The 72,089-nt window shown below is 43.0% G+C and overlaps 1 protein-coding gene across 3 annotated transcripts; it reads left to right on the top strand.

Annotated features, from left to right (window-relative positions):
* The first annotated feature begins 56,408 nt into the window (after positions 1 to 56,408).
* Positions 56,409 to 68,541, top strand: LOC139376372 (ATP-sensitive inward rectifier potassium channel 10-like). Of its 3 annotated transcripts, none has more exons than XM_071118884.1 (6): positions 56,409 to 56,685; positions 61,594 to 61,939; positions 62,850 to 63,061; positions 63,491 to 63,622; positions 65,631 to 65,808; positions 66,127 to 68,541. In XM_071118884.1, exons 2-6 carry the CDS (start codon positions 61,594 to 61,596, stop codon positions 66,528 to 66,530), a joined length of 1,272 nt encoding a protein of 423 aa, XP_070974985.1. In that variant the 5' UTR covers positions 56,409 to 56,685; the 3' UTR covers positions 66,531 to 68,541. The 3 variants fall into 3 exon arrangements, with proteins under 3 accessions (XP_070974985.1, XP_070974984.1, XP_070974986.1); XM_071118883.1 differs by lacking the exon at positions 56,409 to 56,685 and adding an exon at positions 59,091 to 59,187; XM_071118885.1 differs by lacking the exon at positions 56,409 to 56,685 and adding an exon at positions 59,097 to 59,187 and having other exon boundaries at positions 61,626 to 61,939.
* The last annotated feature ends 3,548 nt before the right edge of the window (positions 68,542 to 72,089 follow it).

Raw genomic sequence — 72,089 nt, 5'->3', positions numbered from 1 at the left:
ACTGACATTTACTCCTGAAGTACTGACCTGTTGCACCCTCTACAACCACTGTGATTATTATTTGACCCTGCTGGTCATCTATGAACGTTTGAACATCTGGTCTTACTGGCCCTGTACTCTTATAATCTCCACTCGGCACAGCCAGAAGAGGACTGGCCACCACTCAGAGTCTGGTTCCTCTCTAGGTTTCTTCCTAGGTTCCTGCCTTTCTAGGGAGTTTTTCCTAGCCACCTGGCTTCTACATCTGCATTGCTTGCTGTTTGGGGTTTTAGGCTGGGTTTCTGTACAGCACTTTGTGATATCTGCTGATCCCAGTCTGTTGTCTCCACATGCTTCAAGATGGTTCCAATTGTTCCTGTATCCAGGAAGGCAAAGATAAATTAACTAAATGACTACTGCCCCGTAGCACTCACTTCTGTCATCATGAAGTGCTTTGAGAGACCAGTCAAGGATCATATCACCTCCACCTTACCGGCCACCCTAGACCCACTTCAGTTTGCATACCTCCCCAACAGGTCCACAGACGACTGCACACTGCCCTATCCCATCTAGACAAAAGGAATATTATGTAAGAATGCTGTGCACTGACTACAGCTCAGCATTCAACACCATATTACCCTCCAAGCTCCTCATCAAGCTGGAGGCCCTGGGTCTCAACCCCTCCCTGTGCAATTGGGTCCTGGACTTTCTGATGGGCCGCCCCCAGGTGGTGAATGTAGGAAACAACATCTCCACTTCACTGACCCTCAACACTGGGGCCCCACAAGGGTGTATGCTCAGCCCCCTCCTGTACTCCCTGTTCACCAACGACTGCGTAGCCAACGAATGCACGCATCCAACTCCATCATCAAGTTTGCAGACGACACAACAGTAGTGAGCTTGATGATCAACAACGACGAGACAGTCTACAGGGAGGAGGCGAGGGCACTCGGAGTGTGGTGTCAGGAAAACAACCTCTCACTCAACATCAACAAAACAAAGGAGATGATTGTGGACTTCAGGAAACAGAAGAGGGAGCACCCCCCTATCCGCATCGAAGGGACAGCAGTGGAGAAGGTGGAAAGTTTTAAGTTCCTCAGCATAGACATCACAGACAAACTGAAATGGTCCACTCACACAAACAGTGTGGTGAAGAAGCCTGTAAAACGGCAGCAGTCCCCTTCGGCACCATCATAAAAGCCTGTCGAGATAAAAATTATGATTAAAAGCATCACATCCCATTATTCTCAGTTATGATGCCAGAGTCTGACAGAACTTGCTTAGGCAGGGAAGAAGATGAATTTGTACGCAGCAGTGCATACATTATTTTTTTTGCTGCATTTCTGACACCAGTGGAGTAAAAAGTAGCTTTATTTAGCTTTCTTAATCGATATAGTACATCTGTTTCTCAATTTTCTGAAAGATTGCCAGTCCACTACAGTGTCTGTTTTCCCTTGCTTTGGCCCAGACCAGACCTGATTTCTCCTTTGAATGAGCTCAGATAATTCAGAAGAAAACCAAAGGTTTTGATCGATCTCTGAATTGTTTAAAATGATTGTGTTTATCTGCCAGAGGAATAAATATGGAGGATACATTTTCTAGAGCCAACTCAGGGTCAGGAATACAGGAGACAGTGGCTAAATCTGAGTAGAGATGACCTGACGAAGATACAACTCAGATCGAATCGTTGTCCTTGTTGTGCGTCTGATTCAATCACTATTGGAGAGTTGATCACTATACTAGAGTTGCGGACATTCCATTGATACGTTCTTCTTTCCTTTACCTGATTAGTTGGATGTGCATATTTTTTTATTTTCTCTTTTTTTTGTTGCTAAATCAGAGTAGAACATGTCAATTAAACAAGGATTTGTATTTTGCTGTTTCGTATCTCTAATACATATATGGGACAATGATCACTGAGATCATATGCAAATCTTCCACTAGACAAAAATAGTTATTAGTAAGAATTAAAATCAATCATTGAAGAGATAAGGTTTTTCACATTTAGCCGTGAGGGTTTTGAGATCAATTGAGTCAGATTAAAATCAATGCATATACTCTTAAATTGAGCTGTGGCTGGGGATAGCCAATCCAGATTCAAATCCTCTAAAATTACCAACCCCGAGGACAGAAAAGATGTAAACTCAGATATAGCACCAATAGCATCCGCCATGACAGCAGGGGGGCGGCAAATCACATTTTCATCCATATCGGGTGAACCGTTTAGAAATTACAGCACTTTTTGGACATAGTCCCCCTATTTTAGTGGACCAAAAGCATTGAGGCAAATTCACTTATGTGTATTAAAGTAGTCAAAAGTTTAGTATTTGGTCTCATATTCCTAGCATGCAATGATAACATCAAGCTTGTGACTCTAAAAACTTGTTGGATATATTTGGTGTTTTGGTTGTGTTTCAGATTATTTTGTGCCCAATAGAAATGAATGGTAACTAATGTATTGTCATTTTGGAATCACTTTTATTATAAATAAAATTATAATATGTTTCTTAACACTTCTACATAAATGTGGATGCTACCATGATTACAGATAGGCCTGAATTAATTGTGAATAATGATGAGTGAGAAAGTAACAGACTCACAAATATCATACCCCAAAGAAATGCTAACTTCTCACCATAACAGGGGAGGTTAGCATTTTCGCGGGGTATGATATTTATGCATCTGCTGGAGTACAGAGGCAGAACAACAGATAATGTGTCACTGTCCCAAAATCCCTGCTGCAGTGTGTGCAAACCTGGTCAAGAACTACAGGAAACGTATGATCTCTGTAATTGCAAACAAAGGTTTCTGTACCAAATATTAAGTTCTGCTTTTCTGATGTATCAAATACTTCTGTCATGCAATAAAATGCAAATTGATTACTTAAAAATCATACAATGTGATTTTCTGGATTTTTGTTTTAGATTCCGTCTCTCACAGTTGAAGTGTACCTATGATAGAAATGACAGACCTCTACATGCTTTATAAGTAGGAAAACCTGCAAAATCGGCAGTGTATCAAATACTTGTTCTCCCCACTGTATATGGAGCAATTTCAGTGTCAATTATCAACACTTATTGCAGGCATTTTGCTGGTATGGTTTATTACGATAAGTAGCCTGTACTAGAGAAATGTGAAGTTTAAAATAAAATAAATATGCTAATTGTTAATGGCTACAACCATCGAACTAGCAGTAGCAGTTTAAAGGATAATAAAAAAAAACATTATAAACACATCTTATTTATCGTTATCACTTCAATTCAGGCAATTTATCACGACATGGATTTTTGTCCGTATCTACCTGCTCTGTGTTAGCCCACTTAGCTAAAGCCTATAGGGATAAGTTCAGGAAGTTCATGTAAAGCACACGTTGCTTGCTTAATGAGTTCTTCCCTCGATCAGCTCACACTCGAACTCATGACCTCTGCCTCGCAAACACACATGACCTCACTCCAAAATGCAATTTCTCCCCCATTAATTTTGATGTTAACTTTGTTGCCTAACCCGGACAACGCTGGGCCAATTGTGCGTCTCCTCATGGGTCTTCCGGTCACAGCCTGGTATTGAACCAGGATCTGTAGTAACGCAGCCTTAGACCGCTGCGCCACTCGGGGGGAGTGGTTCAATACCAGGCTGTGACCGGAAGACCCATGAGGAGACGCACAATTGGCCCAGCGTTGTCCGGGTTAGGGGAGGGTTTGGCCGGCCGGGATGTCCTTGTGCCATCGCGCTTTAGCGACTCCTGTGGCGGGCCGGGTGCATGCACACTGACAAGGTCGCCAGGTGTACGGTGTTTCCTCCGACACATTGGTGCGGCTGGCTTCTGGGTTATGCGTGCATTGTGTCAAGAAGCAGTGCGTCTTGGCGGGGTTGTGTTTTCGGAGGATGCACGGCTCTCGAACCTTCGCCTCTCCCGAGTCCGTACTGGAGTTGCAGCAATGGGAGAAGACTGTATCTACCAATTTCTTTTTTGTGGCTGTGTCATCTATTGGACACTTCACTATAAGTGGCACGCATGACTCGGTCGTCACTAGTTACCACACCCAATAATAAGCCCTGCCCATTTCTACAATTGATCTTTTTCAAATGTGATTTTAAACCTTAACCCTAGCCTTAATGACACTGCTAAACTTATGCCTAACCCTAACCTTAAATTAAGATCTGAACGCATATTTTTGTTGTCATACATTTTTATGATATAGCCAATTTGACCTTGTGGCTGTGGTAACTACTGGAAACCACAACCACCGGCGAACGATGAACTCAACTCTAAATACTTCTGCAAGCCTCTCTTTCACTATAGGGGGCTTATTGGAGCTGTCATTTGTTACTGAGACGTGTAAAGTGTGCTTTAAACAATGTACATTTTATTGATACATTTCAAACAAGGTGTAGTTTTGGCCACAACCGGACTAGATTGTGAACAAATCTTGGTGGCGTTCTCGAGCTCGAGTAAAGTTGCCTAATTATCAGATAAAAAATATCATGGCAGGCCTGGTAAACTTTCCAAATGTTGACAACAAAATACGCTAGACAATGTGGAATCTTTTTGTGTAGGTAAAAGGAATTCTGCAACAAATGTCGGTGGAAAGGCTTTTATGTGCAAATATTGATCTAATAACTATCACATCGAAGTAAACGTCATGCGATAAGATGTTGTGTTTCCCCCCCACTACATCTCGTCTGGAAAGCTGGCGGTTTATTAGGCCAGTGGTTCCCAAACTGAAAAAAACAACAAACACAATTATTTTTTGGAAACTCAGTCTGACTTTCAAACTTACTCTTGAAAGTTGTAATAGTGGAATTTGGGTAGTGCATCATCAGTTTTCATCGTCATGTCAGTCATTGCATACCTTAGAGAGCTATTTATAACTTCACATTTTAGTGGCCTTTTATTGTCCCCAGCACAAGGTACACCTGTGTAATGTCCAGGGGTATCGTCAGGCGGGGGCCGGGCCCCCCCCCCCCCCCCCGTCTCAGCCTCCAGTATCTATGCTGCAATAGTCTATGTGCCGGGGGCTAGGGTCAGTCTGTTCACCGGATGTGCTACCTTGTCCCGGACCTGCTGTTTTCGACTCACTCTCTCTCTACCGCACTTGCTGTCTCAACCTCTGAATGAAAAGCCAACTGACATTTACTCCTGAAGTACTGACCTGTTGCACCCTCTACAACCACTGTGATTATTATTTGACCCTGCTGGTCATCTATGAACGTTTGAACATCTGGTCTTACTGGCCCTGTACTCTTATAATCTCCACTCGGCACAGCCAGAAGAGGACTGGCCACCACTCAGAGTCTGGTTCCTCTCTAGGTTTCTTCCTAGGTTCCTGCCTTTCTAGGGAGTTTTTCCTAGCCACCTGGCTTCTACATCTGCATTGCTTGCTGTTTGGGGTTTTAGGCTGGGTTTCTGTACAGCACTTTGTGATATCTGCTGATCCCAGTCTGTTGTCTCCACATGCTTCAAGATGGTTCCAATTGTTCCTGTATCCAGGAAGGCAAAGATAAATTAACTAAATGACTACTGCCCCGTAGCACTCACTTCTGTCATCATGAAGTGCTTTGAGAGACCAGTCAAGGATCATATCACCTCCACCTTACCGGCCACCCTAGACCCACTTCAGTTTGCATACCTCCCCAACAGGTCCACAGACGACTGCACACTGCCCTATCCCATCTAGACAAAAGGAATATTATGTAAGAATGCTGTGCACTGACTACAGCTCAGCATTCAACACCATATTACCCTCCAAGCTCCTCATCAAGCTGGAGGCCCTGGGTCTCAACCCCTCCCTGTGCAATTGGGTCCTGGACTTTCTGATGGGCCGCCCCCAGGTGGTGAATGTAGGAAACAACATCTCCACTTCACTGACCCTCAACACTGGGGCCCCACAAGGGTGTATGCTCAGCCCCCTCCTGTACTCCCTGTTCACCAACGACTGCGTAGCCAACGAATGCACGCATCCAACTCCATCATCAAGTTTGCAGACGACACAACAGTAGTGAGCTTGATGATCAACAACGACGAGACAGTCTACAGGGAGGAGGCGAGGGCACTCGGAGTGTGGTGTCAGGAAAACAACCTCTCACTCAACATCAACAAAACAAAGGAGATGATTGTGGACTTCAGGAAACAGAAGAGGGAGCACCCCCCTATCCGCATCGAAGGGACAGCAGTGGAGAAGGTGGAAAGTTTTAAGTTCCTCAGCATAGACATCACAGACAAACTGAAATGGTCCACTCACACAAACAGTGTGGTGAAGAAGCCTGTAAAACGGCAGCAGTCCCCTTCGGCACCATCATAAAAGCCTGTCGAGATAAAAATTATGATTAAAAGCATCACATCCCATTATTCTCAGTTATGATGCCAGAGTCTGACAGAACTTGCTTAGGCAGGGAATAAGATGAATTTGTACGCAGCAGTGCATACATTATTTTTTTTGCTGCATTTCTGACACCAGTGGAGTAAAAAGTAGCTTTATTTAGCTTTCTTAATCGATATAGTACATCTGTTTCTCAATTTTCTGAAAGATTGCCAGTCCACTACAGTGTCTGTTTTCCCTTGCTTTGGCCCAGACCAGACCTGATTTCTCCTTTGAATGAGCTCAGATAATTCAGAAGAAAACCAAAGGTTTTGATCGATCTCTGAATTGTTTAAAATGATTGTGTTTATCTGCCAGAGGAATAAATATGGAGGATACATTTTCTAGAGCCAACTCAGGGTCAGGAATACAGGAGACAGTGGCTAAATCTGAGTAGAGATGACCTGACGAAGATACAACTCAGATCGAATCGTTGTCCTTGTTGTGCGTCTGATTCAATCACTATTGGAGAGTTGATCACTATACTAGAGTTGCGGACATTCCATTGATACGTTCTTCTTTCCTTTACCTGATTAGTTGGATGTGCATATTTTTTTATTTTCTCTTTTTTTTGTTGCTAAATCAGAGTAGAACATGTCAATTAAACAAGGATTTGTATTTTGCTGTTTCGTATCTCTAATACATATATGGGACAATGATCACTGAGATCATATGCAAATCTTCCACTAGACAAAAATAGTTATTAGTAAGAATTAAAATCAATCATTGAAGAGATAAGGTTTTTCACATTTAGCCGTGAGGGTTTTGAGATCAATTGAGTCAGATTAAAATCAATGCATATACTCTTAAATTGAGCTGTGGCTGGGGATAGCCAATCCAGATTCAAATCCTCTAAAATTACCAACCCCGAGGACAGAAAAGATGTAAACTCAGATATAGCACCAATAGCATCCGCCATGACAGCAGGGGGGCGGCAAATCACATTTTCATCCATATCGGGTGAACCGTTTAGAAATTACAGCACTTTTTGGACATAGTCCCCCTATTTTAGTGGACCAAAAGCATTGAGGCAAATTCACTTATGTGTATTAAAGTAGTCAAAAGTTTAGTATTTGGTCTCATATTCCTAGCATGCAATGATAACATCAAGCTTGTGACTCTAAAAACTTGTTGGATATATTTGGTGTTTTGGTTGTGTTTCAGATTATTTTGTGCCCAATAGAAATGAATGGTAACTAATGTATTGTCATTTTGGAATCACTTTTATTATAAATAAAATTATAATATGTTTCTTAACACTTCTACATAAATGTGGATGCTACCATGATTACAGATAGGCCTGAATTAATTGTGAATAATGATGAGTGAGAAAGTAACAGACTCACAAATATCATACCCCAAAGAAATGCTAACTTCTCACCATAACAGGGGAGGTTAGCATTTTCGCGGGGTATGATATTTATGCATCTGCTGGAGTACAGAGGCAGAACAACAGATAATGTGTCACTGTCCCAAAATCCCTGCTGCAGTGTGTGCAAACCTGGTCAAGAACTACAGGAAACGTATGATCTCTGTAATTGCAAACAAAGGTTTCTGTACCAAATATTAAGTTCTGCTTTTCTGATGTATCAAATACTTCTGTCATGCAATAAAATGCAAATTGATTACTTAAAAATCATACAATGTGATTTTCTGGATTTTTGTTTTAGATTCCGTCTCTCACAGTTGAAGTGTACCTATGATAGAAATGACAGACCTCTACATGCTTTATAAGTAGGAAAACCTGCAAAATCGGCAGTGTATCAAATACTTGTTCTCCCCACTGTATATGGAGCAATTTCAGTGTCAATTATCAACACTTATTGCAGGCATTTTGCTGGTATGGTTTATTACGATAAGTAGCCTGTACTAGAGAAATGTGAAGTTTAAAATAAAATAAATATGCTAATTGTTAATGGCTACAACCATCGAACTAGCAGTAGCAGTTTAAAGGATAATAAAAAAAAACATTATAAACACATCTTATTTATCGTTATCACTTCAATTCAGGCAATTTATCACGACATGGATTTTTGTCCGTATCTACCTGCTCTGTGTTAGCCCACTTAGCTAAAGCCTATAGGGATAAGTTCAGGAAGTTCATGTAAAGCACACGTTGCTTGCTTAATGAGTTCTTCCCTCGATCAGCTCACACTCGAACTCATGACCTCTGCCTCGCAAACACACATGACCTCACTCCAAAATGCAATTTCTCCCCCATTAATTTTGATGTTAACTTTGTTGCCTAACCCGGACAACGCTGGGCCAATTGTGCGTCTCCTCATGGGTCTTCCGGTCACAGCCTGGTATTGAACCAGGATCTGTAGTAACGCAGCCTTAGACCGCTGCGCCACTCGGGGGGAGTGGTTCAATACCAGGCTGTGACCGGAAGACCCATGAGGAGACGCACAATTGGCCCAGCGTTGTCCGGGTTAGGGGAGGGTTTGGCCGGCCGGGATGTCCTTGTGCCATCGCGCTTTAGCGACTCCTGTGGCGGGCCGGGTGCATGCACACTGACAAGGTCGCCAGGTGTACGGTGTTTCCTCCGACACATTGGTGCGGCTGGCTTCTGGGTTATGCGTGCATTGTGTCAAGAAGCAGTGCGTCTTGGCGGGGTTGTGTTTTCGGAGGATGCACGGCTCTCGAACCTTCGCCTCTCCCGAGTCCGTACTGGAGTTGCAGCAATGGGAGAAGACTGTATCTACCAATTTCTTTTTTGTGGCTGTGTCATCTATTGGACACTTCACTATAAGTGGCACGCATGACTCGGTCGTCACTAGTTACCACACCCAATAATAAGCCCTGCCCATTTCTACAATTGATCTTTTTCAAATGTGATTTTAAACCTTAACCCTAGCCTTAATGACACTGCTAAACTTATGCCTAACCCTAACCTTAAATTAAGATCTGAACGCATATTTTTGTTGTCATACATTTTTATGATATAGCCAATTTGACCTTGTGGCTGTGGTAACTACTGGAAACCACAACCACCGGCGAACGATGAACTCAACTCTAAATACTTCTGCAAGCCTCTCTTTCACTATAGGGGGCTTATTGGAGCTGTCATTTGTTACTGAGACGTGTAAAGTGTGCTTTAAACAATGTACATTTTATTGATACATTTCAAACAAGGTGTAGTTTTGGCCACAACCGGACTAGATTGTGAACAAATCTTGGTGGCGTTCTCGAGCTCGAGTAAAGTTGCCTAATTATCAGATAAAAAATATCATGGCAGGCCTGGTAAACTTTCCAAATGTTGACAACAAAATACGCTAGACAATGTGGAATCTTTTTGTGTAGGTAAAAGGAATTCTGCAACAAATGTCGGTGGAAAGGCTTTTATGTGCAAATATTGATCTAATAACTATCACATCGAAGTAAACGTCATGCGATAAGATGTTGTGTTTCCCCCCCACTACATCTCGTCTGGAAAGCTGGCGGTTTATTAGGCCAGTGGTTCCCAAACTGAAAAAAACAACAAACACAATTATTTTTTGGAAACTCAGTCCGACTTTCAAACTTACTCTTGAAAGTTGTAATAGTGGAATTTGGGTAGTGCATCATCAGTTTTCATCGTCATGTCAGTCATTGCATACCTTAGAGAGCTATTTATAACTTCACATTTTAGTGGCCTTTTATTGTCCCCAGCACAAGGTACACCTGTGTAATGTCCAGGGGTATCGTCAGGCGGGGGCCGGACCCCCCCCCCCCCCCCCCGTCTCAGCCTCCAGTATCTATGCTGCAATAGTCTATGTGCCGGGGGCTAGGGTCAGTCTGTTCACCGGATGTGCTACCTTGTCCCGGACCTGCTGTTTTCGACTCACTCTCTCTCTACCGCACTTGCTGTCTCAACCTCTGAATGAAAAGCCAACTGACATTTACTCCTGAAGTACTGACCTGTTGCACCCTCTACAACCACTGTGATTATTATTTGACCCTGCTGGTCATCTATGAACGTTTGAACATCTGGTCTTACTGGCCCTGTACTCTTATAATCTCCACTCGGCACAGCCAGAAGAGGACTGGCCACCACTCAGAGTCTGGTTCCTCTCTAGGTTTCTTCCTAGGTTCCTGCCTTTCTAGGGAGTTTTTCCTAGCCACCTGGCTTCTACATCTGCATTGCTTGCTGTTTGGGGTTTTAGGCTGGGTTTCTGTACAGCACTTTGTGATATCTGCTGATCCCAGTCTGTTGTCTCCACATGCTTCAAGATGGTTCCAATTGTTCCTGTATCCAGGAAGGCAAAGATAAATTAACTAAATGACTACTGCCCCGTAGCACTCACTTCTGTCATCATGAAGTGCTTTGAGAGACCAGTCAAGGATCATATCACCTCCACCTTACCGGCCACCCTAGACCCACTTCAGTTTGCATACCTCCCCAACAGGTCCACAGACGACTGCACACTGCCCTATCCCATCTAGACAAAAGGAATATTATGTAAGAATGCTGTGCACTGACTACAGCTCAGCATTCAACACCATATTACCCTCCAAGCTCCTCATCAAGCTGGAGGCCCTGGGTCTCAACCCCTCCCTGTGCAATTGGGTCCTGGACTTTCTGATGGGCCGCCCCCAGGTGGTGAATGTAGGAAACAACATCTCCACTTCACTGACCCTCAACACTGGGGCCCCACAAGGGTGTATGCTCAGCCCCCTCCTGTACTCCCTGTTCACCAACGACTGCGTAGCCAACGAATGCACGCATCCAACTCCATCATCAAGTTTGCAGACGACACAACAGTAGTGAGCTTGATGATCAACAACGACGAGACAGTCTACAGGGAGGAGGCGAGGGCACTCGGAGTGTGGTGTCAGGAAAACAACCTCTCACTCAACATCAACAAAACAAAGGAGATGATTGTGGACTTCAGGAAACAGAAGAGGGAGCACCCCCCTATCCGCATCGAAGGGACAGCAGTGGAGAAGGTGGAAAGTTTTAAGTTCCTCAGCATAGACATCACAGACAAACTGAAATGGTCCACTCACACAAACAGTGTGGTGAAGAAGCCTGTAAAACGGCAGCAGTCCCCTTCGGCACCATCATAAAAGCCTGTCGAGATAAAAATTATGATTAAAAGCATCACATCCCATTATTCTCAGTTATGATGCCAGAGTCTGACAGAACTTGCTTAGGCAGGGAATAAGATGAATTTGTACGCAGCAGTGCATACATTATTTTTTTTGCTGCATTTCTGACACCAGTGGAGTAAAAAGTAGCTTTATTTAGCTTTCTTAATCGATATAGTACATCTGTTTCTCAATTTTCTGAAAGATTGCCAGTCCACTACAGTGTCTGTTTTCCCTTGCTTTGGCCCAGACCAGACCTGATTTCTCCTTTGAATGAGCTCAGATAATTCAGAAGAAAACCAAAGGTTTTGATCGATCTCTGAATTGTTTAAAATGATTGTGTTTATCTGCCAGAGGAATAAATATGGAGGATACATTTTCTAGAGCCAACTCAGGGTCAGGAATACAGGAGACAGTGGCTAAATCTGAGTAGAGATGACCTGACGAAGATACAACTCAGATCGAATCGTTGTCCTTGTTGTGCGTCTGATTCAATCACTATTGGAGAGTTGATCACTATACTAGAGTTGCGGACATTCCATTGATACGTTCTTCTTTCCTTTACCTGATTAGTTGGATGTGCATATTTTTTTATTTTCTCTTTTTTTTGTTGCTAAATCAGAGTAGAACATGTCAATTAAACAAGGATTTGTATTTTGCTGTTTCATATCTCTAATACATATATGGGACAATGATCACTGAGATCATATGCAAATCTTCCACTAGACAAAAATAGTTATTAGTAAGAATTAAAATCAATCATTGAAGAGATAAGGTTTTTCACATTTAGCCGTGAGGGTTTTGAGATCAATTGAGTCAGATTAAAATCAATGCATATACTCTTAAATTGAGCTGTGGCTGGGGATAGCCAATCCAGATTCAAATCCTCTAAAATTACCAACCCCGAGGACAGAAAAGATGTAAACTCAGATATAGCACCAATAGCATCCGCCATGACAGCAGGGGGGCGGCAAATCACATTTTCATCCATATCGGGTGAACCGTTTAGAAATTACAGCACTTTTTGGACATAGTCCCCCTATTTTAGTGGACCAAAAGCATTGAGGCAAATTCACTTATGTGTATTAAAGTAGTCAAAAGTTTAGTATTTGGTCTCATATTCCTAGCATGCAATGATAACATCAAGCTTGTGACTCTAAAAACTTGTTGGATATATTTGGTGTTTTGGTTGTGTTTCAGATTATTTTGTGCCCAATAGAAATGAATGGTAACTAATGTATTGTCATTTTGGAATCACTTTTATTATAAATAAAATTATAATATGTTTCTTAACACTTCTACATAAATGTGGATGCTACCATGATTACAGATAGGCCTGAATTAATTGTGAATAATGATGAGTGAGAAAGTAACAGACTCACAAATATCATACCCCAAAGAAATGCTAACTTCTCACCATAACAGGGGAGGTTAGCATTTTCGTGGGGTATGATATTTATGCATCTGCTGGAGTACAGAGGCAGAACAACAGATAATGTGTCACTGTCCCAAAATCCCTGCTGCAGTGTGTGCAAACCTGGTCAAGAACTACAGGAAACGTATGATCTCTGTAATTGCAAACAAAGGTTTCTGTACCAAATATTAAGTTCTGCTTTTCTGATGTATCAAATACTTCTGTCATGCAATAAAATGCAAATTGATTACTTAAAAATCATACAATGTGATTTTCTGGATTTTTGTTTTAGATTCCGTCTCTCACAGTTGAAGTGTACCTATGATAGAAATGACAGACCTCTACATGCTTTATAAGTAGGAAAACCTGCAAAATCGGCAGTGTATCAAATACTTGTTCTCCCCACTGTATATGGAGCAATTTCAGTGTCAATTATCAACACTTATTGCAGGCATTTTGCTGGTATGGTTTATTACGATAAGTAGCCTGTACTAGAGAAATGTGAAGTTTAAAATAAAATAAATATGCTAATTGTTAATGGCTACAACCATCGAACTAGCAGTAGCAGTTTAAAGGATAATAAAAAAAAACATTATAAACACATCTTATTTATCGTTATCACTTCAATTCAGGCAATTTATCACGACATGGATTTTTGTCCGTATCTACCTGCTCTGTGTTAGCCCACTTAGCTAAAGCCTATAGGGATAAGTTCAGGAAGTTCATGTAAAGCACACGTTGCTTGCTTAATGAGTTCTTCCCTCGATCAGCTCACACTCGAACTCATGACCTCTGCCTCGCAAACACACATGACCTCACTCCAAAATGCAATTTCTCCCCCATTAATTTTGATGTTAACTTTGTTGCCTAACCCGGACAACGCTGGGCCAATTGTGCGTCTCCTCATGGGTCTTCCGGTCACAGCCTGGTATTGAACCAGGATCTGTAGTAACGCAGCCTTAGACCGCTGCGCCACTCGGGGGGAGTGGTTCAATACCAGGCTGTGACCGGAAGACCCATGAGGAGACGCACAATTGGCCCAGCGTTGTCCGGGTTAGGGGAGGGTTTGGCCGGCCGGGATGTCCTTGTGCCATCGCGCTTTAGCGACTCCTGTGGCGGGCCGGGTGCATGCACACTGACAAGGTCGCCAGGTGTACGGTGTTTCCTCCGACACATTGGTGCGGCTGGCTTCTGGGTTATGCGTGCATTGTGTCAAGAAGCAGTGCGTCTTGGCGGGGTTGTGTTTTCGGAGGATGCACGGCTCTCGAACCTTCGCCTCTCCCGAGTCCGTACTGGAGTTGCAGCAATGGGAGAAGACTGTATCTACCAATTTCTTTTTTGTGGCTGTGTCATCTATTGGACACTTCACTATAAGTGGCACGCATGACTCGGTCGTCACTAGTTACCACACCCAATAATAAGCCCTGCCCATTTCTACAATTGATCTTTTTCAAATGTGATTTTAAACCTTAACCCTAGCCTTAATGACACTGCTAAACTTATGCCTAACCCTAACCTTAAATTAAGATCTGAACGCATATTTTTGTTGTCATACATTTTTATGATATAGCCAATTTGACCTTGTGGCTGTGGTAACTACTGGAAACCACAACCACCGGCGAACGATGAACTCAACTCTAAATACTTCTGCAAGCCTCTCTTTCACTATAGGGGGCTTATTGGAGCTGTCATTTGTTACTGAGACGTGTAAAGTGTGCTTTAAACAATGTACATTTTATTGATACATTTCAAACAAGGTGTAGTTTTGGCCACAACCGGACTAGATTGTGAACAAATCTTGGTGGCGTTCTCGAGCTCGAGTAAAGTTGCCTAATTATCAGATAAAAAATATCATGGCAGGCCTGGTAAACTTTCCAAATGTTGACAACAAAATACGCTAGACAATGTGGAATCTTTTTGTGTAGGTAAAAGGAATTCTGCAACAAATGTCGGTGGAAAGGCTTTTATGTGCAAATATTGATCTAATAACTATCACATCGAAGTAAACGTCATGCGATAAGATGTTGTGTTTCCCCCCCACTACATCTCGTCTGGAAAGCTGGCGGTTTATTAGGCCAGTGGTTCCCAAACTGAAAAAAACAACAAACACAATTATTTTTTGGAAACTCAGTCCGACTTTCAAACTTACTCTTGAAAGTTGTAATAGTGGAATTTGGGTAGTGCATCATCAGTTTTCATCGTCATGTCAGTCATTGCATACCTTAGAGAGCTATTTATAACTTCACATTTTAGTGGCCTTTTATTGTCCCCAGCACAAGGTACACCTGTGTAATGTCCAGGGGTATCGTCAGGCGGGGGCCGGACCCCCCCCCCCCCCCGTCTCAGCCTCCAGTATCTATGCTGCAATAGTCTATGTGCCGGGGGCTAGGGTCAGTCTGTTCACCGGATGTGCTACCTTGTCCCGGACCTGCTGTTTTCGACTCACTCTCTCTCTACCGCACTTGCTGTCTCAACCTCTGAATGAAAAGCCAACTGACATTTACTCCTGAAGTACTGACCTGTTGCACCCTCTACAACCACTGTGATTATTATTTGACCCTGCTGGTCATCTATGAACGTTTGAACATCTGGTCTTACTGGCCCTGTACTCTTATAATCTCCACTCGGCACAGCCAGAAGAGGACTGGCCACCACTCAGAGTCTGGTTCCTCTCTAGGTTTCTTCCTAGGTTCCTGCCTTTCTAGGGAGTTTTTCCTAGCCACCTGGCTTCTACATCTGCATTGCTTGCTGTTTGGGGTTTTAGGCTGGGTTTCTGTACAGCACTTTGTGATATCTGCTGATCCCAGTCTGTTGTCTCCACATGCTTCAAGATGGTTCCAATTGTTCCTGTATCCAGGAAGGCAAAGATAAATTAACTAAATGACTACTGCCCCGTAGCACTCACTTCTGTCATCATGAAGTGCTTTGAGAGACCAGTCAAGGATCATATCACCTCCACCTTACCGGCCACCCTAGACCCACTTCAGTTTGCATACCTCCCCAACAGGTCCACAGACGACTGCACACTGCCCTATCCCATCTAGACAAAAGGAATATTATGTAAGAATGCTGTGCACTGACTACAGCTCAGCATTCAACACCATATTACCCTCCAAGCTCCTCATCAAGCTGGAGGCCCTGGGTCTCAACCCCTCCCTGTGCAATTGGGTCCTGGACTTTCTGATTGGCCGCCCCCAGGTGGTGAATGTAGGAAACAACATCTCCACTTCACTGACCCTCAACACTGGGGCCCCACAAGGGTGTATGCTCAGCCCCCTCCTGTACTCCCTGTTCACCAACGACTGCGTAGCCAACGAATGCACGCATCCAACTCCATCATCAAGTTTGCAGACAACACAACAGTAGTGAGCTTGATGATCAACAACGACGAGACAGTCTACAGGGAGGAGGCGAGGGCACTCGGAGTGTGGTGTCAGGAAAACAACCTCTCACTCAACATCAACAAAACAAAGGAGATGATTGTGGACTTCAGGAAACAGAAGAGGGAGCACCCCCCTATCCGCATCGAAGGGACAGCAGTGGAGAAGGTGGAAAGTTTTAAGTTCCTCAGCATAGACATCACAGACAAACTGAAATGGTCCACTCACACAAACAGTGTGGTGAAGAAGCCTGTAAAACGGCAGCAGTCCCCTTCGGCACCATCATAAAAGCCTGTCGAGATAAAAATTATGATTAAAAGCATCACATCCCATTATTCTCAGTTATGATGCCAGAGTCTGACAGAACTTGCTTAGGCAGGGAAGAAGATGAATTTGTACGCAGCAGTGCATACATTATTTTTTTTGCTGCATTTCTGACACCAGTGGAGTAAAAAGTAGCTTTATTTAGCTTTCTTAATCGATATAGTACATCTGTTTCTCAATTTTCTGAAAGATTGCCAGTCCACTACAGTGTCTGTTTTCCCTTGCTTTGGCCCAGACCAGACCTGATTTCTCCTTTGAATGAGCTCAGATAATTCAGAAGAAAACCAAAGGTTTTGATCGATCTCTGAATTGTTTAAAATGATTGTGTTTATCTGCCAGAGGAATAAATATGGAGGATACATTTTCTAGAGCCAACTCAGGGTCAGGAATACAGGAGACAGTGGCTAAATCTGAGTAGAGATGACCTGACGAAGATACAACTCAGATCGAATCGTTGTCCTTGTTGTGCGTCTGATTCAATCACTATTGGAGAGTTGATCACTATACTAGAGTTGCGGACATTCCATTGATACGTTCTTCTTTCCTTTACCTGATTAGTTGGATGTGCATATTTTTTTATTTTCTCTTTTTTTTGTTGCTAAATCAGAGTAGAACATGTCAATTAAACAAGGATTTGTATTTTGCTGTTTCGTATCTCTAATACATATATGGGACAATGATCACTGAGATCATATGCAAATCTTCCACTAGACAAAAATAGTTATTAGTAAGAATTAAAATCAATCATTGAAGAGATAAGGTTTTTCACATTTAGCCGTGAGGGTTTTGAGATCAATTGAGTCAGATTAAAATCAATGCATATACTCTTAAATTGAGCTGTGGCTGGGGATAGCCAATCCAGATTCAAATCCTCTAAAATTACCAACCCCGAGGACAGAAAAGATGTAAACTCAGATATAGCACCAATAGCATCCGCCATGACAGCAGGGGGGCGGCAAATCACATTTTCATCCATATCGGGTGAACCGTTTAGAAATTACAGCACTTTTTGGACATAGTCCCCCTATTTTAGTGGACCAAAAGCATTGAGGCAAATTCACTTATGTGTATTAAAGTAGTCAAAAGTTTAGTATTTGGTCTCATATTCCTAGCATGCAATGATAACATCAAGCTTGTGACTCTAAAAACTTGTTGGATATATTTGGTGTTTTGGTTGTGTTTCAGATTATTTTGTGCCCAATAGAAATGAATGGTAACTAATGTATTGTCATTTTGGAATCACTTTTATTATAAATAAAATTATAATATGTTTCTTAACACTTCTACATAAATGTGGATGCTACCATGATTACAGATAGGCCTGAATTAATTGTGAATAATGATGAGTGAGAAAGTAACAGACTCACAAATATCATACCCCAAAGAAATGCTAACTTCTCACCATAACAGGGGAGGTTAGCATTTTCGCGGGGTATGATATTTATGCATCTGCTGGAGTACAGAGGCAGAACAACAGATAATGTGTCACTGTCCCAAAATCCCTGCTGCAGTGTGTGCAAACCTGGTCAAGAACTACAGGAAACGTATGATCTCTGTAATTGCAAACAAAGGTTTCTGTACCAAATATTAAGTTCTGCTTTTCTGATGTATCAAATACTTCTGTCATGCAATAAAATGCAAATTGATTACTTAAAAATCATACAATGTGATTTTCTGGATTTTTGTTTTAGATTCCGTCTCTCACAGTTGAAGTGTACCTATGATAGAAATGACAGACCTCTACATGCTTTATAAGTAGGAAAACCTGCAAAATCGGCAGTGTATCAAATACTTGTTCTCCCCACTGTATATGGAGCAATTTCAGTGTCAATTATCAACACTTATTGCAGGCATTTTGCTGGTATGGTTTATTACGATAAGTAGCCTGTACTAGAGAAATGTGAAGTTTAAAATAAAATAAATATGCTAATTGTTAATGGCTACAACCATCGAACTAGCAGTAGCAGTTTAAAGGATAATAAAAAAAAAACATTATAAACACATCTTATTTATCGTTATCACTTCAATTCAGGCAATTTATCACGACATGGATTTTTGTCCGTATCTACCTGCTCTGTGTTAGCCCACTTAGCTAAAGCCTATAGGGATAAGTTCAGGAAGTTCATGTAAAGCACACGTTGCTTGCTTAATGAGTTCTTCCCTCGATCAGCTCACACTCGAACTCATGACCTCTGCCTCGCAAACACACATGACCTCACTCCAAAATGCAATTTCTCCCCCATTAATTTTGATGTTAACTTTGTTGCCTAACCCGGACAACGCTGGGCCAATTGTGCGTCTCCTCATGGGTCTTCCGGTCACAGCCTGGTATTGAACCAGGATCTGTAGTAACGCAGCCTTAGACCGCTGCGCCACTCGGGGGGAGTGGTTCAATACCAGGCTGTGACCGGAAGACCCATGAGGAGACGCACAATTGGCCCAGCGTTGTCCGGGTTAGGGGAGGGTTTGGCCGGCCGGGATGTCCTTGTGCCATCGCGCTTTAGCGACTCCTGTGGCGGGCCGGGTGCATGCACACTGACAAGGTCGCCAGGTGTACGGTGTTTCCTCCGACACATTGGTGCGGCTGGCTTCTGGGTTATGCGTGCATTGTGTCAAGAAGCAGTGCGTCTTGGCGGGGTTGTGTTTTCGGAGGATGCACGGCTCTCGAACCTTCGCCTCTCCCGAGTCCGTACTGGAGTTGCAGCAATGGGAGAAGACTGTATCTACCAATTTCTTTTTTGTGGCTGTGTCATCTATTGGACACTTCACTATAAGTGGCACGCATGACTCGGTCGTCACTAGTTACCACACCCAATAATAAGCCCTGCCCATTTCTACAATTGATCTTTTTCAAATGTGATTTTAAACCTTAACCCTAGCCTTAATGACACTGCTAAACTTATGCCTAACCCTAACCTTAAATTAAGATCTGAACGCATATTTTTGTTGTCATACATTTTTATGATATAGCCAATTTGACCTTGTGGCTGTGGTAACTACTGGAAACCACAACCACCGGCGAACGATGAACTCAACTCTAAATACTTCTGCAAGCCTCTCTTTCACTATAGGGGGCTTATTGGAGCTGTCATTTGTTACTGAGACGTGTAAAGTGTGCTTTAAACAATGTACATTTTATTGATACATTTCAAACAAGGTGTAGTTTTGGCCACAACCGGACTAGATTGTGAACAAATCTTGGTGGCGTTCTCGAGCTCGAGTAAAGTTGCCTAATTATCAGATAAAAAATATCATGGCAGGCCTGGTAAACTTTCCAAATGTTGACAACAAAATACGCTAGACAATGTGGAATCTTTTTGTGTAGGTAAAAGGAATTCTGCAACAAATGTCGGTGGAAAGGCTTTTATGTGCAAATATTGATCTAATAACTATCACATCGAAGTAAACGTCATGCGATAAGATGTTGTGTTTCCCCCCCACTACATCTCGTCTGGAAAGCTGGCGGTTTATTAGGCCAGTGGTTCCCAAACTGAAAAAAACAACAAACACAATTATTTTTTGGAAACTCAGTCCGACTTTCAAACTTACTCTTGAAAGTTGTAATAGTGGAATTTGGGTAGTGCATCATCAGTTTTCATCGTCATGTCAGTCATTGCATACCTTAGAGAGCTATTTATAACTTCACATTTTAGTGGCCTTTTATTGTCCCCAGCACAAGGTACACCTGTGTAATGTCCAGGGGTATCGTCAGGCGGGGGCCGGACCCCCCCCCCCCCCCCGTCTCAGCCTCCAGTATCTATGCTGCAATAGTCTATGTGCCGGGGGCTAGGGTCAGTCTGTTCACCGGATGTGCTACCTTGTCCCGGACCTGCTGTTTTCGACTCACTCTCTCTCTACCGCACTTGCTGTCTCAACCTCTGAATGAAAAGCCAACTGACATTTACTCCTGAAGTACTGACCTGTTGCACCCTCTACAACCACTGTGATTATTATTTGACCCTGCTGGTCATCTATGAACGTTTGAACATCTGGTCTTACTGGCCCTGTACTCTTATAATCTCCACTCGGCACAGCCAGAAGAGGACTGGCCACCACTCAGAGTCTGGTTCCTCTCTAGGTTTCTTCCTAGGTTCCTGCCTTTCTAGGGAGTTTTTCCTAGCCACCTGGCTTCTACATCTGCATTGCTTGCTGTTTGGGGTTTTAGGCTGGGTTTCTGTACAGCACTTTGTGATATCTGCTGATCCCAGTCTGTTGTCTCCACATGCTTCAAGATGGTTCCAATTGTTCCTGTATCCAGGAAGGCAAAGATAAATTAACTAAATGACTACTGCCCCGTAGCACTCACTTCTGTCATCATGAAGTGCTTTGAGAGACCAGTCAAGGATCATATCACCTCCACCTTACCGGCCACCCTAGACCCACTTCAGTTTGCATACCTCCCCAACAGGTCCACAGACGACTGCACACTGCCCTATCCCATCTAGACAAAAGGAATATTATGTAAGAATGCTGTGCACTGACTACAGCTCAGCATTCAACACCATATTACCCTCCAAGCTCCTCATCAAGCTGGAGGCCCTGGGTCTCAACCCCTCCCTGTGCAATTGGGTCCTGGACTTTCTGATGGGCCGCCCCCAGGTGGTGAATGTAGGAAACAACATCTCCACTTCACTGACCCTCAACACTGGGGCCCCACAAGGGTGTATGCTCAGCCCCCTCCTGTACTCCCTGTTCACCAACGACTGCGTAGCCAACGAATGCACGCATCCAACTCCATCATCAAGTTTGCAGACGACACAACAGTAGTGAGCTTGATGATCAACAACGACGAGACAGTCTACAGGGAGGAGGCGAGGGCACTCGGAGTGTGGTGTCAGGAAAACAACCTCTCACTCAACATCAACAAAACAAAGGAGATGATTGTGGACTTCAGGAAACAGAAGAGGGAGCACCCCCCTATCCGCATCGAAGGGACAGCAGTGGAGAAGGTGGAAAGTTTTAAGTTCCTCAGCATAGACATCACAGACAAACTGAAATGGTCCACTCACACAAACAGTGTGGTGAAGAAGGCGCAACAGCACCTCTTCAACCTTAGGAGTCTGAAGAAATTTGGCTTGTCACCTAAAACCCTGACAAACTTCTACAGATGCAAAGTGAGAGCTTCCTGTCGGACTGTATCACAGCCTGGTACGGCAACTGCACCGCCCTCAACTGCAAGGCTCTCCGGAGGATTTTGCTGTCTGCACAACTCATCACTGGGGGCAAACTACCTGCCCTCCATGACACATACAGCACCCGATGTAACAGAAAGGCCAAAAAGATCATCAAGGACATCAACCACCCGAGCCACTGCCTGCTCACATCACTACCATCCAGAAGGCGAGGTCAGTACAGGTGCATCAAAGCTGGGACCGAGAGACTGAAAAACAGCTTCTATATCAAGGCCATCAGACTGCGAAACAGCAATCACTAACTCAGAGAGGCTGCTGCTTACATTGAGACCCAATCACTGGCCACTTTAATAAATGGATCGCTAGTCACTTTATACAATGCACTCTAAATAATGCCACTTTAATCATGTTTACATATCTTATATTACTCATATCACATGTACATAATGTATTTTATACCCTCTATTGCACCTTGCCTTTGCTGCTCGGCCATCGCTCATCCATATACGTACATGTACATATTCTCATTCACCCCTTTAGATTTGTGTGTATTAGGTAGTTGTTGGGGAATTGTTAGATAACTTGTTAGATATTACTGCACTGTTGGAACTAGAAGCACTTTGCTACACTTGCATTAACATCTGCTAACCATGTGTATGTGACAAAAACAATTTTTCAACCTTTCCACACATTTATTGTTAAGGACATCTACTTTGTGCATGACACAATTCATTGTTCCAACAATTGTTTATTTCACTGTATCACAAATCCAGTGGGTCAGAAGTTTACATACACTAAGTTGACTGTGCCTTTAAACAGCTTGGATTACGTAATGGCTTTAGAAGCTTCTGATAGGCTAATTGAAATCATTTGAGTCAATTGGAGGTGTACCTGTGTACTCAATGCTTCTTTGCTTGACATTATGGGAAAATCTAAATAAATCAGCCAAGACCTCAGAAAAAAATTGTAGACCTCCACAAGTTTGGTTCATCCTTGGGAGCAATTTCCAAACGCCTGAAGATACCACGTTCATCTGTACAAACAATAGTGCTCAAGTATGAACATCATGGAGCCACACAGCCATCTTACCACTCAGGAAGGAGACGCGTTCTGTCTCCTAGAGAACGTACTTTGGTGTGAAAAGTGCAAATCAATCCCAGAACAGCAGCAAAGGACCTTGAGAAGATGCTGGAGGAAACAGATACACAAGTATCTATGTCCACAGTAAAGCGAGTCCTATATCGACATAACCTGAAAGGTCGCTCAGCAAGGAAGAAGCCACTGCTCCAAGACCGCCATAAAAAAGCCAGACTACGGTTTGCACATGGGGACAAAGATTGAACTTTTTGGAGAAATATCCTCTGGTCTGATGAAACAAAAATAGAACTGTTTGCCCATAATGACCATTGTTATTTTTGGAGGGAAAAGGGGGAGGCTTGCAAGCCGAAGAACACCATCCCAACCGTGAAGCATGGGGGTGGCAGCATTATGTTGTGGGGGTGCTTAGCTGCAGGAGGGACTGGTGCACTTCACAAAATAGATGGCATTATGAGGTAGGAAAATTATGTGGATATATTGAAGCAACATCTCAAGACATCAGTCAGTTAAGTTAAAGCTTGGTCGCAAATGGGTCTTCCAAATGGACAATGACCCCAAGCATACTTCCAAAGTTGTGGAAGAATGGCTTAAGGACAACAAAGTCAAGGTATTGGAGTGGCCATCACAAAGCCCTGACCTCAATCCTATAGAAAATGTATGGGCAGAACTGAAAAAGCGTGTGTGAGCAAGGAGGCCTAGAAACCTGACTCAGTTACACCAGTTCTGTCAGGAGGAATGGGCCAAAATTCACCCAACTTATTGTGGGAAGCTTGTGGAAGGCTACCTAAAGTTTGACTCAAGTTAAAAAAAATTATAGGCAATGCTACCAAATGCTAATTGAGTGTATGTAAACGTCTGACCCACTGGGAATGTGATGAAAGAAATAAAAGCTGAAATGAATCATTCCCTCTAATATTATTCTGACATTTCACATTTTTTAAATAAAGTGGTGATCCTAACTGACCTAAGACAGGGAATTTTTACTTGGATTAAATGTCGGAAATTGTTAAAAACTGAGTTTAAATGTGTATGTAAACTTCCGACTTCAACTGTATGTCTTTTTTTTGGCTTTGCAATTATAACTGAGTGATGTCTCTGCAGGAAACACCAGATACAGTGATAATGCCATCCAGAATCTCCCCATTGAGAATAATCAGCACTTGGAAGAAGAGGAGAATCATGCCCCACTAACCCGCCTAGAGGAGCAGCTGGCAGAAGATCCAGAGAAGCTCAGTAAGCTACACCAGTCTGGGAACTGTGGAGAGCAGGAGACCAGTGTTCTGGAGTTTGTAATAAAGATGGAGAAGGAGGAAGAACATTCTGGATTCGGTCAGGATGGATGTCAATAGAGGAACACAGAAAAGCAGGAGAACCCCTTGAGTTTGTAATGGATGAAAGAGACCGTCAAATGTGGTCGTCTATAGTTCAAGGGAATGACCCTGACATAGTCATAGACACTGACTTTCCTAATTTCTCTTGTTGCAGTATTCAACAGTTTTTCAGATTGCACCGATGCTCAGGTACTATCCAAATGGCACCCTATATTCCCTATTTAGTGCACTACTTTTGACCAGAGTCCTGACCTTTTGTTTTGGATCTGAAACTAAATAATTGTGTTCATTGCTACACACCAGAGGGCAGTGTAACACTTCATTCAAAAAATAGCACATGGTCACAGTCACTCTAGTGTGGTTTTGCTGAGGGAACAAGAACTAACCCAAATTTAAAGTTGTGCTTTACTGTTGGGGCCTTTAAAATAAAAAATAAAACTGTAATGGAGGGGTTGTCAACTCTGGAGGGGTTGTCATATGCCAGAAATAGAGAAAGCTATGATGCTTTTCCAAGAAGTAAGAGCTTTTCAATACAACACAACTTTATTTGCTATTAGTTACAGCGAACAACGGAAAGGTGTCTTCCTCTTGCACCTAGCCGTAATTCACTGGTGTAGACAGGAGGCAGTCGCAGGTTTAGAACTACTGAATTTATTTAAGCACCATAGAACAAAGCGGGAAAAAACCCAAACACTGTTGTGCTCAAAATATATCTTCATAATCAAAAGGCACAGGGCAAACCCAAAGTGCAAAATATAAAGTACTCAGAAAATAGTAGGAGAGATTCCTTTCAGGAAAACAAGTAACATTTACAATGACTGACAAAGACAAATGACAGAGGGAGTATATATACAGTGATAGAGTGCGGATTGGAACCAGGTGTGTGTAATGATGACGAGGGGAGGGGGAGCCAAACGCTTAGGTACCCCGCCACCGATCTTGGGGACGGTCCCCAGGTACTGGAGAAGCTCACCATGAAGCAGTGAGTCCAACAGGCTGCGGACGGAGTACGCCGGGGCCCCCTCGACGTCCAAGGGAGGCGGAGGTGCGTCGTGGGGTCTAGCATTAGCCAAGGGACCAGCTGCCACCGGCCTGAGGAGAGATACATGAAATGAAGAGTGAGATACGGTAATTGACGGGGAGCAGTAATCTGTACGTCAGCTCATTGACTCTCCTCAGGACTGGCTCAGCTTCCTGCAGTTCAGGCGAAGGGGCAGGTCCTTTGTAGAAAGCCAGACCCTGTCACCGGGGTGAAAGACCGGGGCCACACTGCTGTGATGATTGGCCTGCGTCTTTTGCCGGTCGTTGACATGCTGGAGAATGGTGTGCTCTGTTCCCTACCACCTCGACGTACTGGAACCAATCGTCCACCGCAGGAGCCTCAATCTGACTCAGGTGCCATGGTGCCAGGGTCAGCTGATAGCCTAGAACACAATGAAATTGTGTGAGGTTAGTGGAGGAGTGACAGAGGGGGGTTTGTGCGTATTCTGCCCAAGGCAGCAATGCAGCCCACTCCCCTGGCCGGTCCTAACAGTAACTACGAAGGTACCTACCCAGTTCCTGATTTACCCTTTCCATCTGCCCATTTGAATGGGGACCGTGACCCCCAGTCGTTCCATGAAGGCCTACCAGACACAGGTGGTGAACGGAGGACCAAGGTCCGACACGATGTCCTCCTGGATCCCATAGTGCCAGAAGACGTGAGAGAAGAGAGCCTCCGCTGTCTGCAGGGCCATAGGGAGACCAGGCAGAGGAATCAAACGACAGGCTTTGGTAAAATACCAGTCCACAATGACCAGGATGGTGGTGTGCCCCTCCGATGGGTGAAGGTCTGTGACAAAGTCCACGGAGAGATGGGTGGAGTTTGCCATAGGGGAGGTGTCTAGGTGTCTTGTTCTGTGCGCAGTTGGAGCAGAATGAGATTTAAACCCGGACGTCCTGGGACAAGGTGGGCCATCAGTACTTTGCGGAGAGAAAGTCGATAGTATGGGCTATACCCGGGTGCCCCGACACAGGTGCTGTGTTTGCCCAGGCAAAGAGACGGTTCCGCACATCGGAGGGCATGTAGATACGCCCCTCGGGACAGTGGGCAGGTGAGGGCTCCTGACGCAGGGCTCGATGGATGTTCGCGTCCACATTCCACACGACAGGAGCCACAATGCGACAGAGGGGAATAATGGGTGTCACTTTCTCCCTCTGATCCTCTGTGTCATGCACCCGGGACAATGCATCGGCCTTAACGATCTTTGATCCCGGACAGTAGGAGAGGATAAAGTCAAACCTGGCGAAGAATAGACCCCACCTGGCCCGACGCGGGTTCAGCCTCTTCGCTGCTCAAATACACTCCGAGTTCCTGTGGTCCGTCCAGACAATGAATGGGCACCCTCCAGACATTGCCATCATGCTTTCAGCCCCTTCTTGATGGCCAGAAAAGGGCCCAACTGGCCCCTACTGTCACGTTCTGACCTTTATTTCCGTTGTTTTGTCATTATTTAGTATGGTCAGGGCGTGAGTTGGGGTGGGCAGTCTATGTTTGTTTTTCTATGATTTTGGGACTTGTATGTTTCGGCCTAGTATGGTTCTCAATCAGAGGCAGGTGTCATTAGTTGACTCTGATTGAGAATCATACTTAGGTAGCCTGGGTTTCACTGTTTGTTGGTGGGTGATTGTCTATGTTGTTTGCTTGTGTCAGCACAGTTCTCATTAGCTTCACAGTTGTTATTTAGTTTATTGTTTTTGTATAGTGTGTTTTAGTGTTCAGTGTTTTCTTTATTAAAATTCAAGATGAACACTTACCACGCCGCATATTGGTCCTCCGATCCTTCTCGCCTCTCCTCTTCAGATGAAGAGGAGGAAGACCGTGAGACCTACGTGGGTTCAGCCTCTTCGCTGCTCGAAATTACTCCAAGTTCCTGTGGTCCGTCCAGACAATGAATCGGTGTTTAGCACCCTCCAGCCAGTGCCGTCATGCTTTCAGCGCCTTCTTGGCGGCCAACAACTCATGATCCCCCACGGCGTAATTCCGCTCCACGGGAGACAGAAGGCGCATGGATGGAGTTTGGGCAACGATCCAGTGTGTTGGGAGAGAACAGCCCCTACTCCACCCTCGGAGGCGTCCACCTCCACGATGAAGTGCAGAGACGGGTCAGGGTGAGCCAGAACAGGTGCGTTAGTAAAATGTTCCTGCACTGGCCTTCCCAGTCCAGCGCAGCTGTCGAGGACCTCCCTTGAGAGGGGCCACCACTGTGCTGAAACCCCTAATCAAATGTCTGAAATAGTTGGAAAAACCAAGGAAGCGCTGCACCGCCTTGATGTTGGATGGAACAGGCCACAACCATACTGCACTGACCCTCTGCTCTTCCATCCCGCGGTGGATATCCGCTAGCTCAGGAAGGAGAACACTTGCTGAAAGAAAAGGCACTTCTCCGCCTTGGCATACAGGTGATGCCCTATCAGCCTCTTCAAAACGGACCTGACATGAGAGACATATTGCTCGCGTGTAGTACACCAAGATGTCATCTATGGACACCACTACACAGTGACCCAACATATCTCTAAACACCTCATTATTGAATGATTGAAACACAGAGGGTGCATTTGTCAGGCCATAGGTCATTACCCTGTATTTGTAGTGCCTGGTGCTGGTGTTGAAGGCGGTCTTCCATTCATCCCCCCTCTAACACGCAGCAGGTTGTAGGCACTGCGTAAATCCAATTTAGTAAAGTACTTAGCATCGTGTATCTGTTAGATCACTGTGGGTATTTTAACAGTAGCCAAATTCAGTGTCCGGTTATCGATACAGGGAGACCTCCCCCTTCTTCACGAAAAAGAAGCTGGAGGTGGACAGACGGATGAATCCTTGGGCCAGTGCCTCCTGGACGTAGGCCTCCATGGCTTCGTTCTCTACATGCGAGAGAGGGTTGATGTGCCCCCGCAGGAGGGCAGTGCAGTCCCATGGGCGATGAGGGGGCAGGCACATGGCACGAGTCTTCGAAAAGGCCACCTGTAGGTCCCAGGACTCCTCCGGGAAAGGGACGTGGGTGGCCTGCTTCAAACTTTCCACGGAATTGGCACAGATTGACCCAGAGAGACACCTCCCCTGACATCATCTATGCATAGTCACTTTAGCTATACCTACATGTACATATCTCAATTAGCCCGACTAACCGGTGCCCCCTCACATTGACTCTGTACCAGTACCACCAGTATATAGCCTCACTACTGTCATTTTCACTGTCATTTGACTGTTTCTTCTTATTTTGTATTTCTTTACTTATTGATTGTTTACCTAATACCTGTTTTTTACTTAAAAATTGCACTGTTGGTTAGGGCTTGTAATTAAGCATTTAATTTCACCTGCTGTATTCAGCAGCATGTAACAAATAAACTTTGATTTGACACTCCTGTGACCAACCCAACAGCCTCCTCTCTGTCCATGATATCCTGGGATTATGCAACTGTAGCCAGGGGAAACATAAAACTACGGAGTGTCCAGGAGTATCTAAGATGAGGAAAGTGATGCGTTCATGGTGGTTGTGAGTAACTGTGAGGGAAATTGGAATCGTGGTCTGGCACACCAGTCTTGTTCCTAGGGGACGGTTGTCTAATGCAAGGACTAGGATAGGGGGCTGTAAAGGGACTAGAGGCATGCGTAATGATAAAGCCACTGACAGGTCTAGAAAATTGCCTGAAGCACCTGAGTCGACTAGGGCAGGACTCAGTGGGGTGCCAGGATAGTCAGGGAAGGTGACAGGGAGGAGGATGGGCTGGGTGGACAGAGAGGAGCAAGGCACGTCCACGCCTACCTGGGAAGGTGCAGGAGCGCTCCTCAGCCTGTCGCTTCCTCGCCTGGTTCTCCTTCTGGGACAGGTGTTCCAGGGGAGAAGGTACGTCATGCCCACCTCCATGGGCTCAGTCTCGCTGGAGGTTCCTGGGAGAGGGTGAGGATTGGCACGCAGGAGATTATCCAGGCAGATGGCCATGGCGATGAGCTGGTCCAGCGTGAGGTCCTCATTGTAACAGGCTAGCTTGGTCTGGATGTCCGCCTGTAGCCCCCTGCAGAAAACCGTCAACAGGGCCTGGTTGTTCCAGCCAGTGGACGCCGCCACGGTCCGGAAACCTAGAGAGCTTACTCCAACGCTGTCCTAGACCCCTGGCTGTCCTAGACCCCTAGACCCCTGCTCACCTCCCTCTCGACCCTCTGTAGGGTGGTCGAAGACGGCACGGAAAGGTTGGGTGAAGCACTCATAGGACTGCACTTCTGGTCCATCCCTCTTCCAGCCAGAGCCCAGCCTGTCAGCACCTAGATCACGAAGGCCACCTTGTCCCTCTCGGAAGCCGTCCCAGCATGGCAGGCCAGGTGGCAATCACACTGCAAGAGAAACCTCCTACACTGAGCTGGGGTGCCATCAAACCACTCCGGGAGGGGCAGGTGAATGTTTCTGATCAGATCGGGTGATGTAGATGGTGGTGGGGTGGCTTGAATGACCGCGGGGAGTTGGGAAGGTGGTGGTGTAGCCTGCAGTTGGTGTACGGCCTGGAGCACCTCGTTCATGGTAGCCCCGTGGCGCTCCAGGCACGAGTCGTGGTGGCGGAGCTTCGCTCCTACAGCGGAGAGGTCGGGATGTCCTGCTGCTTCCTGTTTTCTTGGGTCGGTCATTCTGTCACTGGTGTAGGCAGTCGCAGGTTTAGAACTACTGAATTTATTTAAGCACTATAGATCAAAGCAGGAAAACCCCCAAAACTGCTGTGCTCAAAATATATCTTCATTAACAAAAAGGCACAGGGCGGACCCAAAGTGCAAAATATACTCAGGAAATAGTAGGAGAGAGTCCTCTCAGGGAAACAAGTAACATTTACAATGACCGACAAAGACAAATGGCAGAGGGAGTATATATACAGTGATAGAGTGGGAATTGGAACCAGGTGTGTGTAATGATATCCCTCTAGTGGTGTGGGGGCTGTGCTTTGGCAAAGTGGGTGGGGTTATATCCTTCCTGTTTGGCCCTGTCCGGGGGTGTCCTCGGATGGGGCCACAGTGTCTCCTGACCCCTCCTGTCTCAGCCTCCAGTATTTATGCTGCAGTAGTTTATGTGTCGGGGGGCTAGGGTCAGTTTGTTATATCTGGAGTACTTCTCCTGTCCTATTCGGTGTCCTGTGTGAATCTAAGTGTGCGTTCTCTAATTCTCTCCTTCTCTCTTTCTTTCTCTCTCTCGGAGGACCTGAGCCCTAGGACCATGCCCCAGGACTACCTGACATGATGACTCCTTGCTGTCCCCAGTCCACCTGGCCGTGCTGCTGCTCCAGTTTCAACTGTTCTGCCTTATTATTATTTGACCATGCTGGTCATTTACGAACATTTGAACATCTTGGCCATGTTCTGTTATAATCTCCACCCGGCACAGCCAAAAGAGGACTGGCCACCCCACATAGCCTGGTTCCTCTCTAGGTTTCTTCCTAGGTTTTGGCCTTTCTAGGGAGTTTTTCCTAGCCACCGTGCTTCTACACCTGCATTGCTTGCTGTTTGGGGTTTTAGGCTGGGTTTCTGTACAGCACTTTGAGATATCAGCTGATGTACGAAGGGCTATATAAATACATTTGATTTGATTTGATTTAGATTTAATGATGACGAGACAAGTCCAGGGTTGATGAGTGAAGGGCGTTTGCCAGCATTCGTTTCGGCAGAAGCTAGAGGACTGGTGTGACACCGTCGGGGGAATTTGGGAAGGTTGTGGCTGTTTTAACTTCACTTATTGTGGTTTTCTATTCAGCACCATGGATAGTGCTGGGGTTGATCAATTGCCTGCGAATCTAAACCCACTGTAAAGTAAATGATCATCTCTCAAGGTTTTGTTTCAAAATGTTTATTTTGTCACAGCATAAAATAAATGAACCGTGAGCCTTCTGGCTACACAATCGTGGACTATACAAAGAGGGTACAAAACATTAGGAACTCCTGCTCTTTCCATGACATAGACTGACAATGTGAATCCAGGTGAAAGCAATGATCCCTTATTGATGTCACCGTATTGATGTTAAATCCACTTCAATCAGTGTAGATGAAAGGGAGAAAACAGGTTTAAAGAAGGGTTTTTAAGCCTTGAGACAATTGAGACATCGATTGCGTATGTGTGCCATTCAGAGGGTGAATGAGGAAGACAAAAGATGCGAGTACCTTTGAATGGGGTATGGTAGTAGGTGCGAGTGGCACCGGTTTGATTGTGTCAAGAACTGCAACATTGCTGGATTTTTCACGCTCTACAGTTTCCCGTGTGTATCAAGAATGGTCCACCCCCCCAAAGAATATCCAGCCAACTTGACCCAACTGTGGGAAGCATTGGAGTCAATATGGGCCAGCATCACTGTGGGAAGCTTTCGACACCTTGTAGAGTCCATGCCCCTGCGAATTGAGGCAGTTCTGAGGGCAAAAGGGATACAACTCAATTTTGGGATGGTGTTCCTAATGTTTTGTTCACTCTGTGTATAATCTAATTAAATAAACAAGTCAAGACCCAGCAATTATCATTTTCCATCATTACTTTTATTCAAGACAGAAAAACTAAATGTTCATAAAGCAGTTCAATTCGAGTTTATTAAAAGATTTTAAAAAATGACATGAACGTGAAAAACATGAAAAACAGTCTTAGTCAGAAACAGTAACTATAATTTTAGATAGGCCTAACTGTAATTGTAGCTGACTGATTCTTAAGACCCAGCCAAGCACAGTGGTGTAAAGTACAGTACTTAAGTAAAAATACTTTAAAGTACTACTTAAGTAGTTTTTTGGGGTATCTGTACTTTACTTACTATTTATATTTTTTACTACTTTTACTTCACTATATTCCTTAAGAAAATATACTTTTTACTCCATACATATTCTTTGTCACCCAAAAGTAGTTACATTTTGAATGCTTAGCAGGACATGAAAATAGTCAAATTTACACACTTATCAACCGAACATCTCTGGTCATCCCTACTGCCTCTCATCTGGGGGACTCACTAAACACACATGCTTCGTTTGTAAAAGATGTCTGAATGTTGGAGTGTGCCCGTGTCTTTCTGGAAAAAAAGAAAAAGAAAATGGTGCCGTCTGGTTTGCTAAATATAAGGAATTTGAAATTACTTATCATTTTACTTTTAATACTTAAGTATATTTTAAACCAAATACTTTTGTACTTTTACTCAAGTTGAATTTTACTGGGTGACTTTTACTTTTACTTGAGTCATTTTCTATTAAGGTATCTTTACTTTTACTCAAGTAAGATAGTTTGGTACTTTTCCCACCACTGGCCAAACACATGTAGAATAACATTCTACACACAAACTAAGGTTATAGGCTACATCAAATAACCTGGTAGGCCTACCCTGTAGCAAACAAACAAAGTATTTGCTTAGGCTATAGGCCTATCTGTTTAACTTTTCTCTTTTATGCTGAAGTGGGCTCCAAAAAGCATGTGCATCAATTGTTGCCGGACTCAGGCGGTTACTGATATTCACCACAAATTGGCCACGGACTGAGAAGGCTCTCTTGACCTCCATAGAGGTAGCCTGGATCTTGGCGAGAGATGATGCATGTTTTTTAACCTGTTTTTTTGTTGCTTAAATCAGGCAGAATTCCCTTAGATAGGATTTTTAACAGGTTGGTTTTGTAGTAGGCCTCATTGGCATTAGTTTGAATAAAGATTTGCCACACAGACAACCTTTTTTAGTTAATAAAAGCAGTTAGGCCAAACAGTAGCTCAAAAGCTGGAGCCAATTTTGTTACCTATTAACTGCAATTCAAGGTTGTGTATAGTTTCAGCATAAACAATGCGTGAGCTTTGAATTTATGGAGACTTTGTGTAAGTATATATGGTAGGCTACAAGAGCATTGATTATTGCTAATAAAGATAGCAGCTCAGAAATGGCCATATAATGACAGATTTAGACATTGCATATAATTTAACAGTTCCATTTCACGTCATGCTGTTAATACAGTAGAAATAGTGTCTTATAATTTGCCGGTTTGTCACACTGACAGAGTATTTGAAAGGTATTCAGACGCCTTCACTTTCTCCACATTTTGTTACGTTATACACAACACCCCATAATGACAAAGCAAAAACGGGTTTTTAGACACTTTAGCACATTTATGAAAAATGAAAAAACTAAATCCCTTATTTACATAAGTATTCAGACTCTTTGCTATGAGACTCGAAATTGAGTTCAGGTGCATCCTGTTTCCATGGATCATCCTTGAAATGTTTCTAGAACTTGATTGGAGTCCGTCCACCTGTTGTAAATTCAATTGATTGGACATGATTTGGAAAGGCACACACCTGTCTATATAAGATCCCACAGTTGACAGGGAATGTCAGAGCAAAAACTAAGCCATGAAGTCGAAGGAATTGTTCGTAGAGCCCCGAGACAGGATTGTGTTGAGGCACAGATCTGGGGAAGAGTACCAAAACATTTCTGCAGTATTGAAGGTTCCCAAGAACACAGTGGCCTCCATCATTCTTAAATGGAAGAAGTTTGGAACCAACAAGACCCTTCCTAGAGCTGGTAGCCCGGCCAAACTGAGCAATTGGGGAGAGAAGGGCTTTGGTCAGGGAGGTGACCAAGAACCCGATGGTCACTCTGACAGAGCTCCAGAGTTCCTCTGTTGAGATGGGAGAACCTTCCAGAAGTGCAACCATCTCTGCAACACTCCAATCAGACCTTTATGGTAGAGTGGCCAGACAGAAGCCACTTGTCAGTAAAAGGCACATCACAGCCCGCTTGGAGTTTGCCAAAAGGCACCTAAAGATGAGAAACAAGATTCTCTAATCTGATGAAACCAAGATTGAACTTTTTGGCCTGAATGCCAAGCATCACGCCTGGAGGAAACCTGGCACCATCCCCACAGAGAGGCATGGTGGTGGAAGAATGCTGTGGGGATGTTTTTCAACGGCAGGGACTGGGAGACAAGTCAGTATCGAGGGAAAGATGAACGAAGCAAAGTACAGAGAGATCCTTGATGAAAACCTGCACTGGAGCACTCAGGAACTTGGACTGTTGCAAAGATTCACCTTCGACCCTAAGCACATGTCCTTGAGTGGCCCAGCCAGAGCCTGGACTGGATCCTGATCAAACATTTCTGGAGAGACCTGAACATACCTCTGGAGAGACCTGAAAATACCTATGAAGCGACGCATCCCATCCAACCTGACAGAGCTTGAGAGGATTGGCAGAGACGAATGGGAGAAACTCCCCAAATACAGGTGTGCCAAGCTTGTAGTGTCATACCCAAGAAGACTCGATGCTGTATTCCCTGCCAAAGGTGCTTCAACAAAGTACTGAGTAAAGAGTCTGAATACATACTTATGTAAATCAATGTATTTTTATTTTGTATTTTTTATAAATGAGCAAAAATGTATATAAACCTGTTTTTGGCTTTGTCGTTATGGGGTATTGTGTGTAGATTGATGAGAGAAAAAACGATTTAATACATTTTAGAATAAGGCTGTAACGTAACAAGATGTGGAAAAAGTCAAGGGGTCTGAACACTTTCCAAATGCACTGTATGTATCCAGGGAAAAGGGAGTGAGTTTAGGTGGGAAATCACGGTAAATCTTGTTAACCTGGTTCCTGTCATTAAACCTTAATAGGCATTGATAGTGAAGGAAAAGAAGGAGAGTAGAGATAGTGGTAAAATATAGTTTGGGCCAACCCCCCCCCCAAAATACAACTCAACCAGGTGTAAGAATAGTAGAATACGCCAGGTGTAAGAATAGTAGAATACGCCAGGTGTAAGAATAATAGAATACGCCAGGTGTAAGAATAATAGAATACGCCAGGTGTAAGAATAGTAGAATACGCCAGGTGTAAGAATAGTAGAATACGCCAGGTGTAAGAATAGTAGAATATGCCAGATGTAAGAATAGTAGAATATGCCAGATGTAAGAATAGTAGAATACGCCAGATGTAAGAATAGTAGAATACGCCAGGTGTAAGAATAGTAGAATACGCCAGGTGTAAGAATAATAGAATACGCCAGGTGTAAGAATAATAGAATACGCCAGGTGTAAGAATAATAGAATACGCCAGGTGTAAGAATAGTAGAATACGCCAGGTGTAAGAATAGTAGAATACGCCAGGTGTAAGAATAGTAGAATACGACAGGTATAAGAATAGTAGAATACGCCAGGTGTAAGAATAGTAGAATACGCCAGGTGTAAGAATAGTAGAATACGCCAGGTGTAAGAATAATAGAATACGCCAGGTGTAAGAATAATAGAATACGGCAGGTGTAAGAATAGTGGAATACGCCAGGTGTAAGAATAGTAGAATACGCCAGGTGTAAGAATAGTAGAATACGCCAGGTGTAAGAATAGTAGAATACGCCAGGTGTAAGAATAGTAGAATACGCCAGGTATAAGAATAGTAGAATACGCCAGGTGTAAGAATAGTAGAATACGCCAGGTGTAAGAATAGTAGAATACGCCAGGTGTAAGAATAATAGAATACGCCAGATGTAAGAATAGTAGAATACGCCAGATGTAAGAATAGTAGAATACGCCAGGTGTAAGAATAGTAGAATACGCCAGGTGTAAGAATAATAGAATACGCCAGGTGTAAGAATAGTAGAATACGCCAGGTGTAAGAATAATATAATACGGCAGGTGTAAGAATAATAGAATACACCAGGTGTAAGAATAATAGAATACGCCAGGTGTAAGAATAATAGAATACGGCAGGTGTAAGAATAGTAGAATACGCCAGGTGTAAGAATAGTAGAATACGCCAGGTGTAAGAATAGTAGAATACATTCAGGTGTAAGAATAGTAGAATACGCCAGGTGTAAGAATAGTAGAATACGCCAGGTGTAAGAATAGTAGAATACTCCAGGTGTAAGAATAGTAGAATACGCCAGGTGTAAGAATAGTAGAATACGCCAGGTGTAAGAATAGTAGAATACGCCAGGTGTAAGAATAGTAGAATACGCCAGGTGTAAGAATAATAGAATACGCCAGGTGTAAGAATAGTAGAATACGCCAGGTGTAAGAATAGTAGAATACGCCAGGTGTAAGAATAGTAGAATACGCCAGGTGTAAGAATAGTAGAATACGCCAGATGTAAGAATAGTAGAATACGCCAGGTGTAAGAATAGTAGAATACGCCAGGTGTAAGAATAATAGAATACGCCAGGTGTAAGAATAATAGAATACGCCAGGTGTAAGAATAATAGAATACGCCAGGTGTAAGAATAATAGAATACGCCAGGTGTAAGAATAGTAGAATACGCCAGGTGTAAGAATAGTAGAATACGCCAGGTGTAAGAATAGTAGAATACGCCAGGTGTAAGAATAATAGAATACGCCAGATGTAAGAATAGTAGAATACGGCAGTTGTAAGAATAGTAGAATACGCCAGGTGTAAGAATAATAGAATACGCCAGGTGTAAGAATAGTAGAATACGCCAGGTGTAAGAATAGTAGAGTACGCCAGGTGTAAGAATAATAGAATACGCCAGGTGTAAGAATAGTAGAATACGCCAGGTGTAAGAATAATAGAATACGCCAGGTGTAAGAATAGTAGAATACGCCAGGTGTAAGAATAGTAGAATACGCCAGGTGTAAGAATAATAGAATACGCCAGATGTAATAATAGTAGAATACGCCAGGTGTAAGAATAATAGAATACGCCAGGTGTAAGAATAGTAGAATACGCCAGGTGTAAGAATAGTAGAATACGCCAGGTGTAAGAATAGTAGAATACGCCAGGTGTAAGAATAGTAGAATACGCCAGGTGTAAGAATAGTAGAATACGCCAGGTGTAAGAATAGTAGAATATGCCAGGTGTGAGAATAGTAGAATACGCCAGGTGTAAGAATAATAGAATACGCCAGGTGTAAGAATAGTAGAATACGCCAGGTGTAAGAATAGTAGAATACGCCAGGTGTAAGAATAGTAGAATACGCCAGGTGTAAGAATAATAGAATACGCCAGGTGTAAGAATAGTAGAATACGCCAGGTGTAAGAATAATAGAATACGCCAGGTGTAAGACTAATAGAATACGCCAGGTGCAATTTCAAAATGTTGTCTTATTATGGCAGTCACTGATAGTTACTCATTTAGCCATGTCAGCTAAGAATTTTCAGTTTAGTGGGTAGTCTACCCAGCTATCTAAAATTGTTGTCAATACCGACTGGGCATGCAGGGCACGTGCCCAGGTGCCCTGCGCTCCAAATCAAATCAAATGTTATTTGTCACATGATTTGTAAAGAACATGTGTAGACTAACTTACTGGCTCTTTCCAAAAATGAAGAGAGAAACATAGAAAAATAATAGAAAGATAATAACATGAGGAATAAATACACAATGAGTAACGATAACTTGGCTAGTACTGAATTGATGTGCAGGGGTATGAGGTAGTTGAGGTAGATATGTCTATATGGGTAGTGGTAAAATGACTAGGCAACAGGATAGCAGGAGCAGCAGCGTACAGCGACTTCAGAAAGTATTCACACCCCTTGACTTTTTCCACATTTTGCTGTGTTACAGCCTGAATTTCAAATGAATTACTGTATGATTACTGTGATTGTATATCACTGGCCTACACACAACACCCCATAATGTCAAAATGGAATTATATTTTTAGAAATGTTTACAAATGAACACAAATTTATTTCTCGAGTCAATATGTATTCAATCCCGTTGTTATGGCAAGCCTAAATGTGCAGGAGTAACATGATTTTTGAATGACTACCTCATCTCTGTAGCCCACACATACAATTATCTGTAAGGTCCCTCAGTCGAGCAGGTTTTCTAATGCCTCACAAAGAATGGCACCTATTGGTAGATGGGTAAAAAGTAAAACAAAACAGACATTGAATAGCCCTTTGAACATGGTGAAGTTAATAATTACACTTTGGATGGTGCATCAATACACCCAGTCACTACAAAGATACAGACATCCTTCCTAACTCAGTTGTCGGAGAGGAAGGAAACCGCTCAGGGGTTTCACCAAGAGACCAATGGTGACTTTAAAATAGTTACAGAGTTTAATGGCTGTGATAGGAGAAAACTGAGGATGGATCAACAACATTGTAGTTACTCCACAATACTAACCTAAATTATAGAGTAAAAAGAAGGAAGCCTGTACAGAATACAAATATTCCAAAACCTACACCATGTTTGCAACAAGGCATTAAAGTAAACTGATAAAACCGATCAAATAAAATGTTATTTGATTTTATTTAAACATTTGGCAAAGAAGTTAACTTTATGTCCTGAATACAAAGTGGTATGTTTGGAGCAAATCCAACACAACACATCACTGAGTACCACTCTTCATATTTTTAAGCATGGTGGTGGCTGCATCATGTAATGGGTATGCTTGTCATAGGCAAGGACTACGGAATGGGGCTAAGCACAGGCAAAATCCTAAAGGAAAACCTGGTTCAGTCTGCATTCCAACAGACACCGGGAGACAAATTCACCTTTCAGCAGGATAATGACCTAAAACACAAGGCCAAACACACACTGGAGTTGCTTACCAAGATGACATTGAATGTTCCTGAGTGGCCTAGTTACATGTTTGGACTTAAATCTGCTTAAAAAATGTATGGCAAAACTTGAAAATGGCTGTCCAGCAATGATCACTAACCAACTTGACAGAGCTTGAAGAGTAAAAAAAAAAAAAAAGTGCAAATATTGTGCAATCCAGGTGTGCAAAGCTCTTTGAGACTTACCCAGAAACACTCACAACTGAAATCACTGCCAAAGGTGATTCTTACATGTATTGACTCAGTGGTGTGAAAAACTTACGTAAATGAGATATTTCTGTATTTCATTTGGCAAAAAAGTAATAATAATCTTTTCACGTTGTCATTATGGAATATTGTGTGTAGATGGGTGAGAGAAAAACATCAACATAATCAATTCTGACATCAGGCTGTAACACAACAAAATGTTGAATAAGTCAAGGGGTATGAATACTTTCCAAAAAGTGCTGCTAGAGTCTCCCGCCTGTCCAGCGCTGCCAGAGTCTCCCGCCTGTCCAGCGCTGCCAGAGTCTACCGCCTGTCCAGCACTGCCAGACTCTCCCGCCTGTCCGGAGCTGCCAGAGTCTCCCGCCTGTCCGGAGCTGCCAGAGTCTCCCGCCTGTCCGGAGCTGCCAGAGTCTCCCGCCTGTCCGGAGCTGCCAGAGTCTCCCGCCAGCCAGGAGCTGCCAGAGTCTCCTGTCAGCCAGGAGCTGCCCTTCAGTCCCGAGCTGCCCCTCAGTCCAGTGGGGCCCTTTAGTAGGGTTGCCAGTCCAAGGTCGGTGGCGAGGGTCGCCGTTCCTAGGAGGCCACAGAAGCGGACTAAGACTATGGTGGAGTGGGGTCCACGTCCAGCGCCAGAGCCGCCACCGCGGACAGAGTCTCCCGCCTGTCCAGCGCTGCTAGAGTCTCCCGCCTGTCCAGCGCTGCCAGAGTCTCCCGCCAGCCAGGACCTGCCAGAGTCTCCCGCCAGCCAGGACCTGCCAGAGTCGCCCGCCAGCCAGGAGCTGCCAGAGCCGCCCGCCAGCCAGGAGCTGCCCTTTAGTCCCGAGCTGCCCCTCAGTCCCGAGCTGCCCCTCAGTCTAGTGGGGCCCTTTAGTAGGGTTGCCAGTCCAAGGTCGGTGGCGAGGGTCGCCGTTCCTAGGAGGCCACAGAAGCGGACTAAGACTATGGTGGAGTGGGGTCCACGTCCAGCGCCAGAGCCGCCACCGCGGACAGATGCCCACCCAGACCCTCCCCTACAGGTTCAGGTTTTGCGGCCAAAGTCCGCACCTTGGGGGGTGGGGAGTACTGTCACGCCCTGACCTTGGTTTGCTTTCTATGTTTATAGGTTTTGTTTGGTCAGGGTGTGATCTAAGTGGGCATTCTGAGTGGGCATTCTATGTTGTATGTCTAGTTTCTGTGTTTGACCTGATATGGTTCTCAATCAGAGGCAGGTGTTAGTCGTTGTCTCTGATTGGGAACCATATTTAGGTAGCCTGTTTTGTCATTGTGGGTTGTAAGTGATTGTCTATGTTAGTTGCTTGTGTCAGCACATTTCGTATATAGCTTCACGGTCGTTGTTCATTTATTTATTTTGTTCAGTTTACTTCGTGTTTTCGTCATCCATTAAAATGATGCATTCACACCACGCTGCGCTTTGGTCCGCTTCTTACGACGATCGTGACAGGTATTCCTTCAACAAACTTGATTTTTATTTTCTTCAGCAATTCATCAAATTTTACCACTATTGGATGGGCCTGCGATTAAGGCCGAAAATGGTAGTTGCAACCGGGGGTCAAAACCTTCTACAGCAGTCATTATATCTTAAGCTTTAAGACACACTGGGGCTTGTAGCACAAGTCAGTAGCCAAAGGGCAATGTGGTCCCGTCAGGCAAAAGCAGTCTCTTGTCATAGACTACCCTGAATCTTTTAGTAAGTGGGGCATTCCTTAGATGGAAGCCCTTTTAATCCCTAACAATTTTTTTGTAGGAGCTCACAATCTCCACGTCACTATTCCGGTCGTTGATGAACCCCTCGACCAAGCGTATGATTGATTTCAAGTTTACACACGGGGCATTTTCATAGTTTTGAGTCACGCCTTTGGCTTTCAACACCACTTGATTGTCTTTAGTCCTAAAAGCATAGCTTTTGGGACCACAGGAGGACCATTCTGTGATATGGTCACCATCTTTGAGTTCACTCGTTACACCACCCAGATAGTTGCTAAATTTGGGGTTCCAATCACCATGTTTGCTTACATAGACCACAGAGTCTGTGTAGTGGTAAAGAATCTGCCTCTGAAGCTGCTCCATGAGGGTGTACAGTTCAAGTCGGCCATAGGCCATGGTAAATGCTGCAAGAAACACATTTACATTACCCGGGGGTAGAACCCACTTCTTGTTACGCCTCCATTGCACCAGGGCAATGTCTTGACTCAAGAATGAAAAATGTGAAATTTCGTATTGGTCCAAAAAAACATTCTTCGGGGTCTTTAATGATCGAAGTTGTTAGCATATTGCATCTCTGCGAAAGCTTACCCCAAAGCGAGTTCAAGTACAATTTTGACACATTCATTTTGGTTTTGAGGCATCCACAAGTATATCCACATCATTGTCACAGTATGATTCCATCTCTTTATGGAAATCAAAGGTGCCATGTCTTACTGTCTCGTACCACGTAATGAGTCTCTCATGCTCTTTGGGAGACATTTGATCACACCCGTACATTTCGGGGCTGTGATAAGATCCAATATAATGTAGATTCTCCTCAGTTGTGAAGAAGTGGGGAAACCAGCCTTTCACAGGGTTTTCAAAACCCAAGGCCTCTGGCATTTGAGCCAATCTCATGGGTAAGAAGCTTAAACTGTCAATGTAACTCTGTTGAAGGCAAAACAAAACAAAACACAAGATTTTACTACCTTGAGCTATGACACTGGTTGCAACGCCTTGCTGTATCAACGGGTTCAGAAGAAGGTATGAGTCATAGGCTCTAGAATTGTGCGCTATAAACGTGAAGTTTCTGTGCTGGGGTTTTCTAAAGTGTTTTAGAAAGATCAGTGCACAATTGGGTCCCTCTGTTGACCACTTTTCACCCTTGAAAGTCATGGTAGATACAAAAATAGGCAAATTAACCCCTGATTGCTGATTTGTCTCAAAATCATAGAACACGTATTTCTCTGAATGTTCATCTTCAGCCAAGGGCTGAATATAACATTTGTGTGGCACTTCTTGAACCACTTCAGCATCTCTGCTTTTCAAAGGCCCTTTACAGATTGGACAATGTATGAGTCCACACACATGCGGTTTAGGGCTGTCTATTTTAAGATTGTTGCAATGGCATTTTGGACATTTCTTGTTAATGTCAAAACTGCTTACAGATTTACAGGCCTTGGGGTGCCTTGTTTCAATTTTGTTTTTCGTAACAGTAGGCCGAACGACATGTGCGGTGGCAATCCACACAGGGTGTCAAGTTTAAGGGCTGCATTGGACAATTTTCATCCAGACATACTGAACAGTTATAACGGCACGAGTGCTCCCCCTTTCGGGTGTAGCCGGTATGGCAGGATGGACACACATATGTTGCGCCTAAAAACGCAGTGATGTTAGTAACGGCGTAGTAATGTTCGTTTTGCACATAAAAGTACAGAATCTGGGGATGAGGTTGGGGGTTGTTTTGGAATTTCAAGAGAGTTGCATTAGCTCTACTGTGGTACAAAACCACAATCTTGATATTCAGAAAGTTTTAAAATTTGACTATGTCAGAGAAAGCCACAGCATCCTGTATACCTAGACCCACGGCCGTTTGGAGCTCTCTAGCCTTGTGTAACGCCGCTAGATCTGTACACCCAGGGTTGAGTAAATGTGCTAGACCTATTGCAAAGCATAGCTTGTTACCAGGATTGTGAACGTTTATGAGGTAGGCCCTTTTATTGCTTATGAATATGAATATCTGAACCGTAGAATCCTCAGGTTGGAATATGTAAGACATATGTCCTTCACTCGTACCCAAAACGCCTTTAAAATATTCAGGGGCCTCACTCAAAACTTACTCGATGCTTTTGTCATTGGGTTCACGAGACGCATAGCACCCCGAGAATTGGCCAAGGAGGCATAATTTTCTGTTTAATGTTCTGGGATTTATTTTAAAAATCTTGTTAAGTGTTCTGGGGCCACTAGTCTTGTTCTGGGCTTTATTTATAATGCGTCTGCCACCCCCAATACCCCCGGACATTCCTGTTTCATAGACACAGCCCTAAGGTCAATAAAACAGGGGGTGGGGGGGCCATACTCTTTGAAATGTTCAAACACATCCCCCCCAGTTCAAAGAGGTCCCTAGACATCAATCATCATGACAACTTCAAAGTAATAGGTGCAATATATGCATAAATTAACACACCCTCTAATGCCCGAGAACAGGAACAGGATGCCCATATATGGGCACAACTACGTGATAACTTCCCACCAGGATGGCCTGACCGGATGCCCAAATATGGGCATGCACACGTCATCCGGACATAGGGTCATAAATCAAACGTTTGACGTGTGCCGTCTACTTTATTCTCTGTTCCAACCTATGCAGCACTGTGTAAAGTTTCAGATGAATGTCACAGAGGGTAGAGTCAAAATCAAGGCCACAGTGAGAATTGAACTCAAGACCCCTGGTTTGCAATACCAGTGCTCTAACCAATGCATTTTCAGTTACAGCTGTTTGAGAAAGCATTAAAGATTGAGCAAAATTGGCAAAAATGGGGAGATTTGATTAACCATTGTCAAGTCCTAGGTGATGGAGATCAGATACACCCCCTTTCCCAGAAACACATACCCACACTGGTCCTCCATTGTGAACATTTTGCCAAGCGTCTCTTTGCAGTCAGACCTTTGATTATTTTGTGCCACCAGGGCCCCCTCTCTGATTGTCCGAAGGTGACCGCTCCCCATGGGTTACTGCAGCTAGTTACTGACACTACCTGGGTGGGGGCACCCCACCGGAATCCCCACCAGCTAGATACAAGGTCGTCAAGGTTCTCATTAGCAGCTTTGAGAATTGTCTTGTATTTTATGCTCTCCCCTCAGGGACTTTGGCTTTGTAAAACCAACCCTGACAGGCAGGCTCAGAATCTTGAGAGGGCTGTGCTGCTCTAGTAGGTCTCTGTCCACATTCCTCTGTCAGTTTTGGCTGCATACAGGAAACTAACAGTAAGCCCATAAAACAGATACACCCTTAGCAAAACAATCTGGTGCGATAAAGTCTTCAATAGACCGATATAACGGATCCAAGAGATCCAAGATCCAAATCTGATTATTTCATGAGATGATGATCAATTGTGCAAATACTCTGAATGTAGACCAGGGGTCCCCAACTATATTCTGCCGCGGGCCATTTTTCTCTGGTAGGGGGGCTGGAATATAATTCTAAATTTGTGCACTGCAAATTGACTGCAAAAAACACAATAATTTATTACATTGGGATATCATTACATATGTGTCTTTATTTAAGCGTAGGAATACTTGGGAACAGATTTCCTGAATTAAAATTAAGTTGAGGTCATTTCCTGGTGATTGTACAGTCTTTTTGTCTGAAAAATGAAAAAACAAACAACAAACAACAAAACATTTGTAAATCACTTAATAAATCATTTAAAGATGAAATCTGTGATGTTAAGCACAACAAATTCGTAACAGATAGAACATTTAAATAAATAATTGTACAATGTTTTGCAGGATGTATCATACGAAATGATGACAGTACACAAATGGATGACGTCGAACACAAAAAACAGGGACCACTTTTGGCTCGTGAGCACCACTTTCAAAATATTGGCGGAAATTATACAAAAGATTGAGATTTAATAATAAATCACAAAAATTGTATTGTTTGGAGACTTTTGCTTGCATCCCAAATGGCACCATATTCTCTACATAGTGCACTACATAGTACATAGTGCACTACTGGCTTTGGTCTAAAGTCGTGCACTGGATAGGGAATGGGGTGCAATTTCAGACTTAACTTTTGTATCCACACTTTCAGGTATGAAGACTGAGCTAAACTGCAGAAGCCTAATAGCTTGACTGGAATGCTCCAGGTGAGGTATCGCACTACCTGGTTGTGTATCCTTACATCAACCTAAATCCTTGCATATCAACCAACGGCTGAGAAGATGTAAGAAGAAGAATAGACATCTGGCTCATTCTACTGGCCAAACGGTAAACTGTGAGTTGCATCGCAGCTCATTAGTTACACTGTCACACACTAGTACTTCTGAGTCGTGTTCATTTGGAACCAAATGGAAGAAACGGACTGAAACAGGGAGAGGCTATCTGAATTTCTCCAATAATAAACACTGTTTCTGTTGCAAAACTTTTTGCTACAGTGAGCACTAATGAAATCAACTCTGGTGAGTTTCATTGTGCATCCTCACAGTGGCAGACCCAGTCCTGAATATCCAGAGTGAGAAAGGAATGTACAGTATGAACAGAATTATAATATCATTTTTTATAAAAGGTGATGATTTAAAGGTCCATTGTGATGACTTTGTTTTTTCTACCATTGAATCATGCATTATAATGAAGATTGTTATGATCATAGTATTCATTTTTGGGATTGAAATATGGAAAGGAAATGTAGAGCTAAATTGTGTTTATGCAGAGGAAAGAGCGTTATTGGCTTGTTAAACCAGCCTGATCTCACAAGCTTACATTATTTTTCACTGCACGTATCAAGTGAAGTGAAACGATCGTGCGCGCAGTGGTCAGTCTGGTTTCACGAAGTTTGAACCTGAAGAAGAACTGAGCTACAAGCATAAAAAAAGCCTGTTTCCGAACAAAAACCGAAAGGATCAGAGGACAGTGTGCATCCCAAATGGCACCCTTTTCCCTATAAAGTGCACTACTTTTGAACCCTCTGGTCAACAGTAGTGCACTATGTAGGGAATAGGATGCCATTTGGGATGAAGACAGATTGTGCAAAGGAAGTGAATGCTAATGCAGATGACAGAATAGGAAACTGTATCAAAAGGCTGTAAAGAATGCCAACAGATGAATAAAGCGGAGGTAACACTCTACACTTCGGTGTGTGTGTGTGTGTGTGTGTGTGTGTGTGTGTGTGTGTGTGTGTGTGTGTGTGTGTGTGCGCAAGGCTGTTTCTAGCTTTTTGGGGGCCCTAAGTGAGTTTTGGTTACACCCCCCACCTCACAGGCAAAACATTTTTGCCCCCCCCTGCAATTCTCCCAAAAAATATCTATAGGGCAGAGAGAACATTTTGCAGTTTTAAAACACATTTCCTGCAATTGTACACATTTTTCCATGCGGTCGAAAGAAGAATGTGACATTTTAAAGCTGATTTTCTGCAGTACACGTTTTGCCATGGGAGGAGAGAAAATATTGCAGCTTTAAAGCAAATGTCCTGTAATTTTACAAATTTTCCCATGACTTATGCCAAGTTCATATGACATCAGTGAGAGTGACTAACAAAATCCATTAGGGCCCCCTAGAGGTCAGGGCCCCAAGGCACGTGCCTTGAGTGCCCAGTCAGTAGTTCAGCTATGATTACTACAAGGTTAAGATAGCTGGCTGGATGAACTTACCTAGCAATCTATAAAATGTTAGCTAATTCAGTAACTGTCAGTGACTGACATAACAAGTGGAAAACTGCTGATGCATTGCTAAATTTAATTTCAAAATTGCACGTTGTGCATTTTACTTTCCTAACTAACAGTGAGTTGAGACACTGACCGACTTCCTGGTTGGGGGCCCCCTAACGGCCGCTTACGTCACTTATGTCTAGAAACGGCACTGTGTGTGTGTGTGTGTGTGTGTGTGTGTGTGTGTGTGTGTGTGTGTGAAGCGGAGGTAACATTACCGGTAGCAATGAGCCAAGAGCACTGACCCCGCCAAGTACAATACCCCCTAATTTCTCCTCCTCTCTTTTTCTACTCTGTCCTTCCTCTTCCTCTGTCTATCCGTTAACCCCTCTCTGAACCTGTTCTTACAGTGAGGAAGTGATTTGGTTTAATATAAAAAATATTCAGCATACCAAAAACTATAATGGTAAGATTCTAGAGCAACTTCAAAACTGCCAAAGGTCAAGTGACTGAGCCAGAAAATAAATGCTTTCAAGAGAGGCTTCTTAATTGTGCAGTTCGAACTCTGAATGACCACCATCATCCAATACGGGGGGGAAAAATGTATATAAAATATTTTGGAGGGATGCATTTTGACATATAATGCAACATGTATTTGAAATGCATCTGAAAATATATTTGTGAATGTACATGAAATGTAACACAAAAACTATTTGAAATATTTCACATACAATCAGGTAATGCATCCAAAATATATATTTGACATGCAGTTCAATTCAATGTAACATAAATAAACACTTAATTACCCCTTAATATGTAAATGTTGTATTTAAAATAATTCTGCAACTGACTGATTGCATCTAGTTTCATATCTGTAAAGAAAAAGAAAACGTTGAATCAAATTGGGGAAAAAATATAGATTGCTTGAGCCTTTATTGAAAACATGTTCAACTAAAGTTCAATCTTACCTTCAATACTGACACTGAGCCTCACTGAGCCTCAGACATCAGGCAGGCACCCTCAGTTAGCACCATCGATGTTGCTGTGGACAGGGGAATGAGTAATTAGGGGTAATTATTAATTGCAGATCAGCAATTTTGAATTTCAAGTGACATACATTGTTCTGAAAAAGGATTGCAGTATATTTATTTAGTATATTTCCTTGGACAAAATTCTTAGCAAGCCTTGTTAATTTCTGCTATCAATTATGTTATGACCTTCCAATGATGCACAGCACATTCTCTCTCAAGCCTATAGAAACAAAAGGGGACAGACACATTTGAAGAGAGCTATTGAAGTAATTAGAAACAAACATGACTGTCAAAGCTTACAAAGTCATGAAGCTATCTTATATCTTCATATCTTTAAAGAAAAAGGAAATGGTGAATCAAATTTGAAAGAAATGTACATTACCAAAAGTAATGCATCAAAAATTCAAAAAATTATGCTTCTATCATTAAGATTTCAGGCACCATCTGTTTGCATCCCAATGTTTCTGTGGAAAGGTTAGGGGGATGTATTAATTGCAGATCAGCAATTTAGAATTAAAAGGTGCTGCATGGTTTTACATGTTCTGAAGATTTGCAGTTTAAAATTATTCTGACGCATTTTGTCTATTCCCTTGAACATTCTTACCTAGCGTTGACCCACACAATTCCAAGGCTTGTTCATCTCTTCTGTAATTTGCACATCCTCGGGTCTGCACAGTTTATTCTCTCCATTCAGCATATGGAAACAAAACAAATTCTCAAATACATTAAAATCCCTTTTAGGCCTGTGTATTAAATGTTACAAAAACCAATGGAGAGAAAACAACAACAGAAGATCAACAAAGCTAAGGCGAAATTGCATGGTATCTACCTCTAAGATAGCGAGCGGTTAGCAGTTAGCATGTGACTGTTATACAAATGTTATAAAATGTAACCTTCTAAAATACATTTAATTAGCGTTGTTCATGTGGACAAGAACCACAAGACTCACAAGATTATATTATACACACTATATTCAAACTCACTCACACACACCACTGGCACTCTCACATAAATCACACAAACATTCACATACACTACATACGCACACACACATATCCAACACAACACAAACACACGCAAACGCACACACTGCAGCTACTCAGTTCTTTATTTTACTCTTATTATCATCTATTCTGATGCCTGGTCACTTTACCATGCCTTCATATACAGACACCTGATCGATCTGGTACGGTTACTCCCTGTATATTCCTCTTACATTATATTTGCATAATTTTTTAAAACTCTGCATTGTTGGGAAGGGGTCAAAAGCAAGAATTTCAGAGGAAAGTCTACACCCATTGTTTTCGGTTGCATGTGACAAATACAATTTGATGTAAGTACTTCTTATACAAGCACACATTTGTAAAAAATAAACAATTTAAGAGCCAAAAGGTGTATAACGGAAATAAATTGTTATCCTTGACTTGCATGAAAAAAGTGAGCTATCTAGGCAGCTATCTACTTTTTTGGGGCTATACTTATGAATAGGAAAAACCCACTCGGTCAAAACACCTAAATTATTCAGTACCAGTCAAAAGTTTGGACACATCTACTCATTCAAGGGTTTTTCTTTATTTATACTATTTTCTGCATTGCAGAAATAACACATATGGAATCATATAGTAACCAAAAAAATAATAATTAAAACATATTTTAGATTCTTCAAAGTAGCCACCCTTTGCCTTGATGACAGCTTTGCACACTCTTGGCATTTTCTCAACCAGCTTCACCTGAAATGCTTTTCCAACAGCTTCAAGACAAGTTCCCACATATGCTGAGCATTTGTTGGCTGCTTTTCCGTCACTCTGCAGTCCAACTCATCCCAAACCATCTAAATTGGGTTGAGGTCGGGGGATTGTGGAGGCCAGGTCATCTGATGCAGCACTCCATCACTCTCCTTCTTGGTCAAATAGCCCTTACACAGCCCAGAGGTGTGTTGGGTCATTTCCTGTTGAAAAAACAAATTATTGTCCCACAAAGCGCAAACCAGATGGGATGGTGTATCGCTGCAGAATGCTGTGGTAGACATGCTGGTTACGTGTGCCTTGAATTCTACATAAATCACAGACAGTGTCACCAGCAAAGCACCATCACACCTCCTCCTCCATGCTTCACGGTGGGAACCTCACATGTGGAGATCATCCGTTCACCTACTCTGCTTCTCACAAAGACACGGCGACTGGAATCCCAAAATTCTGAATTTGGACTCATCAGACCAAAAGACAGATTTCTACTGGTCTAATGTCCCAAGCAAGTCTCTTCTTTTTATTGGTGTCCTTTAGTAGTGGTTTCTTTGCAGCAATTCGACCATGAAGGCCTGATTCATGCAGTGTCTGTTACTTGAACTCTGTGAAGCATTTATGTGGGCTGCAATCTGAGGTGCAGTTAACTCTAATGAATTATCCTCTGCACCAGAGGTAACTCTGGGTTTTCCTTTCCTGTGGTAGTCCACATGAGAGCCAGTTTCATCATAGCGCTTGATGGCTTTTGCGACTGCACTTGAAGAAATCCTTCAAAGTTCTTGAAATGTTCCAAATTGACTGACCGTCATGTCTTAAAGTAATGACGGACTGTCGTTTCTCTTTGCTTATTTGAGCTGTTCTTGCCAAAAAAATGTACTTGGTCTTTTACCAAAGGACTATCTTCTGTATACCACCCCTACCTTGTCACAACACAACTGATTGGCTCTAATGTATTAAGATGGAAAGAACTTCCACAAATGAACTTTTAACAAGGCACACCTGTTAGTTGAAATTAATTCCAGGTGACTGTCATGAAGCTGGTTGAGAGAATGCCAATCTTGTGCAAAGCTGTCATCAAGGCAAAGGCTAATTACTTTAAAGAATCTCAATTATAAAATATTTTTTGATTTGTTTAACACTTTTTTGGTTACTACATGATTATTATTATTCCATATGTCTCATTTCATAGTTTTGATGTCTTCACTATCATACCACAATGTAGAACATAGTAAAAATTAAGAAAAGCGCTTGAATGAGTAGATGTGTCCGAACTTTTGACTGTATGAAGTTTACATACACCTTAGCCAAATACATTCAAACTCAGTTTTTCACAACTCCTGACATTTAATCCACTTTATTTTTTTTCAGCTTTTATTTCTTTCATCACATTCCCAGTGGGTGAGAAGTTATCATACACTCAATTAGTATTTGGCAGCATTGCCTTTAAAATTGTTTAATTTTGGTCAAACGTTTCACATGCATTCCACAAGTGTCCCACAAAAGGTTGGATGAATTTTGGCCCATTCCTCCTGATAGAGCTGGTGTAACTGAGTCAGGTTTGTAGGCCTCACACATGCTTTTTCAGTTCTTCCCACAAATTTTCTATGGGATTAAAGTCAAGGCTTTGTGATGGCCACTCCAATACCTTGACTTTGTTGTACTTAAGCCATTTTGCAACCACTTTGGAAGTATGCTTGGGGTCATTGTCCATTTGGAAGACACATTTGTGACCAAGCTCCTGCAGTAAAGCACCCCCACAACATGATGCTGCCACCCCTGTGCTTCACGGTTGGGATGGTGCTCTTCGGCTTGCAAGCCTCCCCCTTTTTCCTCCAAACATAACGATGGTCATTATGGCAAAACATTTCTATTTTTGTTTCATCAGACCATATAACATTTCTCCAAAATGTACAATCTTTGTCCCCATGTGCAGTTGCAAATGGTAATCTGTCTTTTTTATGGCGCTTTTGGAGCAGTGACTTCTTACTTGCTGAGCGACCTTTCAGGTTATATCGATAAAGGGCTTGTTTTACTGTGAATATAGTTACTTTTGTATCTGTTTCCTCCAGCATCTTCACAAGGTCCTTTGCTGTTATTCTGGAATTGATTTGCACTTTTCTCACCAATGTACGTTAATCTCTAGGAGACAGAAAGCGCCTCCTTCCTGAGCGGTATGATGGCTGCGTGGTCCCATGATGTTTATACTTGCGTACTATTGTTTATACAGATGAACGTGGTACCTTCAGGTGTTTGGAAATTGCTCCCAAGGATGAACCAGACTTGTGGAGGTCTTGGCAGATTTCTTTTGATTTTCCCATGATGTCAAGCAAAGAGGCACTGCGCTTGAAGGTAGGCCTTGAAATACATCCATAAGTACACCTCAAATTGACTGAACTTATGTCAATTAGCCCATCAGAAGCTTCTAAAGCCATGGCATCATTTTCTGAAATTTTCCAAGCTGTTTAAAGGCACAGTCAACTCAGTGTATGTAATCTTCTGACCCTCTGGAATTGTGATACAGTGAATTATAAGTGAAATAATCTGTCTGTAAACAATTGTTGGAAAAATTACTTGTGTTGTGCACAAGTAGATGTCCTAACCGACTTGTCAAAACTATAGTTTGTTAACAAGAAATTTGTGGAGGGGTTGAAAAACTAGTTTTAATGACTCCAACCTAAGTGTATGTAAACTTCCGATTTCAACTGTACTAAACAAAAAATAAACGCAAAATTGAACAATTTCAACGATTTACAGTTACAGTTCATGTAAGCAAATGAGTCAATTTAAATAATTTCATCAGGCCCTAATCTATGGATTTCACATGACTGGGCCTGGGTGTGCACCCACTTCTGTGAATGCTTGCAAAACAGACCAAACAGAGCAGGCTGGATTGAGAAGTCAATGAGAGAAATACAAAATTATTATTTTGTTGTTCATTTGTTTTTAAATCTAAAGGCACAACCAGTGTCTTAAGTAATTGAACATGTTTTACTACAACCTCGAGAAAGTGACAAACTGCCAAGTTTTTGAGACCTGCACATGCTCAGTTCGTCGCGAGACGACCGTTAGACCCAATAACTTGTTTCTATGCATGAGCTTAGATAGCCAATGTTGCCATGACATCGCCTTCAAGTGTGATTGGGGATTTTTATTGGAGAAGCAGTTTTAACATATGTTCATACTGTACTGCCTTTGGCTAGAATGACAAGCTAACATTGTAAACACTACCATGTGAATACCCTCTATGCCCATGAAATAGGAAGCAATGTAACACCCATTCAAAACAGCTTTAATTTTTGAACTTTCAAACTACATTTCAATCGGATACAGGCTTTACTGAATGCACAACAAAGACAGAATGCAATATGGAATTTGTATTTACATAGATTGGGGTAGGCCTCCTCTCTGAAGAAATGATCCTTTGAGGTAGATGTGGATGACAGATAATCCCTTAGCATGGCAGCTGGAATCGAAAATTACTCACCAAGAAGTAGGGATACAGCAGAGCAAAGGTTGGATCTAAAGATTGAAGACAAGTTAATTAGATATCAAAGACATGCATGCAAAGTACAGAACAGACGTGCATTCTGCTGTCATGGAAATAATTCAATGTTTACTCATGCAAGGATTAAAAACAACGTATTATGTGTTTTGTTCAAATAAGACATCTGCAAGTACATCTACCCAACAACATATTCCACAAAGCAAAAAGTATGATTAACATGAAACGCTAGCTGAGTGTTGAGCCCAATAGTACATGCCGAAATACGGCCCAATGCTAGCGTGCTGTGTGCTAGCGTTATAACATTTGAAATGTATGATTATCAAATAACCATCAAACGACTGTAAGCGTGTTTGAGATTGGGTACTCACAAGATTGAGGTTCTTTAGCTATGTGTAGTTAGATTTGAGGGATCATTGGGCTGCGAGGATGGCCGATTGATTTGGCCTGACGTATGACGTGTAGGCAGAGAATGACCACCAGTTAGCTGACCCCCATAGTGCTGCTATCATTGGATTGTTTAGAACAGCAGCATTTCCGAGTGCATAGGCGGTGACACCGGAACCTTGCTGGTTGCTGGGCAGAGGCGAGGGAACTCCTGGGAATGGAAATGATTATGAATGACAGACTGCCATGTAAGCGCCTAAGAAGGGTAATGATTACATTGGCTGACGAGCGTCCTTGATTAATTATGACAATTGCGGCTTAACTTTCACGGTGAACAGTTATGCGTTTCCCTTGCCATACATGGCCCCCAAACCCCACAGATGGGGCACCATCCGTGAAGAACTTGAGGGAATCCGAGGACACAGGTATCTCATCAAAGAAAAAAAGAGATGCCGTTCCAGCTATTAAGCTACATAGACCAAAACCGGAGGTCTGAACGGCAGCCCTCATCCAGGATTACTCGGAACCTGGACTGAGGAAGCTAGCATTAGGAGCCATGATATAAAGGCCCGCCCTCGAGGGATGATCCGCATCACAAAGTTAAGTTGTCCAGTAGAGACAATAAGTCACATTTCCTGATGGGCTGCCCATCAGTGAAGGACTACACTGATTCACAGATCCGTAACAGTTTATCTAGGTGGAGGGAGGTGCACATATTGGTTCTGTCTGGAATTATGCCTAGGAACTCAAGAGAAGTCAGGGGTCTGACAGTTTTCCTGTAACCACCAGCTTTATGAGCTTAATAGCATGATCCATGGCAGCATAATACAGACAAAAAGCTTTGTGGGGAATGCTCTCATTAACGCTGGCTATCGGGACCTGAGCAGGGCGTCAAAAATCGAGAATTTCCTCCCCGATTACTGACATTTTTAACTTAAAGAAAGGAGGGGAAGCAAAGGAGCCATTAAGGAACTTTTATTGATCTTCTTATCCAACAATTGCTGCACTACCAGCAATTGGCTTATTGAGAGCGGACTGGAGATTCTGAACTTTGTGACTACCTACCTTAAAGCCCTGGAAAAGACCCGTGACCAAGTAATCTACAAAGGGGGTGCCAGGATGGTACCACAGTTAGTGGCCAGGGCTTGGATGTTGACTGGAGTGGAAGTTTCTTTAGAATTTCTTTGAACCTTTCCCCTTCTAGGAAGCCTTCGGGGGGCATAACCGGCATGGGCAGACAAACTTGGGGTGAGGATCGAAGCATGAGTTGCAGATGTAGAGGAAGATGCTATTATAGAAGGTGCAGACATTCTCATTAAAATTACTGCATATGGGGGTGTTATTATGAAACTTCACCTGGTGTCCCTGGAGGTCAGACTTGACAATGAAACTTGGCGCTGGATCATGGAGGACCTCTGGAGGCTTAACTCTGAAAGCAGCTTTTAGGCACATCCCGGGGCCTACCCTGGCTGGCCACAATCTGGGCAGGTTAGGATCCTAGCAGTGTGTAAACATGGGCACTCCGGAGAGGAACATCTCAGGAATGGTTGCGGACCCCCACTGCTACTTTGGGCAGCGCAAGTGAGGCTGGAACTGATAACGGAAGCAGAGCTGCCTCCTTCGATCACTTCGAGTCATGCTTCAATAGAGCCCATGGTGTCAAGGGCACCGGGTCATTGGTCACGGCCACAAGAAGAGGGGCCTTGTTGAAGGTAGCCTCAGCGGCTGGGTGGGGAGTAGAAGAAGAAGGACCAGCCTGGTCGAGGGCACTTCTGCCCTCACGTCTTGGAATCTTCCCCTTTGCTGATGAAGCCGATTTCTGGAGTCTTTTGTTGCCTCTGGGTGAACCAATGACAGGATTCCATCATCTGGGCGTTAGAGCGTTGGACTAGTAACCGAAAGGTTGCAAGTTCAAATCCCCGAGCTGACAAGGTACAAATCTGCCGTTCTGCCCCTGAACAGGCAGTTAACCCACTGTTCCTAGGCCGTCATTGAAAATAAGAATTTGTTCTTAACTGACTTGCCTAGTTAAATAAAGGTAAGATAAGATAAATAAATCAAATCTGGGAGTTGCAGAGAAGAGCACATTTGTAGCCAGTTGGAGGAACTCATGGCTGGACATGCCTTCCACCACTGTGATACCCTTATCGGCCAGAATGCCCAGAAGTTGGGCGTTTCTCTCACTCCTTCTTGGTCGTAGAGGAATCACCTGGATTGCCTGGGCGTGGGAGTAGATTGATGTAGATTGATCGTTGAAACAAAGGGGATATTTCTCCGTCTGACACAGAAAGCACTGACCATCGTTTGGAAGACTGTTGCTGTAAACAACACTAGTGAGCCCATATTATGCTTACTGAATAGATATACAAGTGACACCCGTTCAGACCAGCCTTGCTGATTGAAGTTTCGTAAACCACATTGTGTTTTTAATCCCGTATGGTATCACAATGCTTGAAATTCTGCATTGCACTGAAAGTGTTATTTTGACCAGCTTTTTAACCTGGGGGAGTCAATTATTAGGCTTCTGTGGTAAAATAGAGCTAGATTTGAACTTTCATTGATTATTTGCTACTTTATCAGCTATTTGTTTATCTGATCAGTGGCCCTTTGTTTTCCACTTTAAGTGTGTGTTAACACTTCCCCTGGAATCTTATTCCTTCTCTGTCTTTCATTAGAGAAACGCTTGGTCACCCTCTTATTCATAAGCCAGGGCTGAGTCCCAAATAGCACACTATTACCTATATGGTGCACTACCCTGGCCAGAAGTAATGCACTATTATATAAGGGAATAGGGTGCCATTTGGGACACACTCAAGAAAAGCAGTATTCTCCTCACGGATGTTTCTCTTTATGTGTTCCCTCCAACAGGACACCGTGTACAGACGCTCTTGGCCACATGCAATGCGGGCAGCGAATACAGAGGCATTGAGGGCATATGCTAAGAGGTATTTCACAAATGACACCCTATTCCCTATATAGTGGCCCATACAAAAAGAGTACACTTCATAGGAAATAGGGGGCCATTTGGGATCAAACAAAAAGAGAGGGGGATAAACAGCAAGATGCCCAAAAGAACAGGTGGCCATCTTCAAAGAAATTGATATAGCATACATGATTTAATGCAATTGACAACTAGAAAACTTGCCCCCCTTCCAAAATGGATGGAAACAATTCAGTGTAGTGTTCATTTCGTAGAGTTACGTTATTTATATTTGGTAAATATGACTAAGGGGTTAATAAGCACATTGGCACTGCAGATAATGCGTTCACAAAGACAGTTAACGGCCAAACTGCAACACTTCAAACCACCACAGCAAGATGCGGACTAGCTCTGGACCAGTGCGTTACGTGCGGCTAGACGATGAGTCTTAAGCATCAGCAATACGCACGTAACACCCTGGACGAGAGCCATCATCGGACATGCTCGGTAGGATAGGCCATTGACGAAGTGCTGCCAATTACAGCAATTACATGGCCAGCCGAGAATAAGAGAGAGAGAGAGAGAGAGAGAGAGAGAGAGAGAGATCAACTGACCACTTATAAACCCAACACAAATCTTGTCACAAATCTACGGCTTGGTTCAAGAGAAGAGCCTGAGCTATCAATGATAGTTTTGTGTATTTTATATTTTAAAGAAGGTATAGGCTATCTATTTCTAGTTGACAATCTTACTGTAGTTTCTTCCAATACACCATCCAAGTTGGATTGCAATGACTGGGTTGCATGAGCATGCGTATGATAACAATGCAGACAAGTGCACTAGACAAATGTCAAGGAGTCTTACGGTTTAGTACTGGAAGAACTTTGCCTTCTTCTGACGCACTTTTCAATTAGTTTTTAAACGCGGCTTGCAAGACACATCAAGTCAAGGTAAGTTACACTTTTTGGGGGCAAATAAGTATCACTTCAGAGAAAGATATAAATGTATTTTGCTGATTGGCCTTTCAATTAGGCTCACTCTCCAAATAAAGATGGGGAAATATTAATAAGACAATCAACTACAGTATTACTAGCTAGGTTTCCATCCAATTGGCGACAGATTTTCTTGCAAATATTCTAAACCGTGTTTCCATCAAATTGCCTTGTTGCAGATAAAAAAAGATGTGTGATGACATGGGGCACCTAAAAACGTACCAATATTTTTGCGGTTAAAAAAATACAAGTAAATGGGTTTCCATCTCATGTTAAACTCTACAGGTCGTTTTGTCACAACAAAATTGCAATACGTAGCGAATGTGCCCACTCTGGTCTTTGCACTGGCCAACAGCTCACAGACACGGTGCGGGTGCCTACCTACAAGATGAGATTATTATGGAAAAAAGAGTCAAATCAAAAGGCCGCCAAGCATCGATCATCATGTCACCAGAATAAGACCCACATCCCCGAAAAAAATCTAATAATAATAATATATATATTAATACAAAATATGAACAAAAGTAGAGTACCAGGCCTTTACTAGTCCTGTATATAGCTGTCTGTAGCAAAAAAATAACATATTCTGCTGCAACACTATGCTATCAGATAAAAATGAAACAACAGGTATTTATTAGTTAATATTCAAGGTTGCTTAATTAAGGACTTACATCAGAGTAGCCTCCATTAATACCTCAATAAATATGAAGAGGAGATATTACATTTACATGATCAATTTCTCTAGTTTTCATTGACTACCTTTTCATTTCATAACTTGGCTCTTTTGGGCTATGTTTAGTGAGGAGTCAGTGGGAGGGTTTTGCAGTTGATGAGCGACATATGACTGTTGATCAAAAGTCATGACCCTTCAACATCCTAAAAGGTGTTTATTTCAGATGTTTGTTAATGGTCAAATACACATCAACCTAATGCCTATCATTAAAAAAAAAATAACCCGCTTAGTAATGTACTCTTATTTGGAGGTGATACATGACAATTGGTGTGTGCCAGAGAGTTAACCAAAGAGTAGGCTAATAAGGGAAACACATTTTCACCACAGCTTCGGGGATTCCTGCCCCATGTTACATCTCTACTGCATGGGTTGGGGTCAATTCAAATTGACGCCAATCAATTAAAGAAGTAAAATGAATTTAAGTTTTTGTAAAAATTGCATCAATTTTCAATGATCCCTGAGTTAACCAAAACAATAGAGGAACAGAGGACAGCATATGGATTTAAAAATATATATTTTTTACATTTGATTTGATTTATTGGACAATATCAAACACAATTCAACCACAAATGTGGGTTCAGTACATTTACAATAATTGAGGATAACACAAAAAAATGTTTTACTACTTATTTCCATTGTGGTCCTGGAGCAGAGAATGGAACCTGAGGGATTGTGGAGCTCTATGGTTTGGCCATCAGTTTGGTTATACAGAGGTTGTTGATTCTGCTCTTCACAAGTCCTCAGTGTCAGCCCTAGCTATATGGAAACACAATTTCCCTAGTATAACTTCAAGGTGAATTCCCCAGTGAAACACCAGTGTCACAGTCGAAGAGCAGCTTTAGGGTGGTCTGGATGGAATAGTGTTAGTCAATAATAACAGTAGCTAGCGATGAGAGGAACAGCTGTAAGTTAGAGCTGTATGGAACTATTCAGTATGGATCTGGAAGCACTGATCGGTGTAAACTGAGGTGGTAATTAACGTTATGTTATGACGGCTTCTTTCTATGCTGTGCAACAATGAACTACGATTGGTGTGTGTGTGTGTGTGTGAGAGAGAGAGATGGAGAGGGAGGGAGACGGCATGAGCAGTAAAGAACGAGAGCCGGGAAGAGAAAGAAAGCGAGGAAGAGAGAGATAGGGGTAGAAAGGGAGAGAGGGAATGGGGGCAACAGTGGGGGTAATAGCGTGTTTCAGTATCTACTTGTGGGGGATTACTCTACACTCTGGAATATTAACGAGGGCCTTTTGTCACAGATCTCTTTCTCTCTTTTCCTTTCACACACCAGGCACACACACACACGCACGCACGCACACACACACACACACACACACACACACACACACACACACACACAAACACACCACACACGCATGCACACACGCTCACGCGCGCACACACGCGCGCACACAGACAGTCGTTTTTGTCAATGGTCTCTTTTGTTCCTTTCATCTCTGACCCAAACAAAGCATTCCTGTGTACACAGGAGAGAGAGGAGAGATAGAGAGGGAGAGAGCGAGCGAGAGAAAGGGAGAGAGAGCAAGAGGGTGAGAGAGGGAGCAGGAGAGGGAAAGGAAAAGGAGAGGGAGATCAGGAAAACATGCAAAACGCCTTTGTAGTTTAGAGGGAGAAGTTTTGATTCAGTTGATCATTCTGATATTAGAGTAATAATACCATTGTACAAAAGTAGATGTGTTGTCATGGAGATGGAATACATCCTATTGGAAAGGTATTGATTGGTTACGCTTCTTCTTTTGTTAAAGTTTTTATTAATAAGATGTTATCTTCTTGTGTACAAGTTGTAGGCCTTGAGGCTGCACATTCAGAAAAAAGGGAGGATGAGAATGAAAGAGCGTGTGTGTGAGAGAGGGAGAGAGCTGATGAAGGGGGACACGGTGAAAGTTTTCAATACTGTCATTGTAACTATGAAAGAGTTGCATAACCAGAGATGTGTAATTAACAGTAATTGCTTACGTAAAACTCTGCATTGTTGCTGAGCTATTTCAGTGTTTATTTTTTACGTCACTTAGTTGGAATTTGTGTGTATGTCGTGTGTATGTGCATTAGAACATTGCGTTTTTTTGTCAATGTGATTTAAAAGGTCTTATTACTATACTCCTGTAGACTACAATCACTGCCTGGTAACATCAGTGACACACATTGTGTGTGTGTGTGTGTGTGTGTGTGTGTGTGTGTGTGTGTGTGTGTGTGTGTGTGTATGTGTGCGAGAGAGAGAGAGTGAGAGAGAGAGAGAGAGAGAGAGAGAGAGAGAGAGAGAGAGAGAGAGAGAGAGAGACCAGCATGAGAGTTAAGAAGGGAAGGCCTATAAAAGCCTCCTTCATGTTCCATCTGTAAAACCCTGATGAAGGCTATGCTATGGGCCAAAGGGTTTTGGTTTTAACAATAAAGAAGAATTTATATCATTCACTGACCTCTAGGAGTTGGTGAATTCCCTTTTGAATTCAAGAAGGGACACGGCTTGAAAGGTGCAGGGCAACCAGAAAGGGAATGTTGGCCTTCCTTGTTAACTCTTATCACCATATCCTGTTTCTAGACAGAAGTTCACTCTTTGTCCACTAAAGGGCCCTCTATTTGGAATCAACAGCACAGTCACGTCTCTTTTTACTTCATCTAGATAAACTCAGTGTTTTTAACAGAGCATTGGCCTTAATTTAATCGGCCCAGTTTCCCTTTTTGTACGGCTCACAAAGTGAGTCCCTGTATCTGTTGTCTGTTTTGATGCAGTAATGTTAATCTGGTCATCCTAATTCTACACCTCCTTCTTATTCCCATTTCCCTTATCAAACTATTTTATCTCTCATTTGTGTCTCTCCCACTTCTCTTTGCCATGTTCAACTTCTGGCCTACGTGCTTTGTGGAAGTAAGTGAGAGAATGACATTAGCTCGGTTTCCATCCAATTGGCGACAGATTTCCAAATCCGCGTAAATATGGAGTGCAAATTGTCACACTAGAGATGCGTTTCCATCAAACTGACTTGTTGTGGATAAAAGTCGTTGCGTGATGACACAGTGCACATAAAAGTAACTTTTGCAGTTAAATTGCGAGTGAATAAAAAATATATAGTAACAAAACATACAAGTTAAATGGGTTTCCATCGTATTTTCAATGGCTTCGTCACATAGGCTTCGTTGCGTTTCATAGCAAATGTGCCCACCCTGGTAATGGTTCATGTGCTCTAGTCAACAGCTTTGCAGATACAGTACGAGTATAGACTACATGATGAGATTATTATGGACAAAAGTGCAAGAATATGTTTATTTGTCAAACGGCAACCAAGCATCGATTATCATGTCGCCAGAAAGGAGCATCAAGCTCATCACCTGGCACTTTCACCACCCTGTGAAGTTCATTGTAACTTATTCCATATGTAGCCTAATAAACTGCACGTCTTCCTGAGTCGTAGTGGGAGGACCACACACCATATCATCACGACTCCAAGTTTACTTCGATATGATGGTTATTACATCAATATTTGCACATCAAAAAATGGTGTGGTATGACTTTACTCGCACACAAACTGTGGATGGAAACGTTGTTACTCTGTAGGACTTTTTGCCTTTGTCCTAAATGACACCCTATTAACTATATAGTGTATTACTTTTGACAAGAGCTCATAGGGCCCTGGTCAAAATTAGTGAGGGAATAGGTTGCCATTTGGGACACACAGTGTGTGGAATCTGCATGTGCTTGTTTGGTCCCTCGTCATGTTGTGTTTGTGTCTTCATCTGTTCTGCAATCTTCCAGCAAAAGATGCATATATTTTTTTTAACTTTAAGGCTACAGTGCAGTACTTTCGCATTACAATAGTAATGCGAAAGTGCAGTAATGCATTTTATAGTCCTACATTGCCATTGTGAGACTCAACTCTGACAACTGGTTTTGATGTTTGTCGATCAAAGCTCGAGTGACTTTCTAAATGTTAATTAATTGCAATGCTCTTTTGTTGCTCTTGTGTGGTTTGAGAATATAATCTTAATAGCACTGGTTAATTAACTGGTTAACATCTGTACTGCAGGATGTCTAAACTTTATTTACAGTTATTATTTCATGCCCTGTTACTGTGCCAAAGACGTCACCTAATCAGTCTCTCCTTCATTCCTGTTGCGTTGACAGATGACATCTGCCACGCCCCCTTCCTCCCGAAGCTGCTCCCCTCAAAAGGTGTGTCACTCGCAGACGCAGACAGACGTTCTAAAGCCCCTATTGGGCGCCGGGAGCCCCGGCGGGGGCGGGACCTTGAGGAGGCGGAGACGTGTTCTGTCTAAGGATGGGCGGAGTAACGTACGCATCGAACACATCAGCGGGCGGTCGGCCCTGTACATGCGTGACCTCTGGACGACGTTCCTGGATATGCAGTGGCGGTGGAAGTTCTTTCTCTTCACCCTTACCTTCACGGGGACGTGGTTCCTGTTCGGGGTTCTGTGGTACCTGGTGGCATTAGTGCATGGAGATCTGCTAGGTGAGAGAGTGGAGAGAATGGAGACATTTTAAAATCCTCAGTACTACAGTACAATTCGCTGTCCCACTGTCATTTTAGATCAGTACAACTAAACAAAAACCACCAACTCAGTTTTGTGTAACGTACATTGGCTGTCCAAAATGGCACCTTACTCCCTATATAGTTAGTGCACTACTTCTGACCAGAGCCCCTTTCCCAATCTCTCCTCTCACTCTCTGGCCTTTTCTTGTTTGGGCAAAAGTCCGTCCTCTGTCTATTCTCCTACGTCCTCTCTCCTCCGTGACCCAAAAACCAATAAGTGGTCGAGGAGTGTGTAAATTCTTTAGTAGGCAAGGTTAAGATGGTCCTCCCCTCCTCGATAGCCTCCTAAGTGGCGAGGAAGCACGAGTGTATCCAACAGTAGAAGAGTTTTTATGTCTTCCACACCCCATTTGAATCAGCTGTTGTATTGTCGAAGGAGAAAAGCATGCACATATTTAAAAACGATATGCTACTTATACCTTTATATCCACAAAATGGTTTTCACAACTAACTTAATTTGCTTTTATCACTTTACACATGTATTTTGGGATCCACCCCTGTAAATGCCCCGCGAGTGGAGAAGGACCTTCTCATTTCATACCAGCGCATTTTCGTCCACGTTCACTCTCCTCATCGCCTCTCTTCGATTACCTTTGACCATTTTCCAAAGGAGGCCAGAGAGGACAGAGAGAGGATGCAGGAGTTGAGCAAATCTAATTGAGAAAAGGCCTCTGTCCTCTCTCTCGTTCTTCCTCTCAATCTCCCTTTGCTCTCTCTCGTCTCCCTCACTCTTTCCTTCTCCTCTCTTTCTCTGTCCTCTCTCCTCTCTCTTTCTCACTTTCTCTCCTCTCTCTGTCTCCCTCTCTCTCTCTCTTCTGGGCCCTCTCAGAGTTCAACCCACCGTCGAACCACACCCCGTGTGTGCTGCAGATGCAGACGCTGACTGGGGCATTCCTGTTCTCGCTGGAGTCCCAGACCACCATTGGCTACGGCTTCCGTTGCATCACAGAGGAATGTCCAGCTGCCATCATCCTCCTGATCCTGCAACTCGTCATCACCATGGTGCTGGAGATCTTCATCACCGGAACCTTCCTCGCCAAGGTAGAGTATGGCTTACTGAGCACTGCACTTGAGGACAAAACACACAGTGCCAATGAACGGTTAAAAGCAGCAGATGGCCGTCCTATCGCTTCTGAACAGAACATTGCTGTCATGTTCTGTTCTTTTCCCGTCCATTCTACATTTTGAATTGCCACCAATAATGGACTCCCAGCTGGTGATTGCGTGACCACCCACTGCTTTCAAACGTTCGTTGGCATGGTGTGTTTTGTCCTTTATACCCTTCTTACATCACTTGGGTCATCATCGCTGTTTGAAATCTCTGATACACACATTGTTGCGGTCAGTTGAATTGCTAATTAACTTCTATGTGTACTTCAATTGTTGAATGTCTCCTGAATTGACTAAATTGAAATGGAATTGACACCAAACCTAAACTCAAGATACAATAGTCTTTACTGCTTTCCTCAGGTGGCTCGGCCAAAGAAGCGAGGTGAGACGGTGAAGTTTAGCCAGCACGCCGTGGTGTCCAGTCACGAAGGCCGACCCTGCCTCATGATCCGAGTGGCCAACATGCGGAAGAGCCTGCTGCTGGGGTGCCAGGTAACTGCTCAACTGTGTGTGTGTGTGTGTGTGTGTGTGTGTGTGTGTGTGTGTGTGCTTGTGTGCTTGTGTGTGTGTGCGTGCGTGCGTGTGCGTGTGGGTGTGGGTTCAACAGCAAGTGTAAAGTACACTGAACCAAAAAATGAATGCAACATGCAATATATATATTTTTTTACTTACTGAGTTATAGTTCTTATTAGGAAATCAGTCAATTGAAATACATTAATTTGGCACTAATCTATGGATTTCACATGATTGGGAATACATACAGTATATGCATCTGTTGGTCACATATACCTTAGAGAAAGGGTAGGGGCGTGGATCAGAAAACCAGCGCAATAAATCTCCTTCACATAGAGTTGATCAGGCTGTTGATTGTGGCCTGTGGAATGTTGTCCCACTCCTCTTAAAAGTTGCTGGATATTGGTGGGAACGGGAACTGTCGTACATGTTGATCCAGAGCATCCCAAACATGCTCAATGGGTGACATGTCTGGTGAGTATGCAGGCCATGGAACAACTGTGGCACTTTCAGCTTCCAGGAAGTGTGTACAGATCCTTGCGACATGGTGCATGATGATGATGAAACATGAGGTGATGGCGGCGGATGAATGGCACAACAATGGGCCTTACGATCTCGTCATGGTATCTCTGTGTATTCAAATTTCCATCGGTAAAATGCAATTCTGTTCGTTTTCCGTAACTTTTGCCTGCCCATAACATAACCCCACCACCACCATGGGACACTCTGTTAACAACGTTGGCATCAACAAACCGTTTGCCCAAATGACGCCATACGCCTGTCGTCTGCCCAGTACAGTTAAAACCTGGATTCATCCATGAAGAGCACACTTCCCCAGCGTGCCAGTGGCCATCAAAGGTGAGCTTTTGTCCACTGAGGTTGGTTACGACGCCGAACTGCAAACAGGTCAAGACCCTGGTGAGGATGACGAGCAAGCAGATGAGCTTCCCTGAAATGGTTTCTGACAGTTTGTGCAGAAATTCTTTGCTTGTGCAAACCCACAGTTTCATCAGCTGTCCAGGTCGCTGTTCTCAGATGATACCGCAGGTGAACAAGCCAGATGTGGAGGTCCTGGGCTGGCCTTGTTACACGTGGTCTGCGGTTGTGAGGCTGGTTGGAAGTGCAGTATTGTCAAATTCTCTAAAATGATATTGGAGGTGGCTTACGGTAGAGAAATTACATTCTCTGGCAACAGCTCCTGCAGTCAGCATGCCAATTGCATGCTCCTTCAAAACATTGAGACCTCTGTGTCATTGTGTTGTGTGACAAAACTGCACATTTTAGAGTGGCCTTTTATTGTCCCCAGCACAAGGTACACCTGTGTAATGATCATGCTGTTTAAACAGCTTCTTGCTACGCCACACCTGTCAGGTGTATGGATTATCTTGGCAAAGGATCTATCCCACTTAGCTTTCTCTTTTACAACCTGGCTGTATAGTGAAGAAGAATAAAAATATGAGCAGAGTTGATCCTCTCTAAAATCAAACGTGACGGGCTGTTGTCCCCTTTTCAAACGTTTTAACGTCAAGCACCCCAAATATTATGAGCCCCTTGGTGAGGACATGAGTCTGAGAGAAAATTGTGCAGTTTTAAAGCAAATGTCCTACTATTCTACACATATATGCTATCTGAGCAGGGCCTGCTCTAGCCTTTTGGGGCTAGAGTTTTGTTTGGGGTTCTTTGCACCCTGCCGCCGGAAATAATAATAATATTATTTGGGGCCCCCTGGAGGTCAGGGCCCCAGGGCAGAGTGAGACACGAAAATGCAACGGTTATTTGTATACTGATCAAAAAACATGTTCTGTAGGTATTATAAGGTATTATAAAAAACTACATTTAATTTAGTGTAAAAAAAATAAGAAGAAAATGCTTTTTGTTTATTTATAAACATTTTCCACGGACCCCCTGGCACCCCCTTGTGGAACCCCGGGCGTCCGCAGACCTCAGTTTGAAAACACCTGCCCTAGGGATTGTGTGCGCCCCCTAGGTGACGGGGAAGCTGCTGCAGACATCTCATACTAAGGAGGGGGAGACGGTGCGTCTGGACCAGAGGAACGTTCCCTTCCAGGTGGACACGTCCAGCGACAGCCCCTTCCTCATCCTCCCCCTCACATTTTACCACATCATAGACGACAACAGCCCGCTCAGGGCCTGGGCCGCCAAGGGTACGCCTGGTTATTACTGTTGGAATGGATCTGTGTGTGGGAATGGATCTGTGTGTGCATCCCAAATGGCACCCTATATAGTGCACTACTTTTGAACAGGGCCCTATGGGACCAGCCTAGAACTACAGGAATGGATCTGTGTGTTTGTGTGTGTGTCAGGGCCTTTAATTTGAGATCTCTCTCTCTCTCTCTCTCTCTCTCTCTCTCTCTCTCTCTCTCTCTCTCTCTCTCTCTCTCTCTCTCTCTCTCTCTCTCTCTCTCTCTCTCTCTCTCTCTCTCTCTCTCTCTCTCTCTCTCTCTCTCTCTCTCTCTCCTCAGGCGGGGGATGGACAGATCCTGAGCTGGCGGACTTTGAGCTGCTGGTTATCATGAGTGCCACGGTAGAGCCCACCTCAGCCACCTGCCAGGTGCGTACCTCCTACCTGCCTGACGAGATCCTGTGGGGGTATGAGTTCCCCCCTGTGGTCTCCCTCTCCCCCTCAGGGAAGTACGTGGCCGACTTTGCCTTCTTCGACAAAGTGGCCAAAACCAAGACCACGCCCCTCTTCAAAACATCCCGCCCACAGAGCTACCATGGCAACGGAGGAGGAGGAGGAGGGGGTGTGGAGGGGACTGACCCGGAGAAGATCCGATTGGAGCAGAGCTACAGGGAGAGAGGAGAGGAAGGGAGAGGGAGGGTCAGAGACAGTAGCCCTCTCAGTGTCCGCATCAGCAATGTCTGAGAGCCTACACACTGAGACACATACACCAGACCTGGGTTCAAATACTATTGGAAATCATTTCAAATACTTTTGTCCGTGCTTGATTGAGCTTTGCCTGGCTTAATGGATCCAATAGAATAGTCCGGAAACCGCTAACCCTGCCCATCTGGCACTTCAGTAAGACTAAAGCAAACTCAAACTATTTGAAAGATGTAAATAGTATATGAACCTAGGTATAGCATACACTGGATTCTAAGCAGGGTCTGTTACAGTTTACTACAAATATTGAAATGATAAATTCATTGCTTGTTGTTTATTTACATGAAATTGGTACGTATAGAAATATTGAGGGGCAAAGTGTGTTATGGCTGGAGAGGGGGAAGCCCCTGGAAAGGCTTTGAATGCTTAGCGTGGATCGCAAATGGCACCCTACTCCCTTTATATCCCCTACGGGCCCTGGTCAAAAGTAGTGCACTACATAGGGAATAGGGTGCCATTTGGGATTCAGACTTTGTACTGATGCTTCTCTGCCAACGTACTGGACATCCGTCCATAAATACACTGTAAAAACATACAAATATGTAACATTTTAGAATGTCTTGTGATTTTGTTATTTGTTATTGGTACGTGCCAATGTACTGTAGAATATGCTAGCTTAAAGCACTTTGGTGAAATGATAACACAAATGTATCAATACAAAAAAGAATGTAGACCTGTTGTGGACTTTGACTGGATATGAAGAAGACGAGAGAAGATGATTTTAAGGTGCTGTGTATAGTCGTCAGTATGCCTTTTCTGCACAGATATATCTGTTATTGTTGATACAGAGGACTGCAGTTAGCACTTTATTAAGTACCTTTGCACCTTAGGAGCGTTTGTAGCACTTAATATTACTGGAATGTATATAGATTTGTGCTTGTAACCCAACTAAAAGCACTTTAACACTGGATGAAATGTTTGAATGATGCTTTCTATTCATATTTTATGATTGGGATTTTAACAATTACGATTTTGTCCATTTTCCTCTCTTCAGTCAGTTTGCCATGTGTTGTTTCTGTGGCACATTGATAGAAAATAATATTTTTGTAAATAATCAAACAGCCATTTAGAAGGTTCACCGCTAACAGCAGGATACGTTCTAGGCCTATTCTAGACACCAGATTGCCTTTACATAGAGTCTAAAAACACTCCATTCCCTATAGTGCACTACTTTTCACCTTTGATTAAGGCCCACAGGGCTCTGGTCAAAAGTAGTGCACTATATATGGAATAGGCTGCCATTTGGGATGCACACCCAGGGACACACATGAGTACAGGCTTCTATTTCTTCCTCTGGTGGTAACCATGGCTTCATGTGTAAAGTAGGCTTCGGGGAAATTTGGGTGGGGTAACTTAAGTTGAGAGAGGTGTGTCAAGACCTAATCATGGCTTTAGATTAGAACATTAACCCTTGCCTTAATTTGGTTTACAGGAGAGAACGTACACGGGCTGTTGGTATTGCTAAGGTGTTTTGAGAGGAAGCAAAAGTGATTATTGTGATTATGGTGTCCATGATTAGACTTGGGTTCAAATGCAATTGGCATTGATTGAGCTTGCCTGGCACAAAGGAACCAATCGAATAGTCACAAAACTGCAAACTCCACCCAGACTCTGGCAGTCTAGACAGACTGAAGCAAATGCTAAGGGAAAGGTTTCCCAGACAAAGATGAATCCTAGTCTGAGACTAAAAAAACATTTTTTAATGGAGAGATTCTCCATTGAAAGTGCTTCTTAGTCCATGACAAGGCTTAATCTGTGTCAGGGAAACTGGTCATAAAATTAAATATTTGAAGCCAGGTCTGATCATGATTTTGCCATTGTGATCTCTCAGAGGCCTTGAAGCCTGAGTGCTTTGTTGATATGAACTATTAACTGTGGGAGAGGTTTGATATTTTGTCTTCAACTTGTCTAGGTTTTTCACTGGAAAACTTGAATGTTGTCTTCTAGATCTTTAACAGCATAAGCTAATTTGAAATAAAGAATTATCAAAGTATAGAGCAGTCATTTTTTTAAAGATTTATTTAAAATATTACACTGAATCCCCTATTTGTGTGTCAGTAATTTGGTAGGGGCTGCCCTACTGGAAATGTACATGTTGAAAATACTATAATTACACAATAACAAATCTCATTGTAACACAACTTGGCTTGTAACATGAAAATGCATTCTACCCCGTCTTTTCTTTCAGAAACACTTGCGTTTGGTGCTCATTTTCTGTTCCTAAGTACATTTAAAATGTATTGGAAACAGGTTATCAAATCATTTCGCATGCCACAGAACATGTTAGAATTGCAAACAGAATGTGTTAATCTTGTGTGAAATTTCCGGTCATGGATGTAAAAAGCTCGTGGAGGAAGTAACTTCAAGGCAAAAGTTTTTGAATATCCTCTAGATTTAAACATATTTTGAAGCTGTACATGTCGGATTACGAAGACTCAAATTAAACAAAAACATAAACAATTGAGTAATATAGCAATTTTGGATTGTGATACTTTAATGTAGCCTCTTACTTGTGAGTAAAAGTTAACAAAGTGTTAGTTAGGCTACAGGAAAAGTCAGTAACAGGAAACTGCGCCACAAGGTCATTTGAAGGATGGAAACTTCTCACTACCAGAAAGTCACACCACAGACCGCTATGCATAGCTCAACTCATTTTTGGACATGTCTGTCAGTCGACCACAAATACGTGGGCTGAAAAACCTGACACACTCTCTGTGCATCAAAGTGATCTACGCTTTTAGGCAGATTAGGTTTCCTTCATGGATTTCTACTTCATAAAGTTGCTGAAAAGCAATGTTTTCTGAAACGGAATAGTTGAAATCGTGTGCATCATATCCTTGTTCTTTATTGCCAAGGTACTTCTGTATTAGTTGTTAACAAAGGCAGCTCTATGATGCTCTAAAGGTAGCTCTAGGATGCTCTAAAGGGAGCTCTAGGATGCTCTAAAGGCAGTTCTAGGATGCTCTAAAGGCAGCTCTAGGATGCTCTAAAGGGAGCTCTAGGATGCTCTAAAGGCAGCTCTAGGATGCTCTAAAGGCAGCTCTAGGATGCTCTAAAGGCAGCTCTAGGGTGCTCTAAAGGCAGCTCTAGGATGCTCTAAAGGCAGCTCTAGGATGCTCTAAAGGCAGCTCTAGGATGCTCTAAAGGCAGCTAACCTTTTTGATCAGTTCATCTTTAAACCATTTTGCAAATGGGTCTTTCTGTAAATAATGGGTGACATTGGGTTAAACATTTCAACATGATTTGAAACAAACATTTCATAGATGTTTATGCAGTGTACATAGAGGAATAAAAGTGAATTCTGTATATGCAAATTGCTCTTAACTCCAGCTATACAACACCATAGGTCTACTGTGGGACTTTACATCCTTCAAGCAGGGTTCATACAGACATTGTCAAATTCAAGGACTTTCAGGGACTTTTTCAAGCACTTAATTGTAATTTTCACAGACCTCAATTTTATGCAATTGTTTAATTTATATACAGTGCCTTGCAAAAGTATTCGGCCCCCTTGAACTTTGCGACCTTTTGCCACATTTCAGGCTTCAAACATAAAGATATAAAACTGCATTTTTTTGCGAAGAATCAACAACAAGTGGGACACAATCATGAAGTGGAACGACATTTATTGGATATTTCAAACTTTTTTAACAAATCAAAAACTGAAAAATTGGGCGTGCAAAATTATTCAGCCCCTTTACTTTCAGTGCAGCAAACTCTCTCCAGAAGTTCAGTGAGGATCTCTGAATGATCCAATGTTGACCTAAATGACTAATGATGATAAATACAATCCACCTGTGTGTAATCAAGTCTCCGTATAAATGCACCTGCACTGTGATAGTCTCAGAGGTCCGTTAAAAGCGCAGAGAGCATCATGAAGAACAAGGAACACACCAGGCAGGTCTGAGATACTGTTGTGAAGAAGTTTAAAGCCGGATTTGGATACAAAAAGATTTCCCAAGCTTTAAACATCCCAAGGAGCACTGTGCAAGCGATACTATTGAAATGGAAGGAGTATCAGACCACTGCAAATCTACCAAGACCTGGCCGTCCCTCTAAACTTTCAGCTCATACAAGGAGAAGACTGATCAGAGATGCAGCCAAGAGGCCCATGATCACTCTGGATGAACTGCAGAGATCTACAGCTAAGGTGGGAGACTCTGTCCATAGGACAACAATCAGTCGTATATTGCACAAATCTGGCCTTTATGGAAGAGTGGCAAGAAGAAAGCCATTAATTAAAGATATCCATAAAAAGTGTTGTTTAAAGTTTGCCACAAGCCACACCAAACATGTGGAAGAAGGTGCTCTGGTCAGATGAAACCAAAATTGAACTTTTTGGCAACAATGCAAAACGTTATGTTTGGCGTAAAAGCAACACAGCTCAGCACCCTGAACACACCATCCCCACTGTCAAACATGGTGGTGGCAGCATCATGGTTTGGGCCTGCTTTTCTTCAGCAGGGACAGGGAAGATGGTTAAAATTGATGGGAAGATGGATGGAGCCAAATACAGGACCATTCTGGAAGAAAACCTGATGGAGTCTGCAAAAGACCTGAGACTGGGACGGAGATTTGTCTTCCAACAAGACAATGATCCAAAACATAAAGCAAAATCTACAATGGAATGGTTCAAAAATAAACATATCCAGGTGTTAGAATGGCCAAGTCAAAGTCCAGACCTGAATCCAATCGAGAATCTGTGGAAAGAACTGAAAACTGCAGTTCACAAATGCTCTCCATCCAACCTCACTGAGTTCGAGCTGTTTTGCAAGGAGGAATGGGAAAAAATGTCAGTCTCTCGATGTGCAAAACTGATAGAGACATACCCCAAGCGACTTACAGCTGTAATCGCAGCAAAAGGTGGCGCTACAAAGTATTAACTTAAGGGGGCTGAATAATTTTGCACGCCCAATTTTTCAGTTTTTGATTTGTTAAAAAAGTTTGAAATATCCAATAAATGTCGTTCCACTTCATGATTGTGTCCCACTTGTTGTTGATTCTTCACAAAAAAATACAGTTTTATATCTTTATGTTTGAAGCCTGAAATGTGGCAAAAGGTCGCAAAGTTCAAGGGGGCCGAATACTTTCGCAAGGCACTGTATAAAACACAGGACCATTAAATGTTTGACTGCACAGGGACTTTAATAAAGAACTCAAGCTCATGTAGGCTACGCCTGCCATCTTGGGTCATGCTGGATCAGATGTAGATGTCACAATGGCTGCATTTACACAGGCAGACACATTCTGATATTCCACTAATTGGTCTTTTGACCACTCAACATCAGCTATTTTTCAGATCTGATTGGTCAAAATACTGTGTGTACTGCCTGTGTAAACGCAGGCATAGCGCTCCAATGAACCCACTTAACCTAAAGTCTGATATTCAAGGAACACCATTAAACTTTTAAAATGTCTGGCAGAAAATGTGTGCTTAATGCAGGAGAGTTTGGAGCTTTAGACAACTGCCCTTGAAACGCACTTTGTATGCTTTATTTATAATGACATTTATTAATGCTTGTATTCCTCTGAGGAAATAGC

This window comes from Oncorhynchus clarkii, chromosome 20 (assembly GCF_045791955.1).
Source record: "Oncorhynchus clarkii lewisi isolate Uvic-CL-2024 chromosome 20, UVic_Ocla_1.0, whole genome shotgun sequence".
Classification (NCBI taxonomy): domain Eukaryota; kingdom Metazoa; phylum Chordata; class Actinopteri; order Salmoniformes; family Salmonidae; genus Oncorhynchus; species Oncorhynchus clarkii.
Note: the sequence above shows the minus strand (reverse complement) of the source record. Positions and strands in the feature narration are given on the sequence as shown.

What these genes read in the sequence shown, in the direction of transcription:
- LOC139376372 (XM_071118883.1), top strand. Translation starts at nt 59,149, where the DNA reads ATGTGTTGTCATGGAGATGGAATACATCCTATTGGAAAG. An exon ending in CCGGAACCTTCCTCGCCAAG is followed by an intron (nt 63,062 to 63,490) that starts GTAGAGTATGGC and finishes TGCTTTCCTCAG; the next exon opens with GTGGCTCGGCCAAAGAAGCG. An exon ending in CAGGGCCTGGGCCGCCAAGG is followed by an intron (nt 65,809 to 66,126) that starts GTACGCCTGGTT and finishes CTCTCTCCTCAG; the next exon opens with GCGGGGGATGGACAGATCCT.